This window comes from Panicum virgatum, chromosome 8N (genome assembly GCF_016808335.1).
Source record: "Panicum virgatum strain AP13 chromosome 8N, P.virgatum_v5, whole genome shotgun sequence".
NCBI lineage: Eukaryota > Viridiplantae > Streptophyta > Magnoliopsida > Poales > Poaceae > Panicum > Panicum virgatum.
The window spans coordinates 11,535,674-11,596,621 of NC_053152.1; the positions used below are offsets into that span (position 1 = coordinate 11,535,674).

The 60,948-nt window shown below is 43.6% G+C and overlaps 1 protein-coding gene, 1 long non-coding RNA gene and 2 pseudogenes across 6 annotated transcripts; 1 reads left to right on the plus strand and 3 right to left on the minus strand.

Annotated features, from left to right (window-relative positions):
• Positions 1 to 175: 175 nt before the first annotated feature.
• Positions 176 to 2,323, minus strand: LOC120685892. Of its 5 annotated transcripts, none has more exons than XR_005679831.1 (6): positions 1,999 to 2,323; positions 1,738 to 1,856; positions 1,326 to 1,651; positions 794 to 854; positions 595 to 703; positions 176 to 437 (listed from the first exon to the last, which is right to left on the minus strand). It is a non-coding gene; the product is annotated as an uncharacterized LOC120685892 (long non-coding RNA). The 5 variants fall into 5 exon arrangements; XR_005679829.1 differs by having other exon boundaries at positions 1,945 to 2,323; XR_005679828.1 differs by having other exon boundaries at positions 1,326 to 1,856.
• A 45,561-nt stretch (positions 2,324 to 47,884) lies between these two features.
• LOC120686850 (21.9 kDa heat shock protein-like) lies at positions 47,885 to 48,509 on the plus strand. Its single transcript, XM_039969045.1, has one exon. It carries the CDS (start codon positions 47,885 to 47,887, stop codon positions 48,506 to 48,508), a length of 624 nt encoding a protein of 207 aa, XP_039824979.1. The 3' UTR covers position 48,509.
• Positions 48,510 to 50,322: 1,813 nt separating this feature from the next.
• LOC120684780 lies at positions 50,323 to 53,139 on the minus strand (annotated as a pseudogene).
• Positions 53,140 to 55,548: 2,409 nt separating this feature from the next.
• On the minus strand, positions 55,549 to 57,733 carry LOC120684781 (annotated as a pseudogene).
• Between the last annotated feature and the right edge of the window lie 3,215 nt (positions 57,734 to 60,948).

Below are 60,948 nucleotides of genomic sequence, written 5' to 3' on the forward strand. Positions count from 1 at the left end.
TTGACGTGGACAATGACATGGCTGATGACATGGGAAGTGGTGCTGACATGGCAGGTAACGTGGCGATCGACGTGGCAAATGATGTGGCTGGTGACATCAGCACCACAGCCCATTTGTGAATGGGCCCAATTCTACGTGGACCACTAAGTTGGGCCTAATTTCAACTAAACATTAATTACCAAGAAACAAGATTAAGCTTTATACACGAGCCATATAAAAAAATAGCCCACAGAATCAGTTTCAAAATTAGAATGTTGTTACATCATACACCTCAAGTTTTCCGGCATCACATCACATCACACATCAAACAACAGATCAAGTTTTAATCCAGCATCAAGTTTTGCATTGAGCTCAGCTTGCTTCTTGTTCGTCTCTCTTGGTCCACCCAAAAAAAGATTAAGAAGTATTCAGCTGGAATCTTCCAATAAATCCAAGACCTGAAAAACATTGCTACAAAATCACTAATTAGAAAAGGGACTATATCAAGCATGAATATTTTATGCAGATCTTGTTTTAACCACATTCACCTAGACTTCAGAGATAATGCAATCACGACCACTAGGATGGTAAAGTGTTTAAATCTGTGCATCCTACCTTGCTTGTCCTGTATCTTGACCCAAAGGTGATTGATAAACTAGAATCTAGATAAAAGGTAGATCTTCCTATATCTATTGCCTCAGATGCCACCTTTGTTGATCATTCACTGAGAAAATATATGCAAGGTAAATTAGACATGGAAAAAGACACAAAAAACCATCAGAATGTAAGATTGGGATGGAAGAGCAATACTGACATTCAGGAGTCATCAGCATTAAGAGACTGAAACCAAGGATCACATAACAGTAGAAGACGTCCTGCAACATGAAAGAGAAAGAAAATCAGACAGTAGTAAGACTAGTAGCGCACAGTAGGTTTCATCTAGAATATGAACCAGCAGCAGCAAAGTTTCTTAGATGATATTAATAAACAAGAACTATTAGCTCTTCCCAAAAATAGTTGGATAACCAAACTAGGACTTTTTTCAGCAGGTGATATTAATCAATCTGAGATGAACCACATCTCATTAGCTGATGGCAATGGAATCACAAGCAAAATCACAATAACAGTCTTTGGATGGCAATGGAATCACAATAGTATCATATGGCAAGTGAACAAGGAAATAACCAAATGATTGCTACAACCACCATAAATCAGTCTGAAATGTTGCCATCAATATGGCTTTAAAAGATCTCTTTTTCTGCAATATTGCACTAGCTTTATCATAGTATCACTAACTTTAAAAGTACAGAGTAAGAGGTGAGATTTCAGCAAATGAATCCACTTACTCGGCATGGATGGCGTCCTGCAGATAAAGCTCGTGAGGTGCACCTCCAAGTCTAATCGCAACCTTCAACCATCAAGGCGGAAGTGGAGGGCTCGAGGGCCAGGCACGGTTCCGCCCTTGATGCTGAGATTTGCGAGTTACCTGCCCACCTGTCAAATCAGAAGCATCAGGCGCAATAACATCAAAAGGGAAGGTGCACATGCATGAATCGCTAGCAGAAATTGAATCGAGAAAGGAAAAAGAACACCAGTTGCCTCTCCACATCCCAGCGACAGCGATGGATCCGGTGGCCACGGATCCAGTCAAGTTGGATCCGCGAGGTTACACCTGCTAATGCAAACAATGTTGGACGGGGGATGGATGTTGCTGAAGCCACTCATCGGCGAACACCATGACAGGCAGCAGCACCGGACCTTCTACGCCTCGCCGAGCACTACGGCCGCCGCTCGTCGTCGGGTTGCAGTAGAGACACCGGTTCACCACGTTAGAACACGGATCTGAGCTGAGGAAGATGGCTATGCCTATCTGCTCGCTGCGACAAGATAAAAAACAATTCATGATTAATATTAGTTGCAGCATGAGAGGATCCCTCACTACATCACAAACAAGATAAAAGGAACCATTCATGATGGGAGGCCTGGGAGCAACACGAGGCGCTCGTCGCCGGCGTCGACCTAATCCCGTGCCGCGCGGTCGACGTGCCCGCCTCCTGGGATTGCGGCGGCGGTAGCCTCCGCCCGCCGCGCCGGCCCCGTCAGGCCACGCCGCGAGAACCGGTTTCACCACCGCCGCCCCGCCCCGCCCCGCATCTCGGTCGTCGCCATCCCATCCTGGCGCCGCGCTGGAGGGGAGGGTGGGGGTGTGTGCTGAACGTGAGCGGCAGAAGCTGGATCTGAGGAGGGCTGATGGAGGAGACGAGGGGAGATGGAGGCAAATACGGAGTGGGAGGTGTGGCGGCCACCAGAAGTGGGCGGAGGGGAGGGAGTATGCGGGCGGAGAGGAGCAGGTAGGGTTTCAGCCTATTTAACGTTGGGGGAGCACAATCGAAGCCATTGGATGCTCGATGGACGGCTGAAAGTAGTTGGGCTATTTGGGCCGGATTCACCTGGTTTTGTTTCTTCTCTACTTAACATTTTTCTTTTTCTTTTCACATTTGTTGCACCATTGTGAAGTAACACATACAATTAATTATTTATATATGCTAATATATTTTTTTATATACAATAAACTACATTTTAGTTGTCTCGTAGAAGTATCAAGAATTTTTAAAAAGATTTATTATTTTCTACCATTTAAATGAATTTCTGCACGCTTATCAAAAATAATTTCAAGTTGAACTATGGGTACCTCCAATAATATTTTAAAAAATCACAAAAATATATTTAGACTCATAGTATGTTACATTATAACCAATATGTTTGAGATAAATGAAAATTATATTTATCTTATAGGGACAATTCTAGCTTCTATCTTCCAATTACAACATATTAATTATAATAATATCTACATTTGGTCAGAAAATTTTAAAACTTTACATGACAACCTAATAAGGATTCATAAGCTTGTCATAAAAATTTCAAATTATTTTTGTAAAGTGAAACTATACATTATTCACAGATGGATACATCTCTCACATAGTTCCTTATAGTTCAAGTCAAACTTTGAAGTTTGTACACCATAAAAGTCTTCCCTTGCTCATATACGCCTCAGAATTGGTTGTAAACTTACGTTTACTCTCCTAGTAACATTAGTGAATTAAAATTGCCACTTGTTGTGCAAAAATTTTAGTTTTCTATTTTTAAATAACTAATTAAGGCACCCCGTGAAAGTAGCTTGCAAAATGTAGCAACTAACATATAAACAAAAGCCACAAAATAAAAGATCATAATTTTAGGGAAAAATAGAGAAAAGAATCGTCAAATTCGGAGTTCTTATGAGGGAGAAATACCAATTACAAAATTTAATTCCGGATTAAAAAGAAAAGATGAACCACGCATCTGTTCTTCATAAGAGGGCCACGTTACAAAAGATAAGTATAAAATAATTTATGAATCAGTACTATTACAAACAAATGCTTGGTGCAGTGGTAGTGCGCAGCAGTTTTATCTCCGTGACCCAGGTTTGAAGCCTCGTCATGGGTTATTTTTTTCTCCGAACTAATACATTCGCGGCTTATTTTTTCTCCGAACTAATACATTTGTATAAAATATTTAATACCAGCTGAAACAACAAAAAATGGTTAGCACAGTGGAAAGGTGGGTGCCTCATATCCTAAGGACCAGGGATCGAACCCCTCTTTTTCTCTGTTTTCTTTTCATTCCGGGCGCTTGTTCCCCTCCGTTTTTTTTACCACAGGTGGGCCCGCTCGCGAGCGACGCAAGCAGCGTGGGCTCCCAAGGCGCTTTGTTCCCCTCCGGTTTTTCTTTTCACTTTTTCTTTTCAATAAGCAAACTATAAGTTAAAAATGCTCAAACTTAGTGCAAAGAAGTAGGTAGTATAGTTGTAAAACTTTTGCCTCGTTAAGGAGTTAGAGGTTCAATTCCCGCACCTCATGATGTTTTCGTACAAAATATTCTCATGCAAAAAATATTATTGTGGTTTGAGTATGATATCAAATCCGTGACGATTCCTACTTTCACTCTGTGACGTTTTCAGATGTTTGTCATAAAATCTGGGCCCAAATGAAAGCCCATATGGATTATTTGCAAATCTGTGACGAAAATTCATAAATTGTCGTAGATCATATTTGTTTATGACAGTTTTCATAAACGTCACAAAAAATTCGTCATAGATTAAAGGATTTCTTATAGTGAAGTTTTTTAAATTTTGTTCATGAATGTGGTTGTAGGGTGACCACACAAATTTAGCCGCGTAATGATCCGCACTTATAATATTGTATTCTTATTTTTATCTATGAATAAGTGATGTTTAATAGCTTAGTAATAGTTTCAAATCAAATTCTACAAATTTTTTTGAAATAATTTGATTTTTTTTAATTTGATCCGATATTTCTGATATATCTTGTTTATCCTATTTATCTATGACCTCCGATAAATTTTTATTTCAGATAATGAAAACCTTGGTCCGGCTATCAAATTTCCGTTACTGAATTAACTAAATATATGGTCCCTCGCCTTTACTGAATTAACTAAATATATAGTCCCTCGTATTACTGTGTTCATACATTTAGAAGTTTTGCAGTTTGATGCTATTCTGAAATTGGATGTGGGGACAAGGGGATTAGTGAATTTATTACTAAATTTACGTTTGATGCTATTCTGAAATTGGATGTGGGGACAAGGGGATTAGTGAATTTACTACAGAATTTACGTTTGATGCTTTTCTGAAATTGGATGTGGGGACAAGGGGACAAGTTTCTGAACCATCCAAAGTAGTGCTTCATACATATACATAGGAAATTGGATGCTATTCTGAAACATAAACATTCACTGCAATACAACATAAACCAAAGTAGGAGTTCATAAACCAAACCCTTTCTTGTTGACCGGAGTGGCAAAGGAAAAGGTAGCAAAAGATTCAAACGTTTCCAAAAGAAGAAGAAATGACCCCAAACAACATCAGCCGTCGCCCTCCTCGCTGGTATCATAAGAGAAATCATCGTACTCAGCTTCATCAGCCTCCTCCTCGTCACCATGAAGGTGTTGGCGAGCAAGCCTACGATGCAGCTCGGCGAGGGGGTCATCCAGGTTGAAGTTGAGGGCGTGCTCGATTAGGTGATACATGTTGTCCATCTCCATGGCGTCGGGGCAGAACGGGCATCGGAACCATGCCTTACCGCTGGCCGTTGTCCTTTCAGAGAACCGCAGGGGCTCCTCGGCATGTCCCTGCGGCGGCGGCGGCGAGGGAGCCCGACGGCTGGAGCCATCGCCACTGAAACCCTGCGGTGGCGGTGGCAGTGGTGGCAGCGGCGGAACCGCTGAGGCCGCCAGGTCGATGCCAGGGCAATGCTGCTTCGCTGGCGGCGAGGGATACCCACTGCGCCGGACAGACGACGCTAGCGGCGCGTCAAAACCGCCGCTTGACTGCAACATGCAATGGACAGAAATCAAGAACACAAAATCCAAATCGATCTCACCAATCAAGATTAACAGCGAGGAGCGAGGAGGGGAGCTTGCCGACAGGATGCTTGCCTTTCGCTTCCCATTGGGGTCCATGGCATCGGTCGACGGCGTTGGAGCATGCACAGGAAGCGAGGAGAAGGTGGAGAAGTTGCCGATGAAGATGAAGCATGGCTTGGGAATTAATTGAAGTGATGGGACGGTTTGGGAGAGAAAGGGGAGTAGGAGGTAGAGAAAGGCGCCCCCCGGCAGTTAATTGTTTCCATCCAAAAGAGAAACACCTTTTGTCCCCGACATACGGGACCCACCGTCCCAGGCCGAGCCCACCTGTCGGTGCAAGGTTCATGGCGAAATCCTCCTGTGCGCTTTCGTATGTGTGACTGAAACGCAAGCCCCACCTGTCGGCGCCGGGTTCATGGCCAAGTCTTCATCAGTTCTTCATGGATCTATGTATTTTGTGTTTTGATTCATAACAAAAACTTAAAACGTGGTTAGATTTCTCATTTCTTGTCTGATTCAGTTCGTTCTTTTTTCTAACTTCGTATATAATCAATATCTATGTCATGGGTTCCACTGTGCACATAGACTCTAGTTTGATTTTGTACCTTACTAGCATTGCAGACACTAAGTCCTAATAACTCTCCAATGTAGGTGTATTTGTCAATGAAATTTGGTGTATAGGCCAATATGTCACACATGTACATATAGAATTATATGTTGGACTATTTAAATGCACCATTTAAACTACATGCTCCACTCTCATTGGATTTGGTCTATAAGGACCATATAGCACAGGTCACATGCACGTAGTCATCTTACATGAATGTAGGTTCAATTTTAAACGTGCCGTATATAGGTTCAAATTTTTAAAATAGCATTTCATGACAAACCACAAGATTGAAAAATCCTAAAGTTTGCAAAATACACAGTGAGGTACGTACAATGGAGATTTCACTTTGCAATTGAAAACATTTTCTCTGTTTGAAAATGTAAACTGTTGTGCCCCCGACATGTGGGAACGCCCACCCACTGTAATCCTGGCATGCGGTTTCGTATGTGTGTCTGCAAAGTGGGGTCCACCTATCGGCGCCGGAATCTAGGTGTAATCGTAGCGTGCGCGTTAATATGTGCGACTGAAATGTTGGTCCCACCTGTCGGCACGAGGTTGTTAGCGTAATCCTCCTGTGCGTGTTCGTATGTGTGACTGAACGCTGGTCCCACCTATCGGCACCGGGTTCTGCACCTGTTCTTCGTCGGTTCTTTATCAGTTCTTAACGGCGCTTATTATATTTTGGATTGAATCCAAAGCAAAAACTTTAAACAAGTATAGATTTCCCATACGTAGGCCGAAATCATGTGTTTTTTTTCTAACTTCGTAGAATTACATTATCCACCAGGTGTACTAGATTTTATAGTAGAATTTGAGTTTGATTTCTAACATTCTATGACAAACATGATCTTTGTTCACCATAGTCTCCAATATAGATGTAAATTGACAAGTACCTTTTGGGAATATGGACATTTATATATCCCACGACACATTTTAGTTGTCATTAACCTTGTCAAAGAAGCAAGACTTGGATGCATGGTCAAGTATCCTAGCACAACACCACAAAGAGCCATAAGGATGTACACATGCTTACTCACACATTCATGGAAAATATGGACTCACACATTCATGGAAAATAATGATGTTATTTGGACAAAAAAATGTGTATTTTAAACATGATCAAAGTTTTTGTTAAGAATCAAATTACAAAAATAACAACTTCGCCAAGAATTGACATGAATTGAAGATGAACACGCGCATACGCACAAGTGGGATCCATGAGTCAGTCATACAGCCGGTAGGCACTAGTCAACCCTGCACGTAGTTTGCCCCCCCTCCTCTTCCGGTTACACAACATACCCAATTGTGTCTCTATGACGCATGGGTCCAATGATGCTGGGCCCCAGGAGTCAGTGATTGATCACTAGACATGGCCCTTTCCATGCACTACCGAAGCGGCGCTGGCGGATTCTACCAATCCACCCCCACGTCTCGCCCCTTCACCGCACCTTTCTCCCCATTCTGTCCCACTATTGTTGCACCTTATGAAATTTACATTCCTTTTGTCGTTATAATATATATATTTTAACTATTTGTCGTTGGTGAATGGTTGTGTTCTTGAGTAACAACCGGCGCCGCCCCTTCGTCTCCCATAAAGCTCCTGAGTTTGAAGGATAATTAGCATTTTCAAACATACACAAGAAATATATGCATGAGTACATTGACAAGTACTATTACTTGAGAGCTGGGTGATCCAAAACTATGGTGCTTGCTTTTGCACCTGGTGTTCCAAATAGAATAATATTTTTTAGAGACACCTTGTGGTAGGAAAGGTATTCTTTGGAGACAGCTCTAATAAAAGCACCGTGACACAAAAGCAACTACAGTTTTCATCCCAAAATTTTACACCCAAAAACATCACATCGAATGTTTGAACACATGCATGGAGTACTATTAAATAAGATCTATTTATAAAACTTTCTGCAGAGATGGATTGTACATCGCGAGATGAATCTAATGAGCCTACTTAATCCAAGATTTGCAACAAAGATGCTACAGTAACCATCCGCTAATTATAGATTTATCATGGATTAATTAGGCTCATTAAATTCGTCTCGAGATTTTCAATTCATCCGTGTAAATTTTTTTGTAAATATATTTTAATTATTACTCCAAATTAGCAAGAATTTGTGGCCTAATGATCTAAACAACTAGTACCATCTACCATTCACTGTCTCGTGGTCGACAGGAAGGTCAGGCGGCGTCTTGGGATGGAACCGTCTCTGCACCCTGTCTGATCAGTGCTGACCACTGAGCAGTGCAGTGGAGGAGGCACACTGCTTGCTGGAAGATCTTTCCATAAGATCTCGATAGGTCCTTGTAACGAACATGGCACCATTTATGCCATTTCGAGTGATTTTGGTGATCAAATGACAACACAACACTTGGACTAATTTGATTGTTAAGATGATCATTCTCAGGCTTTTAGGTTCAAGTGATGACAAAGAGAAAGAGAAGATAGGCGTAGCAAGGCCCGAAGGGCCGCCCGAGAGCAGCGCCCTGAAAGCTCTTTGGATCAGGAGCACCGGAAGAACCGATGCCTATGCATCGGTGCATCCGACGCTTGTCAGAAGAACCGACGCTATGATGTTTGGTGCAGGAGGGAATCGAAGCCAAGTCAGCCTATAGTCACCGGTTGAACCAACGGTCCAAGAAAGGGCATCGGTGCATTGGGCGTACTGTGTACCAGAGACGATGTCAAGTGACCAGGAGAAGTTTTCTTCAGCACCGGTTCAACCGACGGTGCATCGGAGTATTGCATCGGTGTAATGACGTCAGCGCCCAGGAGAAGATCCTTGAGCACCGGATGAACCGGTGATGCATCGGTAAAAAGCATCGGTTCAACTGGTGATCACCGCGTCAGCTGTCAGAAGTTCAACGGCTACTTTGGGTTATGAGTGACTGGAAGAACCGACGCTACCTTAGCCAAAGGCATCGGTTCATCCGATGATACGCAGATTTTCTGCTGACCGTTGGAGCAACGGTTCACCCCGGCCATTTGAAGATTGCTGGAGTTGCTGGACATCCCACACACACCCAAGATCATGTCCAAGCCATACAAGAGCTTAGTGTTCATATCTTTAGCCCTTAGCACACTTTGAGAGTGTTGTGTAAAGGATAGCTCTTAGTGAGTGAGATTGCAAGGCCTTGATCCTTTGTGCTGTGGTTCTCTAGTGAACCAAACAAGAGCTTGGTTCGCCGGCCTCCTTGGAGCTTTGAAGCTCGCCGGCAACGTCATCGACCCTCCGACTTGGTGTGGAGCGGCGACGACATCTTTGTGCGGGGGACGTGGAGATCCCCATCCTTTGTGAAGAAGCTCCTTAGTGGAACCCGGGGCCAAGGTGACCATGATTGTGTTCACGGAAGAGACTTGGTGGCCAAGTAGCAATACTCTTAGTGAGTGCTACAACAACGTGGATGTAGGTGTGCCTTTGTGGCTAACCGAACCACGGGATAAACACCCGCGTCAAGAGTTGTGTGCCTTTACTTTCATAGAATAGTTTCTTGATAGGAAAGGCTATAGGTTGCTAAACTCTTTTGGGATAGGGGTTTCACACTAGAACAACCTAGTTGCACATCTAGATAGCATGTTTTAGTTTAAGTTTTGTGCAATCTAGTTGGAGCCATAGGTCAAAGTTTTTATTAGTGCCTAATTCACACCCTCCCCCTCTTAGGCTAGAGCACCCGATCACTTTCAGTCCTTGACTTGAAGCGGTTCGGCGTGCTCTCGGGCGGAACTTCAAGAAGTTCAGCAAATAAACTCGAAGCATGTCTCTGAAGTTGTGTCTTTGGTCCATGTGTCTCTGAACTTAATTATGTCGATGTGGATCATGTTTGTGATCCTTAATTAGTGTGGTGTCCTCCTTGCTCAGGAAGCCTATGTGTAAACTCAGTCCTCATATATCGTATGCACTGGTTGTCTATCCTTAGTTGGTTACTTAATTTGTGTGATGCATGTTACTCTGGTACTAAATTTTTGTGATGCATGTTATTCTGGTACTGTCTATCTGGATGATCTTGTGTGATCTAGAAGAATGTTATTCTGGATGATCTTGTTATTCTGGATGATCTTGTGTGATCTAGGTTCAGTTAAATAGTTAAATAGTTAACTAGTTTAATTTATATAGAAACATTATTAATAAAACTCGATAAAGTTCAATCAATCGTCTTTACAAATATAAATTAAACAGGGTGGGACACGCATGTTAGCGGGACACATGAAAACGCACTCCTCAAATACGCCAAGCGTTCCGAAAATTTTGTAGCCAACGATTTGGAAAGTGGTGCCAGTTTTTCCATCCGAAATTTTTAAGAAAGCGCCAAACTACCGCGCTACCATCACTGGGCCCATGTTGTTGCGAAACGCCACGTTATTTGACTACTACTCGTGCGTCTTTCCCTCCTTAATCCCCTCGCAAAACCAATCTAGATCGGTCAGTTAGGGTTAGTCGACGATAGGCACCGCCAAGTTGGTTCTCGCCATCCACCACGCAGGCGAAGAGGATGTCGATGCCGAGCGAGGCGGCAAGGGGGACCCCTTCCTCGTCGGAAACGCTGCACACACCTGCGTCGGCATCGGCGATGCTACCTCCAATGTTCACACCAACCTCTGGCACGGCAACTGATGGAGCTCCCATCTCCAGCAGGCCTAGGGCGATGACTTCGCTCTTTGGGTCAGCTTCGTCCCAAAGAGCATCACAACATTCGGCCGATGAAGATGCATGCGACGACGGCCAAAATCCAGAATATTTGCTACCTTCGTCTCAGGACGAGACCGAGACCAGGTACGCTGTTTCCCCTTTCGATCATACCCTGCTACTGCTACCCTAGATTTCATGCATTATTTTTGCACGCGATTTACTGCAAATTACTGCAAATAATTGAAATGCCACCGATGAATACGTAGAACAGATGATAGATGGATCATGCATGTCGTTTGCAAGGGGAGTGAGGAGGAAGAAGAATGTGTTAAGACCTATAGAGCTTACTTGGGTCAAATCACGATTGGTAACTAAACAACAATGAAATCAAAATTGGGGTATCGGTCCAGGGAGTACATGTACTAGAAGAAGAGAAGTGCTGAAGCTCCTGCGGAAGCAACACTTAATGAGATCGAGTTCAATTATGATGTAGAAATAATGATAAAGAGTAACGAGGAAGAGAGGGAGGTCAGAATAGTTTTGTCGAAGAATCCAATAGCAGACCCATCTGTGGCCATAACACCAATAAAATCCAATAGAGCTTCCTCAGATCATGATGAAGAAGAAGAAGTGCAAGAATCTGAATTAGATGCATACAAAGATTGACTAGCTTATATGCATACATGGATTTTGCAATTCACTCATGACTGATATTATGGATCCTTTTTCAGAGTTTCAAGAAATATACAGGGAGGACACAATCAAGACATACCAAGAATGGTTGGGTGTTGAAGGAAAACTTGATGACATCAGTAATATCCCTCTCCTAATTGTCAAACAAATTACCATTCTTTGTCAGACTTCAAATTATGCTAGCTCATCATGTGACAAAATTGTCTGCACATGCGTATTTGAATCCTACCATTCATTTACATTCCAGTCAAGATAGCAACCCAACACCTCCAGTGCAGCCACCATCTCATGCTCGGCGTTGGACATAGGGGTAAGGAAATGGTAACTTGTGTTTATTAGGAATTAATTGTGTATGCATATTATGTCGTTTAGTGTCTATTATTACATTTTGTTCCCATGGAATAGGCTCAGAAAATGGGCAGAAAAGGGGACGTGGTCCCCTAAAAGGCTTGAAGGAATCTCCAAGAGAATCAAGGCAGGCAATCAGAAGATGAAAGTTGACTTCTCCAGACTTGGAGGACCAGTAGGTGATAACTGCCGCTCATTCGTTGATGAAATAGTAATGTTTACAAGGAAAAGGGCGCCACTCATTGGAGTGAAAATGTGGAAACATGTCCATGAAGATGTAAAAGAGTCAATAGCATCTGATATATTGGTAATCAAAATCTTTGCTTCTGTATACATTTCAATTTTAAACTAATGTAACAACTCACATAGTATTTGCATGTTCTTGTAATTATATAACAGGCTAGGTGGGACATTGAGGATAATGATCATTCAAGGAGAATCATATGGGACATTGCTAAGGAGCGTTACAAAGGATGGCGTTCAACTTTCAGTGCTACGGCCAAGGCATACAACAGCTACTACCAGAAAATGCTACATAAGACTAAAGAATTAGATATTGTTGAATGGCAATATCTGTTGAAGTATTTTAGGACTGCAAAATTCCAGGTTTGTTCCACATTGTTACTATTACTGAACAATACCAATTTCATACAAATGGCTATGTCTGAGTCATTAAGATTATTGTTGAAATCTTGACATTCAATAGGCAAAGAGCATACAAAATTCTGGGGTTCGAGCGCAACAAAGGACTAAACATTTGTCAGGCTCTAAGCCTTATGGTCAGCGCAGCTATGAGAAGGTAATAACTGGAGAAGCACATCTACAAGCTTTCTTGCAGGATGAATTACTAATTTATTATGTTCTTGGCATATTAGAGAGACCCAGAAACTGGTGATGAGCCCAATGACATGGAACTTTGGTTTATAACTCACACAAAGGATGGGCACCGGAAAGACCAAGAATCTTGGGATGTCTACGTGAGTTCTCACTGAATTTGTACATACATTACTATATATAGTCCATGCAAATATAGAATGCATGCAATTTCTTGTTCAACTAACTCCTCCATCTGTGCCTTGTAAATGTTAGGACAAAGCAAGCAGCCTTATTACTGAGGCAGAATCAAATGTAGAGGAAAACTTCATTACCTAAAAGGAAAAGAACAAGATTTTTCAGAAGGCATACAAGGCAGTCATAGAGTGCAAATCAACCAAGTTGCATGGTAATGGGTACTTGGCAAAAAACCCAACTAGAAGGCAGCTGCTGAATGCGGATCGCTAGGAACAAATTCGTAGGGAGGAGCAACAGCATGAGGAACACGTCGAGCTCATGGAATCATTTGGGCAGCTACAACAACAAATGTCAACATGGGAAGCTGACAGGGAAGCCGAAAGGAGAGAACATGCACGACAAATTGAAGAAATTAACAAGGCAAGGGAGGCTGATAAAGAAGAGCTTAGGCGAGAGTTCCTATCAATGATGCAAGCAGCAAATGGACGGGCACCATCTCAGCAGGTACTAGTCAAGCAAGTTATTGAATGACTTTCTTTCCATAGGTTCTATATCTAAATGTTTGTATTCTTTCATAGTTTGTCCTGCCAACAGCTGTCTAGCCAAACAATAATGTCGCTGCATCTGCAGAGGTGGCGGCTGCTGCATCAAAAATGAGTACTGAAGAAGTACAGACAAACTCACCGAATGTGCTCTCTTCTAGTCAGGTTGTTCATGAATTGACAACTTTTTACTTCTATCATCAGATACAGAACAAAATCGAAACTAATTTTTTCCTTCCAAATTTTTTGTTCCAGGAGAAGCCTCAAAGCGACCCAGAGCAATCTGAAGTCGGTGGTAAACCAAGGGCAGCTAGCATTCGCACTACAAGAAGTAGTAAAGCTGGTGAAGCACATTCCGTCCTACCCGCGGCATACGTTTCATCACAACAGCTACAGGGAAAAGCTGCAAATAGGAGACGACAAAATGCCAAGAAGATAGGAGGTGAAATTTTTGTACTCTACCTGCTGTGAATGTTTCTTTTTCAGCTGTCAAAGTGTTTATAGTTGTGTTAATTATTTGCTATCATTCTGATAATTTTATGATTCGCAATGAAACTTTGGTTTGATACATGCTGTTGTTGCACCCTTTCCATTATTACAGATTATTTGATGCTTACAAATGCTAGGATTGGTGAAAGGAAGGAATACTAGGTTGAAAATGGTACGTAGAAGAAAGGGATCGGGCACGGTTTGGTGCCGATTAGTCGTCTCAGTGTTTTTTGGGCAAGTTTTGATACGAGACGGTCTAGGTTTGGAAGGCGGTATTTTTTTGTTTATTAATGTAGGTTTCTTAAGATAGAATTGTGCTTTGCCATAATCGGCTAGGATTGTGTTGACATGGGGTATAAATATGAACCCCCCCGGCTATTATAAAGATTGATACACATCCAACAAACAAACTTTACCCTACTTGCAATTTACTTTCTCGTCGGCGGCTTCACCATCTTTTTTCTTTCCGCGAGTTCTTTCGAGCTGATCAAGGACGTCTCACATTCAAGCGACTTGGTTTGCTGGTAAGTTTTCGTTTACCGAGTAAATCTGAGCTTTAGCTTCCGGGCGCATCGTTGTGGCTTCGTTCAGATCTATTCAAAATTTATGGAATTTATCTAAGCTTTGATCTCGGACACATTGCTGTTTTCTCATTTAGATTCATTCACAAACTACCCGGCTTAGTGATCTGTTTAATCGGCTGTAAGCTCCTTGTTTATCACAATAAATCTTATAAAGCTGATTAGATTGAATCATAAGCTTAGCTTTGTCCAGATCCATACATTCGTGAGTTTGTACATTGTTACCCAGCACGTGTCGTCTTCAGATCTAGCTGTCTAGTTGCTTATCGGCATCGGTAGCTCATTGCCGATCCCTTGCAGATCGCTTTTATTACACGCTCATCATACCCGATCTTTTGTCGTCTTCTATATCGGCAGGGCTTTGCCAATACCCCGCGTAAGAGTGATTCGGAAATCCAGCCGATACACTCTTGAATTTGACTGTTTGCTGTTTTCTTGTCAATTTACAGGTCAAATTGACTGGCACGCCTTGGTTCAAATCTAGTGCAGTCCGGGCTTGGCGTACGGGGCTCCTGGGCTTGGTGTGTGATCATCTCGCGTCAACACATTTTTTGGCACGCCCAGTGGGACAAGAAACATTAAGATGACAACCGACGGGAAAGCAGAGGTGTCTGGGCAGAACCAGATCCCGATCGACAAGGAGAAGCTGAAGGAAGAACAAAAGGCAGAACTGAAAGCAATCATAGAAGCTTTTGAGCAGCAGTGCCTTTTATCCTACAACACCAACAGAAGTGGGGAGGTAATCAAAAAGTTTAATTTTCCCACTTTTGTACCATATGAAGAGTCACAGAAGGAGGACAGGATGATACATCAGATGAATCAAGCGATTAGACATGATTTTGTGAATCATGCTCCGATCATGGCCAACTATGTCCATAATGCTGTGCTCAAGACGCTACAAGATAGGGGAACACCTGGCTTTGTGGGACCAGCTTATCATCAGGCCAGTCAGATGGTGTTTTCTCCTACTGGATCGGCTACTGGGATGTCACAGATTCATCCTCAAGCTCAGACAGATGAGGGTGTTATAGATGCACAGCCGATTAGTACTGTAGCGTCAACTCAGTTTCCTCCTGTGTACACCAATTCTATGCCAATGGCTACATATGCACAGGGAAGATTCATGACAGGATACCCAGCTGGTTGGGATCCAACTACTGGACTTGGTATGTCTCCAGAATACATGATTCCATCTCTAACAGGGCAGCCAAGTACATCGGCTTCTCAGCCGATGAATCAGCAAGTCAATGTGTCGACTCCACAGCCGACCCAGCCTCAAGATACCGCACCAGCTTCACAACCGCGGTTACACCTGCTTCAGTACATTCGCCAGCAAGACCAAGCAACGTGTCGGCCCCATGGCCGACACCTCAACAACAGAATCTGGCGATGATACTGCAGCCCAAGTCTCCTATAGAAGTTCTGGCAAACAGGATTCCACATGCCAATGGAGTCACCTGGGTTTTACATGATCTTGCAACTGGTTTTGTGCGTCACGTGAATGTGCCTCCTGTAGCACAACAACAGTCTAGTCAGAGGTCAGCACAGGGCAGTCATGGTAATGAGATGGTGCTCTACCAATCACCATCCAATCAATCCCCTCAGCAAGTCACACAGACTACATCGGCTGTTCAGCCGTTGACCACACCAAACGTCCAGCCAGCATCGTCAGCCTTGCCGTTGACTCCACCAGCACCATAGGCAGCATCAGTTGGTGGTCAACAGATTGACTGGGCATCCAAGATTGCTGAGGTGATGAGAGATCAATTTGATTTGAAGCCAAAGCAGCAGAATTTGATGTACAGAACTCCGTATCCGGCTGCTTATGATCAACTGTCATTGCCCCACAAGTACAAGCTTCCAGATTTCACCAAGTTTTCTGGGTAAGGGGAAGTCTCCACAGTGGAACACATCAATAGATTCATCATACAGTGTGGAGAAGCAGCTCAGCAAGATGCATTAAAAGTGCACTTGTTTTCTATGTCCTTGTCCGGATTGGCCTTTACGTGGTTTGCGACGTTGCCAGCCAACTTCATTATATAATAGGCCGATCTGGAAAAATAGTTCCACCAGTTCTTCTACTCTGGTATAAAAGAGATGAAACTGACCGATTTGACCAACCTGAGGAAAAGGAATGATGAATCGGTCGCTGCCTTCATTCAGAGGTTCAGAGATGTCAATAACCGGGGCTTTAGCCTGGTTTTATCTGATCAGCAGCTTGCAGAAGTTGCCTTCCAAGGACTCCTGCCACACATCAAGGAGAAGTATGCTTCCCAAGAGTTCTACAGCATCAGTCAGATAGCCAATAGGATGACAGGGGAGGCAAGACCGTATGAGCAGAATAGAAGCAACTTCTAGAAGAAAGTCAATTTCGTTGGCTGCTCAGATACTTCTAATTCAGATGATGATCAGATGTTGGGGTCGGCTGAGTGGGTTCAGAATAATAAAAAGCTGATCTCATGTCCTTTTGGTAACAAAGAACCCGAGAAGTATGGGTTTGACATTACCAAAGCTGACAAGATCTTCGACCTGTTACTGTCAGAGGGGCAGATCAAGCTGAAGCCGTATCATACAATCCCGATAGATCAAGAGTTGAAGAATATCAAATACTGCAAGTGGCACAATGCAATGTCTCATGACACAAATGAGTGCAAAGTATTTCGTCAGCAGATACAATCGGCTATAGAACAGGGTAGGCTCAAGTTTGAGACACCCAAAAAGCAAATGAAGATTGATGGGCATCCGTTTCCAGCAAACATGGTGGATGTTGGAAAGAAACGAAACGCATTACAAACAAAGATGCTCACATCGCAATCGCCCAAGGAATCTGGTGCTGTTGATCCCAAAGCACAGATAACGGCCGATGAAGCCAAAGGTAAAGAGCCGCAACAGAAAGAGGAATCAGCGGCACCAAAAAAGGTCATGTCTCAGATGTTGCTGAACAAATTCTAGCGTGATCAAGAAAGAAGATAGTACAGGGAGGAGTCTACACGATGACATGAAGGGCACTGGAGATGTCCTTTCTTTGTGTACTGTTGGGAAGAAGGGTTGACTCTGCCGATAGTGGATAATTGTCTAGAGTGCAACAGGTTCTATCCTGAAGACCGGTCGCATAAGAAGCCACATTTTGACCAGAGGCCTCGAGGGTCGATCATTAGAGAGAGAAGTGATGATAGACGCATCTCTGTACATGATCGGCTGGGGGGCAGAACCATGCTATGTGATCCTGCAGGAGGAAGGATTTCTGCCGATGAGCAAATTGAGCGGGCTGCTGCTGCTCAAATCCCAGTTGAGTACCCACATCGCAGGGATCCGGAGAGAGAACTTGTTCACGACAACATTGACCGGCCTCGATGGTGCCCAAGAGGTTTGACTAGATCACAGAAGAGACGAGTTCAGAGACTGCGTCAGACAGAGGTGCTGGAGGAGGAAGAAAGAAAAGAGGCTCCCAGAAGAGGAGTCAGATCTGAAGTCTGGCATGTCAAACCAAGGGTTAATGAAGGGCAAAGATTAGGATCATCGACCGCGCCTATCAATATGGTGTTCATGCTGCCCAGTGAAGTCATGGCTCCAGATGATGATGATGAAGGGCAAGATTTGGAAGAGGCCATGGCTCAGCTAAATTTGGAACCTATACCGGCTACTTTTGAGAAACTAGAGGATGAAAAATGTAAACATCTCAAAGCTCTGTTCTTGAAAGGATTTGTTGATGGTAAGCCTGTTACAAAGATGCTAGTAGATGGATGAGCAGCAGTGAACATAATGCCTTATGCTATGCTACGCAAGCTCGGAAAGGGTAGCGAAGACCTGACCAAGACGGATATGATGCTCAAAGATTTTGAAGGAATCGTATCTCCGGCAGTTGGGGCATTGTGTGTTGATTTGACCATCGACAGTAAGACTCTCCCTACTACTTTCTTTGTCATTAATGGGAAGGGATCATATAGTTCGCTGTTGGGGAGAGATTGGATTCATGCCAATTGTTGCATACCATCTACTACGCATCAATGCCTTATACAATGGATCGGCGATGTTGTTGAAGTTGTTGCTGTCGATTCGTAGTTCAGTATTGCATCGGCAGGAACCTATGAGGAAAGTTATGAAAGAGTAAAATATTTTTCTGGCCAAGCGTGGGAAGCAGAGTTTCTGAAGGTCGCCGATTATGAGATGTCATCAAATTCAACAACTGGATCTATAGATGAATCTTGAATGGCATTGTAAAAACTGATGATGCAAACATCGGCTAGGTTTTAGTATAGCCGACATAGTAAGTGTCGCCTTTAGAGCAAAAATGTAAAGGAAAGCCAGTGATGTTGTGATAACATTGGCTATGGATGGCCAATATAATTTTGTATCGACCTTAGGGCAATAAAATCCAAAAGGAAAAGAATGTATTGGCTAAAGGCAGGGATTATAAGTCAAACATTGTTTACAACACATCAGATTGAGGTTTTTTCCACCACAACAAGAATAAGTAGCAGTTTACAAGGATCCAAGGGCATTCTGGATCACAGAAATCGCACGCAGGCGAATATCATCAGCATCCTAGATCTCTTTGATGTCAGCCTCGGCAGAACCTGGTACTGTTTTGATGCTCTTGTGGAGTTGATAAGTTTGGCGAGCTTGCTCTTGTTTCTCTGCCTCGAGTTGTTGAAGAGCCGTTGGAAGCTGGGATAATTTGTTATCCACATCTGCAATTTCTTGATTTACTTGTTCCAGTTCTTTGATGAGGCGTTCCCATTTGACTTCCAAGTCTCTTTTAGACTGTTCCATATCTGCTTGGACTGAGTCAGAGAGGCAATCTTCCTGCGGGTTGTTTACACAAGATTCTTCAGGTCATCTCTTTGTTTGATCGTTTGCTCTTGGTAAAGCCGATCAGAGAGACGCTTCTGGGCTTTAAGAACAGAGATTTGGTGACTTTTGATGTAAGCAGTGGGATGCAGTGCTTCTTCAAGAGATTCGGGAGAATGCCCTTCAGAGACTTCAGGATAACGCGAATCGGCTCAGCATCTTGAACTAGTTGGCCAATATCTTGGTTCAACAACTGCAAGATTTCATGGAGTTTGGCCTTGGTTTCTTCAGGCAGTGGAGCCGATTCTGCTGATGATATAGCCTCATCTTCTGCATTGATGGTCCCGAGTTGAAAAGAGAACAGACTGTTGTCTGGACTGTCTTGCACCTGGTTAAGGAAGAAGGGATGTTAATTAGATGTTTCCTTTCTGAATTTCTAAAAATGAAATATCTTACTTGAATTCAAGGAACTTCATCAGTAATCGGTGCAGAAGAAGATGCAAGTACCAATGCCGAGGCACCAGAATCAGGGAGAGCATTTTGTGGGATAACTGATGGTTCTTGCGCGACAGTTGATATTTGCTGAATAGAGGAACCAATGTCAGATGTAAGATTGAATCAGAAGAAGAAAATGGTTATGTTACCTAAATTAGTGAGGCAGTTGTTCTGGCTCTTTTGGAGGGCAAGCATTTAATCTGGTTTGAAAATACAAATGTCAGATGAATACTAGAGAATGGTGGGTGGACGAGTAAAATATCTGAACTATTGGAGATGTTTGAGAAGCGGTTTCTTGGATATCTTCCTCGTCTATATCTTCAGCAGCTATATCTTAAAATGCCGAATAATATGATCAGTGAGAGATGCATTGTAGTTAGTAGAGGAAATGAAAGTTGTTTATGACCTTCTGAGCGAGGAGGAGTAGCAGCTGTTGGAGCATCGGTGTCTGCTACCGGTGCAATAGTCAGAATCTGACTGGAAAAATCTGGGGTCCTCTAAATTGTTCTCTTAGTGCTGGTCATCTTGCGTTTCTTGCCAACAGCGACGTCAGCGAGGGTTGGTGCGTTATAGCCGATGAGAGGATAGTCGGTTGGTGGAGAATATCTGATCGGCTGCCCGCTTCTGCTGATTGTTGGGGGTGAGGTGCCATCAACCTGTTAAGAGGGTTTGTCAGAATACAGAAAAGCAGTATAAGATAAAAATATAGCAAGAAAAGTTTCTGTGTTTACCTCATCGTCGGCACTCTGGTAATTCTCGTCTAGGGCAATGCAATAGTTCTTCAGTGATCCACAGAACAGATGCTCTTGCCATTCTGACCACCATTGTACAAAGGGTATGGTGGTAAGAGGTGCTATTGCCAATCGTCTAGCTGTGTCATGTCGAAAACTGGCTCCCAACTCTTCAACTGATTGTATGTAAGAGCAGTGTCGATTGGGTTTCTCGCCTGCACCTTGTTGGCGAAGTAGAGGAGGGGTGGCAGTTGAACAAATCCCAATTGCATGGCTACCACTGACGGATAGCAGAATTCATAGCCAATTGCACTTTTTCCAGAGGTAAAATTGGCCGGCAGAATTCTTGATGATATGATCTCTCTCATGATGTCTATGGCTCCATTGTCATCTCTCCAAGAGTCAAGACTGAATTTGAAGGGATTTTCATATTCTTTGTTGTCATCATGGTACGCGAACCAGATGGTAGAATTCTCAGTAAAGCCATTATAGAAACATTTGAAGAAATCAGTTTTGCTAAAGACACTGGAATCATTGGCAATCATAATAGCTGCTTCGCCGAAGGAAGTGTAACGGCGAGTGATTGGGTCTTCTTCTTTGTCAAATTCTTCAGATGGGAAGGATATTTTTGATAGCTTGATACCCATGGTTTTATGCATATACATGTTCAACCATATCTGAATGAACCACCAGGGGCCTCCTAAGTTGGAGTTTAGTTGATCGGCCCTTAGTTTGACCAATACTTGATGGAGTAGGTGGTAAACTGATCCTAGAAGATGTTTGCCAAGGGGTACTGGATTTCCACTTGCCAGGGTTTCGGCCATCTTCAGAGTATTGTTAGTTGGGCCTACTGTTTTGCCGCAGAAGATGAATTTTTCCAACCACATGTTGAGGAAAGCAGTGTGTTCTCTGACTGACACAGAGCCGGTTTTCATGTTCTCAGAGACATATCCGCTCCAACCACCGATGGTTTTGGTCTTTATCTTAAAATAAGATTGGTCCAAGAAATTAAAGGATCAGTCGAAAGCGGTGATATTCAGACTAGTCAACATCATGACATCTAGCAGAGTTGGAGTCATCGGGCCAAGGCCAAACAAGAAGGCATTCATGGCATCAGACCATAAATAGGAAGCCGATGCGAGCATCGGCTCATTCTTGACCATCTTAGATAGAGAAAGGTTCAGGCATTGACTAATGTCGTATTGCTCCCAGTCAGCCCGATAAACTCTTGCTACCCGATGGAACCAATTCATTCACCCTGGGGTGACACTCAGCCAAGATCTAAAAGCAAGAGACCAATTTGAGGTCATGTTTGAAGCTTTGAGGGGGATTCTGCCAGTTTCCAAATTGATTATATTGGTTGGATCTGGGAGAAGCCACTTGTGATCGCGGAAGATGCGCTGGACTTCGAAGGTGGCGGAACAGATGAGTTCTTGAGCAAGGAGAGGAATGGTCTGGGTGCAAGGAACTGAGGAGAAGGAAGGGGGATAAAGTGTGCTGACATATTTATAAGGTGACCCCACCTAAAAAATTGGGATTCCGGATTGATGAGCCGTTTACATCACAATGGCATGGAGCGCTTTCTAGGCAACCGTTTGAAGGAAATAATTATGATTGAGAAATAATTTCGGAGCGAAAAGATATGTCACTCCGAAATTGGGAGGCATGTGTTGACACCATTTTTTGGCACGTGTCAAATGATTGGTGAAATGAAGGAATACCAGGTTGAAAATGGTACGCAGAAGAAAGGGATCGGGCACGGTTTGGTGCCGATCAGGCGTCTCAGCGTTTTTTGGGCAAGTTTTGATACGAGACGGTCTCGATTTGGAAGGCGGTGTTTTTTGTTTATTAAAGTAGGTTTCTTAAGATAGAATTGTGCTTTGCCGTAATCGGCTAGGATTGTGTTAACGTGGGGTATAAATATGAACCCCCCGGCCATTGTAAAGATTGATGCACATCCAACAAACAAACTTTACTCTACTTGCAATTTTACTTTCTCATCGGCGGCTTCGCCATCTTTTTTCTTTTTGTGAGTTCTTTCGAGCTGATCAAGGATGTCTCACATTCGAGCGACTTGGTTTGCTGGTAAGTTTTTGTTTACCGAGTAAATCTGAGCTTTAGCTTCCGGGCGCATCACTGTGGCTTCGTTCAGATCTATTCAAAATTTATCAAATTTATCTAAGCTTTGATCTCGGGTGTATCTCTGTTTTCTCGTTTAGATTCATTCACAAACTACCCCGCTTAGTGATCTGTTTAATCGGCTATAAACTCCTTGTTTATCACGATAAATCTTATAAAGCTGATTAGATTGAATCATAAGCTTAGCCTTGTCCAGATCCATACATTCGTGAGTTTGTACATTGTTACCCAGCACGTGTCGGCTTCAGATCTAGCCGTCTAGTTGCTTATCGGCATTGGTAGCTCATTGCCGATCCCTTGCAGATCGCTTTTATTACATGCTGATCATACCCGATCTTTTGTCGTCTTCTATATCGGCAGGCTTTGCCGATACCCCGCGTAAGAGTGATTCGGAAATCCAGCCGATACACTCTTGAATTTGACTGTTTGCTGTTTCCTTGTCAATTTACAGATCAAATTGACTGGCACGCCTTGGTTCAAATCTAGTGCAGTCCAGGCTTGGCGTACGGGGCTCCTGGGCTTGGTGTGTGATCATCTCGGGTCAACAACTAAGCCATTTTGAATGGAGCAAACATGTGATGGGACCTTCTTGAAGTCACTCTTTGCTGATCAAGTGATGGGATCGTCTTGAAGTCATGCCAATATTATGTTGAAACAATGTCCTGTTGAAAACTTATTAGTATTATCAGTGAATGGTTGAATGGTTGAATGTTGCTATGTGTTGCTACATGCTGCTATTGAACGGAATTTATCAGTGAATGGTTGAATGTTGTTTCATGAATTATAAATGCATAATTATTATTGATCCTGTATTTTAATGTTTTAAATTATTGCTGCTACAAAAATAAGCGTGGCAGAATAGACATACGGCGACCTACAAATCTATGGCAGCAACACCTTTTGTTGCAAAAGAGAATTCATCCTATCGCAACCCATATTTTTCGGTGTCACAAAGGCTCGTGGCAATAGTAAGTTCCACTTGTAGCAACCTTGTATTATGGTGGTAATAGAGACATGAACTTTTGGCAACCAAAACATTTTCGAAGCAACAACGTAGGAAACATCTTACAATCAATCAAACTAGGTGGCATTAGCGTGCTCCACCTATTGCCTCCAACCTATATATTTTGGTGGTAATAGAATGTTCCACCTATAACAAACATCCCTGCTGTGTGGCAATAGAGGACACCACCTATAGCACCATAATCAACTTCGTGGTAATAGAAGGAACCACATATAGCAACCAAACAACTTTCGTGGCAATAGACAACACCACCTATAGCACCGAAATCAACTTCGTGGTAATAGAGGGAACCACATATAGCACCCAAAACACTTTCGTGGCAATAGAGGTGCTTCCCCTTATAGCAACCACAACTCGAGTGTAGCAATACAATACTTTGCAACGCAAGATTTTACAAATTGCAATGCGTTGGGTACGATGCAATTGCACTTATGGCAACAGCAGATGCGTCGCAATATGATAATTTGCAACCAACATGAGCGAGCCCGTATATGCTAGTTGCAATGCCTCATTGTGTTGTAATAGAAAAACTAATGCAACATAAAAAAGACATGCGTCGCTATAGGCTAATGCAGCGAGACATTTAGCTACGTTTTCTTACGTCACAATTTGGTTGCAATTGCGGCTATTGCAACCAAATATGGCATATTGCAACACATTTCGTGCATTGTATTAGGGGGAAAATCTAGTAGTGTTACTCCCGCAGACAAGTACTAATACTTGGAAACATAAATACTTGCGGAAAGTAAAGCTGACTCGAGTAAATAAAGAAGATAACTTAAATTAAAATAGTGAAAGGAAAAGATACAAGAGCTTATACCGAGCTCCGATGACGACTCCGGATCCCCGAGACAAGCTCGACTCGACTCTAACTCCCAACTACTAACCTACTCTAGACTTGAGAAGAGAGAATTGCTCCTTTTGAGTGTGTGTGTTTACAAGTGAGGGGGAGAGTGCTATTTATAGGCTTCCAAGGTCGGTAGAAGGCCGGTAATTCAGGTAGCGCCCGGTGCACGCAACTGTAGAGGCGGTGCTTAACTTCCACACGAAGCCAGGAGCCGAGTCTCTGCAAGGTGGGGCCGGCTGGCCCACCCTAGGCCGGCTGGCCTAGGGGTGTGCCATCTGGCCACCGACCTCCCATGGACGGCTCCTGATCTCTCCTGGATGTTGGTTCTTTGGGTGGTTTCCTCGGATGCTTCCTTCTTGGGCCGGGCGGCCTGCCTCCGAAGCCCCTCGGTCCTCCGCTTCGCCGATAGGATATGAGATGTTCGCCTTGTTCTGGAACCTTATAAGCGTGTCACATTGCTCCAGTAAGAATATTAGACCCATGTATGTGGAGGTGTTAGGCCGGTCGGCACAAAATGTGCGGGGCGGCCGAGATTTTCTCTGATTTCGACCATCTTTGGACAGTGGATTCCTGCAAGCACAACTCATCCAAAACTTGTGGAACTTATTAGAATTAAATAAAATATGCATGGAACATGGTGCAAAACTCGATTTATTTCCGAGAAGTTGACGGTCAAGACGTGAGATAATGGCCGTTAACAAAAATCGAACGTGATATCAAAGATTTGTATCCCCTTAACTCCAAATACATTCGGATGGTGCGGAGCATATATGATTTTCAGCCCAAATCTACATGCCCTCTTGTACCAACTATACATCATCTGCATGAAACTAGGACAATCCCTTAGTGCCCAGTCTGGTAGCAAATATTTTCATTACTGAAACTATAGAGGAGCATCATCTAAGTCTTGAATGTCATCAACCGCAATCAACTTTTTGTGCTCTGTGTCATTGCGGGGCGTAGAAAAGCCAGACTGTCTGCTGGCACTAGAATTTGCTGGATTATCCTTTGACTTATCCTTCTTAGCCTTTTCATTAGACTTCTTGTTTGCGGCGTGCCATCTATTCACAATTTCTGACCCTTCCTTTGTCGTTTTGATAAGACCGCAACACTCGAGATAGCAGTGATTGGGCCAGTGGAGCCGAGGCCGGTGGAGTATGCTCCTGTGATTGGGCTGGTGGCAGAGCCTGTGGTGATGATACTAGGCCATGTGGGTATGGCTATCGTGGTGGTGGTGATGTTCGAACCGTTGGTGATCGCGAGGCCGTTGGTGATGGCTCTCGTGATGCTAGAGCCGCTGATGATGGCGAGGCCTGAGGTGATGGTTCTCATGATACTGGAGCTGCTGGTGATGCATCTCATGGTTGTGGTGATGGCAGGGCTAGTAGGGAATGCTCTGGTGCTGCCCCCTGCTCTTGCTATTGTGGTGCTGGCGAGATATGGTCTGGAGCAGACAACGGTACCTAACCAACCAGTAAGATATCTCGTTTATGCCACAGAATGGTGCTGCCGACACATTCTCCAAGCAAATTCTTCCCATCTGAAGTGGGGATGTCTATCTCGTTATCCTTGTAGCTTGGTTTCAAGAATTGCTCCACTTGTACGCATGCATATAGGGCCAGGATCGGTTTTTCCTCAAATAAACCCCTAGGTGGATGCACCTAGGCCATGGCAAATTCTTTTGTCTTTCCAACTCTGCCGATCGGGTAGAGCAACAAGCAGGGAGTAATACTCATTATGGTATCCACTGGGTACGACTGTGCTGTGGTCGAGGCAGCACTACTCTAAGCACATGCCGAACTTACTTGGCCAAGTACCGGAGGGGGCATGACCACCATCTAGTGCTGCCCCTCCTCTTGAAACAGGTTGAACATAAGTAGCCCCGACTGTTGCTGCTCCGCAGGTGTTGCTCTCAACATATCCTTAAACTTTGCTTGCTTTGCATTCTCTGCTGCTGCCACGATTTCTTCTTTATAGTGGTCATGGCTCCTGTACCTAGCCCGGTCCTTCTCGAATCCGTCCTTGATGCTCAACTTAGAGGACACGCTTCTCACATGGCCTCCATGCTCTTTGAACCCAATGGCTGTACGGAGCGCATCCTTCTCCTTATGGGGTTTGAACTGACCTTTTCTTTGAAGCTCGACAAGTTACAACATTTTTTCTGCCACCACTTTGGTCTCAGATCGATCAAATTTTGGTTTTCCTTCAACCAACTTTAGATTCCTTGCTTCAATCCACTACCATGCACGTTCGCCCAAGCCTTCATAAGGGTCGGGCTACCCGGCAGCTATTGCTGCCTATCTTTCACGCCGCCACTGGTCGACCTTCCTTTGGTACCCACCTGGCCCAAGGTGTACTGTATGTATGTTGCTCTGTGCTAGGTCACTTTGCTTCTGGCTTAGGGCTAGAGCTTCTTCAGTGGTCTTCTGTCAAACAAACTCTTCCCATTGTGCTTGTGTGATGTCCCTGGAATCCGCAAATGGCGTTTGACCCTTCTTGACATACCGGGAATTCAGTTCGCACTTCCACTAGCGGAAAGTTTCACCAAGCATCTTCAGAGCATAATGCTTTACTTGAATTTTAGTTCCTCTTGGCAGAATAAAAGTTTTGCTCAACAATTGCCACATCGCTTCTTTCCTCCCCTCAGGAACTAGGGGCCAACTGGGGATCATTGGATCTAACACCATCTTTGTTCTGATTATAGCACCGATAGCATTCCAAAACTTTGCTACAATCTGCAGAGGATCTATGGGCTCTCCTGCCGCGCTTATTGTAATGATAGTCCATTGCCCTTCGGGGTATTGGTTTCTTCCTCGCTGACCCCGTTTCCTTTTGTTTTGGCCGTCAGAGGTTGCACTTGTAGGGTCAGGACCTAAGCTTTCATTGTCTTCCATTGTGTGGCTATGGGGTCAACGTCGGCACTTACTCCTTCCTGTCGGAGCCTACACGGATTATACGATTCGGCAAGTCGTTACGCGTAGTCTATGAAAACGTATAGTATGCTTCGTTATAATTAATCATGTATTCTTTACCTGTCGTGGTTCCGGTATGTAATTCGGATCAAGCGCCTCCCTTGAACGTCTTTCTCTTTGCGGAACAGGGTGTGGATCAAGCGGATCGTGCCACCTGTCTCCTACACAAGCCCCTTGTCCAATCCTAGGGCCATCCTCGTTCCCAGATTCGGCATCTACACTCGTCCTCCGCAGATTGGACATCGATGTCGGCCTCGTTGCCCAACACCATCTGGGATGCAATTAGTTCAAGATCCTCATCTAGCAGTGATGCGGCATCATCACTTCGTGGGGAAGATGACAACGGAGGATCCATCTACGACTTCTACACTATATAGCCATCGAAGATATATTTGAATAAATATTTCAATTCACAAGGAAAAAGAACTACAAATTACAAATTTTTACAATTAAATTACATTTGGATTTAAATTCCAAACTTTAATACACTTTCACATTCAGATGAACAAAATAACTAACTCATTCATATCCTCATCACATTCACATAGCTACTGCATACAAATATTTGCATCACACATTCACGTACAAATATATGCCTATTCATGAACAATTTCACATTTCAATTACAATTATTTTGAATAAGAAATGCTACAAAATAAATATGAAGTATACATTCAAATTACAATGAATATATACATCATTCGAGTGTCCCCAAAATTATATAAATTTTTCTAACATTCTCAAATTCAAATGGAAAAAAGAAATAACTACTATAATAAAAATTGACTAACCCATTCATAATATAAAGTTGAGTTTGCATTTTCCTGACTTTAACCGGAATATGCGGATCGAAACCCAGAATTTCCGAGGTCACAGTGACTCCAGAAGATCAAATTGAAGTGGAGTCGATTTTTCGACTCGATTCGTGACTGACAAAAGCTCAACTTTCGCACTGCAATTATGACAGACCCGATCTAACTTTGACAGACCTAATCTGTCACTGACAGACTCAATCCAAACTTTGACAGACCTAATCTGTCAATAACAGACTCAACATTGCAACTTGGAGCCTTAATTAAAAATATCTTCACATTTTCCACTGAACTACTTGACCAAGATAATTATTGGTACTCCAATTTTGTTTCCACTCCTCCACATCTCAAAGTTTGCATACAAACTTATTTAAAAAGTGGGTCCAAACTTGGTTAACCATTACTGTTTCAGACTTGCAGTTTTCAGGCCATAGTCATTGATCTCCAATTTCTCTACTTTTGCTTTTTCTTTTGAGGCACTTGCGACTTGGTTAAGACTGATGGCAACCTCAGGCCAATGATTAGCTAGGCCAATGATTAGCTAGTTAAGCACAAGTTTGACACCCGAGTGTTACACTTACCCCTTTTTTATTAGCCATATTTAGCTCTGATTGACTGCTGCATGTCTGCATGCACAGATGCACATACCAAATGGGGGTAGAATGACTTATTTTCTTGGACAACTTCTGAATCCTAGAATGACTTGTTTCGTATAAATACGGATAGTTTCCCACCTTTAAACCCACTTGGCTTCCTGTTCTCCAAGACCCAGAGTGTTGATAAGCCTGGAGATGTTCTTCCATGACTCCATTGACACTGCATGATCTAGTTAACCATTGGTTTGGTCTTCGCTTTTGTACACGGTAATCAAGCCTTGGAACTGATTATGTACATAACAAGCAGTACCTTTAGAAGTGATTATGTAAGGTACTAACAAGTAGTACCTGCTGACACAGTGAAATGAACCAACATGAAAACAAATAATGTAACTCATGATTACTCATAAAGAAAAAAAGAGATTAATAGTTCTACTAATAAACAACCAGGTTACATTAATATGTAAAAGTATGCTACAACAACCACGGCATGATCTATTATAGAAAGCCCTATGTTCATGTCGTATCAGCTTCAACTTGATGGGGTTCAAACAAGTTGGTTTGGTGCTGATTCCTCAAACCAACAACAACAAGCAACATAATAGATGAAACTTCCAAACCCAAGCAGTGCAAGCAGAAAATAGTAGTAGTCATAATGTCATTGGTTAAGGTTATCAGGAAGCCAGCCTATTCTTCCACCTCTAGCCGTGATCACTTTGACAAGCTTGACAATTACCGTACCTACAATGTTGGCTACACCTATTGCTAGGGGAAGGAGAGCCATTGCTAAGCTACTCATTGTCTTCGGTAGCACCACATAGTAGAATTCCATATGTCCTATGGATCCAAATGCACTGGTGAGACCAGCAAAAACACACTGAGGTGCTAGCCAAAACACTGACATATTCACAATTCCATTGGTGTTGCCTTGCAAATCCTGCTTTATTGCTTGCTTCCTCCGAATAGACTCTACTACTGATGCCGCAATAGCAGATGCAATAGAAAACAGCACACCAATGCCCATTCTCTGCTTATGACTGAGCACTAGCACTTTCCCTGTGATCTTTCGAAGGAATAGCATCATAAATCTGTCGAAGCACCCTGACCACAATGTAAAAGTAATTACTTCAAAAATTGGGATGCAACCAGCAGGCATTTGGAACTTTGTGGAACCAATATGACGGTCCATGGTGTCTGCCTGTAGCACCCTAAAGGAAGCTTGTTGGATCAACAAACTGGTAATCATGGGCGACCACATAGGGATGACACTTAGAATACGCTTGAGGTCCTCGACTTGCTCAACTGTACATACATTCGATGAATTCGCATTGAGAACTTCGGTGTTAGAACTATCTGCATGCACCCTCAGCACACATGCTCTATTGAGGAACCTATAAGTTTTGAACTAATGATTAATTCAAGAATAATAAGTGTATGCTTGCAAGATGAAATAGGTATTTATAAGTGATCAATACCTCATTTTTGTTGATGGAACTACCTCCAGTTCTCCAGTGTTGTGGTATTGCATACCATTACCTGCTTCAGGAAATTGAACGTGTCGATTCCTTATAGCAGCGAATATCACTTGCACTAAGCTAAGCCATGTGCTTTTCTGTGGATTCATCTTGACGTAAATGGGAGATGTTACAATGTTTAAAAATGTAGCAAATGCCATTATAGCTACGGAAATGGCAAAACCAATCTTCCAGCCTAATTTATCTTGCAAGTATACAATCAGAGTTATAGAAATAATTGCTGAGCCACCCATTGATACATAATACCAGCTAAATAAAACTTTGAGTGCACGATCTTTTCGAGAACCACTCCAGTGAGCAAACTGGTCCACACCAAAAGGAACGCTGCAAGGGCGAACGCCACTTGCGCCAATTGATAAGAAAACTAAGGATGTTAGCAAGACAAAAAGCTGTAATGTTGTCGGTGAGTGACCACACTGGCTATTCTGATCTTTATTTCCACAATTTTCTGCGACCAATATTGGAACCATTGTTGTCAACCATAGAAGAACAGCTCCCTAGATTGGAAACCAACACAAAATCAAATAATGTGTATTACACATCTAACTACCTTAATTTCTTGTAGATAGGTAAGTAACTAGAGCTTACAATTGTGCATGCAATAAGTGTGAGTGAGATTGTGAGAAAGTGTCCCCATAGCGCATCAGACAGAATAGCCCCAAAGATAGGTAAGAAATTTGTGGCTGCTTGGTAGGAAAATACAATTACTGCACTAGGTGCAGCTCCCATATGGTACTCTTTGGTCAAATATATAATAATATTTGCTGTAACAGCTGTGTTCACAATCCTTTCACATCCTTCACTAACTGAGAATAAGGAAAACATGCATAGAGTTCAACAGTAGATTAATATCATTATAAATGAGTGGCGTCTATACAAATAATACTAACTCAACATCTGTGATAGAAATAACATGAGAAATTCACATGTAGAAGCACAAGATGAGTATCAAAACATGTTATCAATGCTCTGCATTGAAACATTTAGCTTGGAACAAAACATTTAGCTGTCAAAGCACAAGATGAGTATCAACATGTTATCAATGCTCTGTATTGAAATCATTGGGAAATATATAAGGAGCATATAGATCTAGGTTTCGTAATCCACTAGAGTGAAAAAAAAGACATTACCAATGATGAATGGGATAGTTTGAAGACCACCTCTTTCGGACCGATGAACTTGTTCTTCCCTATGAGTGTACTCCATCATTCACACAATGAGCTCTGTGGTGTTCAGGAATGTTCAGAAAAGTTGTTATATATATAGAATATCGAATAACTGAACTATATCAAAATTTGAACCATGTGACAAATCCATAAAATCCAGAAGATAGAAAAAGAATCCAGAAGATAACGAAATATCATTAAAGGTAATCATGCACACAGGATGCCATTTGTAAATACTCCAATTAAATGATTTGTTCATCAACAATAATTTAAAGAAAAATCTTGCTGTAGGAAGATAAGCATGACATGATCTTTGGAGATCAAGTATCCAAGATTAAAAAATAGCACATGAGTTTATAGATTTCTATATCTACCTATCTAGTTTTTTGTCAGGAAGCAAGATATCAACTTTTCTCTAGTAATAAATTTGAGAATTCAAGCAAATATATATGTCATGTACGAGCAATCATATTCTCCATTCTAGCTCCTTGATGTGAGGTTTATCATTAGTAGAGATAACTGCCGTCAGTTAGAGAGGGGGGTCGGGAGGGGGGGGCGGTGGGGGTGCGGGAGGTGGTGATGGTTGGGCCGCCGGCACTGCTGGCCAGGCGAGGTAGGACACTCGGAGGGTGGTGGTCGGCCGCGGGAGCAAGAAGAAGGTCGGGGAATGCGACGGTGGTGGATGGGCGGGCGGCGCAGCGGCGGGAGCTGCTGGCCGGAGTGTGGACTAAGCGCAGCGGCGGGAGCTTTTTTTTATAGTTTAAGAGACCCCCACAGGGCCTCCCGTCTTACGTAAAGCACGAAGACAGATCGTTTTACAGCATCGAAATTTTGGACGCAGGCTGGAACCAACCACGCCTACACAAGTCTCAGGAACCCAACCTAAACACGAGCTCACCTAGCTCCAGGAAAGCATCCAGCAACAGGAAACAAACAAAAACAGAAGTAACTTCCACAAAACAAAAGGAAGTCTGGAGACCGTCGGAGGCCGAAGACCGTTCATCAGGAAGCTTCAGCACAAGGACCTTCCTTGCTAGTAGAGGCCGGAGCACCAAATAGGAAACCTCTCCTGTCGAAGCACTTCTGCAGCTCATCGGAGGACTCAGCGACCTCCCAGCTCCAATTGTGGCTTTTCCGGAAAGACAGCAAGGGTGGTGGCCTACCCTTCTTCAACCAGAAATCCTCTCAGGTCTTGTCGCGATCGTTTTGATGTTGTTCAAAACACTGGACATCCTGTCCTTCTCTTCCACTGGACACAGAATTAGCCAATTCTGTGCCATGGCTGCAATTCTCATGAGGACCACTCTTATATCCCTCCAAACAGCATTCTGAAAACAAAGATCATTTCATAATTTCCACAGACCCCATAAAGTAGCAGATGTAATAATATTATGAACTATAACACGTTTGTTGCTCAGCCACATAGTTCCAATGGAAATGAAGTTATCTCCTACAGAAACATCTGTTGACGCAAAACGATCACACACCAAAGTCCGAGAGCCCCGTACGCCAAGCTCGGACGGCACTTGATTCAAACCAAGGCGTGCTAGTCAATTTGACCTATAAATTGACAAGGAAACAGCAAACTGTCAAATACGAGAGCGTATCGGCTGGATTTCCGAATAACTCTCACGCAGCGTATCGGCAAGGATATGCCAATACAGATAACGACAGCAGATCGGGTATAAAGAGCGTGTATTAAAAGCGATCTACAGGGAATCAGCAAGGAACTGCCGATATCGGTATGCAACTAGACGGCTAGATCTAGAGCCGACACGTGCCAGATAACAATGTGCAAACCCACGAAAGTATGGATCTGAACAATGCTAAGCTTGTAACTGATGTAACCAGCTTTACAAGATTTATCGTGATAAACAGAGAGCTTACAGCCGATTAAACAAGTTACAAAGCCGGGTAAATTGTGAATAGATCTAAATAAGAAAACAGCGATGCGCCCGAGATCAAAGCTTAGATAAATTCGATAACTTTTGAATAGATCTGAACGAAGCCACAGCAAAGCGCCCGGAAGCTAAAGCTCAGATTTACTCGGTAAACGAAGACTTACCAGCAAACCAAGTCGCTCGAATGTGAGGCGTCCTTGATCAGCTTGAAAGAATTCGCGAAAAAGGAAAAAGGCGAAGTCGCCGACAGAAAGGTAAATTGCAAGTGGTAAAGTTTTTGTTTGTTGGACGTGTATCAATCTTTTACAATGGCCGGGGGCTCATATTTATACCCCACGCTAACACAATCCTAGCCGATCACGGCAAAACACGATTCTATTCTATAAAATAAAACTAATTCTAAAACAAGATAGCTCCTGCCAAACCGAAGTCAAAATATCTGGTCAACTCCACTTCCCTCGGTCAACAGGATTTCCATCGATGACGTACGATCGCCCTTCCAAATCCACCGTTCGCGCTATACAAGAATCTTTTCTCCTTTGCAACACTCTTCCTTGACACGTGTCAAAATCTGGTGTCAACACATGCCCCCCAATTTCGGAGTAAAATGTCCTTTTTACTTTGAAATTAACCCTTGTCATGATTACGCTGCCGAACGGTCTTCTCATCACTGTCGTCTCGCTTCCCGTGCGTGTGGTGAACAAAAATCTCTTCTTTGGCCTTCACCTTTCACCTCCCCGTCCACACAACGGGAATCTGCCGATTCACCTTCCCTCTTTTTACCCATACGCTCCTCAATTAAATTCAGGGGTAAAAGCCGCAACAGTGCACCGCAACCAATTCGTCTGCCTCACTTTGGGCTATAAATAACCCCATCGGCACTGTAGTTTCTCCATCGGCCATAGCTTTCTTTTCCTTCTTCAAGCGAATGGCGAACAACAAGCGCGCCGGTGAGGGTTCCTCTGGTGCTCCGCCGCCGCTCGTCCCCATCACGGGTAAGGCACTTCCTTTCTCCACCAATATTGCATCCTAGATCTGCATCTGACTAGTTCTTGATCTCTGCAGGGACGCCGATGCCGATCTCCCGGCCAACTTCCAGGCCCTGGATGAGGGCACCCAGGGTCTCATCCCGACCTCCTCCGCCAGCGGGACGAGGCCCGCCGCGAGCTTGACCAGGCGCAGACGGATCGGGTCGTCATCCGTGGCCAGCTCTCCAACGCCGACACCAGGGTCTCCAGTAAGTTTTCCTGGCCATACCTCTTTCCATGATCACCTCCAGTTTCTTGTTCTAACTTCTTCCTTCTTAGACCTGGGGGCGCAGGTCCAGACCCTTCTTGATGCTTCCCGAGTCGCCATAGACTCGGTGAACGCTTGGGGGAGCACCGTCATTGCACGCCTGCGGAACATCCCCGCCCGCGTCAAGGAGGTCGCCGGCTTCAGAGTTCACGAGGGCGCCGCCAGGGCCATCACCGTGGTGTCCACCATGTCTGGGGCGGACTACCAGCAGTGGGAGCCGGTCTTCCCTGAGTGGGGTGCAGTGCGGGAGGACTTCGAGGAGCTCATCGATGATCTACCCTACGTCGCCGACGCCATCGTCAACGATGCTAGCCTGGACGGGGTCGTCGGCAACTTCTTCGGCGATGAGTCAGACTCGGTTGTAGCAATTAACAGCCTATCTGGCTCCTTGTAAATATAATCAATGGACGGGCCTCCTCCCCTTTTGCTTCTGTTCTTGTGTTATTCTGATCTTCCTTTATTCTTCTCACACCAATTTGCGCTCGCTCACTGAACGAACTGATGCGTCCTCACGTTTAGAAAAACTGACCACCAAGAACTCCGATAATCCAAAAAAAAACACCACACAATATCAAATTCAAACTTATGCGTACGGAGTGTACTTTTGATCTGAGGGCGATACATGTTGCATCGGCCACGGAAGCACCTGAACGTGTTCCATTACGATCAAGCCCTTCTTTATTTCCGTACTAAAGGCGATACTTTTCTGTATCGGCTATGTTTGAAACCAACTGATCCTTGGTGCAATCGGCTATGCATCTACTCACACACTCGGGTAGTATTTCTTCAGATATTTGCCATTAAGCGCACTGAAAAATTCTTCTCCTTCCAATGTTTCCAAAATGTATGCATTCCCAGGAACACATCTGCTGATCTTATACGGCCCTTCCCATGTTGGGGACCACTTGCCGAATTTGGGATATTTAGTTCCTATCGGCAGAACCAGTTTCCACACCAGGTCCCCTTGGTCAAAAGTCTTGGCCTTGACCTTCTTATCGTACCATCGGCCCACTCTAGCCTTATTGGCCTCAATATTTATGAGAGCATTCAGCCAATGTCCAGCCAGATCTTCCAACTCATCTTTCATTAATGCAATATAGTCAACAGCCGTTAACTGATCCTGAAACGTGACCTGTCTGGAACCAAGCCTAGTCTCCCAGGGAAGAACAGTCTCATGCCCATATACTAGCTGATACGGAGACACCTTGGTAGCCCCATGGCAGGACATTTTGTAAGCCCACAAAGCTTCATTAGGAGTAGTGTGCCACTTCTTTGGTTGTTCGTCAATGTTCCTCTTAATCAATTTAATAATCTCTTTATTGGAAGCTTCTGCTTGACCATTGGCTTGGGCATAATATGGAGAAGAATTCAACAGTTTAATTCTCATGCTCGCGCCAAATTCTCCAAACTCCTCTGAAATAAACATACTACCTTGATCAGTTGTAATAGTTTGTGGAGTACCAAACCGATAGATAATATGTTCCTTCACGAACTCAATCATCTCTTTGGATGTCACAGTTTTCAGAGAAATTGCTTCAACCCACTTGGTGAAATAATCTGTTGCCACTAGTATGAATTTGTGATTCTTGCTAGATGGCGGATAAATCTGTCCAATCAAATCAATTCCCCATCCTCTAAATGGCCATGGCTTAATAATGGGATTCATAGCCGATGCCAGTGCTCTTTGCACATTACTAAATTTCTGACACTCTTGACACCCTTTATAATAAGTGAAGCAATCTTCCAACATGGTTGGCCAAAAGTATCCATTTCTCCTGATCATCCACTTCATCTTATATGCCGATTGATGCGAGCCACAAACACCTTTATGTATTTCCCCCATCAAGACTTTAGCCTCTTCCTTGTCAAGGCATCTAAGCAAAACACCATCAATCATCCGGTAATACAATTCTTCCTCAAGCAACACATACTTAGTCGCTTGAAATCTAACTCTTCGCCTTACTTTCTTGGAGGGATCTTCCAAATAATCCACGATCTCTTTCCTCCAATCATCAACAGGTAATTCCAGAGCCATCACACCCTCTATCGGCCGATAACCAGAAGCGTGCTGCGCCAGCCTATTGGCATCACCATTATAAAACTTGGGAACATGCTCTATAGTCACCTTCTTGAATTCTTTCAGCAATCGGCAACACTCCTCATGATAAACCCGTAGAATATCATCTTTGCATTCATATATACCGATCAACTTATTGACCACCAGCATGGAATCCCCAAATATCTCTACTGCATCGGCCCCAATTTCTTGCAATAGCCAAATCCATTTGAGCAAAGCTTGGTACTCAGCTTGATTGTTAGTAGCAGTTGCTTCTATTGGAAAAGACAATTCAAATATTGCCCCCTGAGGTGATACCAAAACAATGCCAATACCAGATCCAGCTCCACACGATGAACCATCAAAGAACAATGTCCACGGAACTAGATCAACAAACCCCAATTCTAGCCCGCAATGCTGAACAACAAAATCGGCCATGACTTATCGCTTGACCGCTTTAGCCGATTCATACCTCAGATCAAACTCTGACAAGGCCAAAATCCACTTTCTGATTCTCCCATTCAAAATCAGCAGTGAGAGCATGTATTTAATCACATCATCTTTGCTCACCACAACACACTCAGTCGATAATAAATAATGTCTAAGCTTGGTACAAGAAAAGTATAAGCAAAGACATAATCTTTCAACAGGAGAATACCTAGTTTCAGCATCCAAGAGTCTTCTGCTGACAAACTATATCACACGTTCTTTTCCCTCGAACTCTTGAATAAGGGCCGATCCGATAGCATGCTCCTCAGCCGATAAATATAATTTAAACGGCTTGTGCTTTTGTGGTGAAACCAACACAGGAGGCGATGTTAGATACTGCTTGATTTCATCCAACGCCTTTTGCTGTGCTTCTCCCCATACAAATTTCTGATCGGCCTTCAACTTCAACAAAGAACTGAACGGCTGAATTTTACCGGATAGATTAGCAATAAATCTCCGAATAAAATTGATCTTGCCGATCAGTGATTGAAGTTCAAATTTTATTTCTGGAGCCACTACCTTGTTAATGGCTATGATAGTCTTCTGACTAATCTCGATTCCTCTTTCATGAACCATAAACCCAAGGAACTGTCCAGCCGACACACCAAATGCACACTTTTTAGGATTCATCTTTAATCCATGCTTTCTAGTGCACTCCAAAGCTTTGCGTAAGTCGGCTAAATGTTCTTGATGCCCTTTGGACTTTACCACAACATCATCAATATATATTTCCACAATCTTGCCAATGATCTCATGGAAAATATAATTCATGGCCCTCTGGTATGTTGCTCCGGCATTTTTCAATCCAAAAGTCATGACGATCCGTTCGAACAAACCAACATGTCCTAGGCATCTGAATGCAGTTTTATGAATATCTTCCTCAGCCATGAATAACTGATTGTATCCAGCATTCTCATCCATAAAACTGATTACCTTGTGCCCTGCAACAGTATCTACCAACATATCGGCAACTGGCATCGGGTAACCATCCATTGGCATAGCTTTGTTGAGATTCCTGAAGTCAATGCATACACGCAGCTTTCCATTCTTCTTGTATACAGGAACCACATTAGATATCCATTCAGCATATCTACACTGCCTGATGAACTTTGCCTCTATTAACCTTGTGATCTCGGCCTTTTATATCTGGTAAAACCTTAGGATTGCATCGTCTTGCACCCTGCTGAAATGGCTGATACCCAGGTTTAATAGGCAACCGTCGCTCAACAATAGATCGATCCAAACCAGGCATCTCATAATACTCCCAAGCAAAACAATCTTTATATTCCTTCAACAGCTTTACTAACTCTTGTTTATACTCAGGATCAAACTTGGCACTAATAAACGTCGGCCTTGGCCAATCTCCATCTCCAATATCTAATTCTTCCGAAGCATCAGCTGACGTGAACCCATGCCCCAGTTTCCCTTCATCATCAAGGAACTCATCCATTAGGAACGGTTCGGGAAACCTACTGCTTGGATCGGTGGAAGCATGGTAACCATGTTAACAGGTGCAGCCGATGACCCTGAATCTTGCTTATCATTAGCTTTTGGCTTGATGCGTCAAACCTCTGACCTGACTCCTTTCTTCTTGGGAGTCTCCTTCCTCTCTTCTTCCAGCACCTCTGTCTGACGCAGCCTCTGAACTCGCCTTTTCTGTGATCTGGTCAAACCGGCTGGAAACCATCGAGGCTGATCAATATTATCATGAACAGGCTCTCTTTTCGGATCCCTACGATTTGGGTACTCATTTGAAACTGGAGTATCAGCAGTCTGTTCAACCTGCTCATTGGCAGAAATCCTCCCTCCTACAGGATCACGTAGCATGGTCCTGCCCAAGGGATGCGTCTATCATCACCCCTTTCCCTGATGATCAGCCCACGAGGCTTCTGGTTGAATCGTGGTTTCTTGTGCGATCGGTCTTCACTGTAGAAACCGTTGCACTCCGAACAATTATCCACTCTGTCCTTCATGGCATCGTGCAGCTTCCTCTCTGTACTGTCGCCTCTCCTGAACACGCTGGAATTTGTTCGGCAACATCCGGGACGTGACCTTCTTCTTTGGTGCCGCAGATTCTTCTCTTTCTTGCGGCTCCTTGCCCTTGGCTTCATCGGCCGATATCTGAGCTTTAGGTTCAATAGCTCCAGACTCCTTGGCCGATTGTGATGTGAGCACCTTGGTTTGCAATGCGTTCCGCTTTCCTCCAACGTCCACCATGTTAGTAGGGAACGGGTGCCCATCGATCTTTATTGGCTTCTTGGGTGCCTCAATCTTGAGCCTACCCTACTCTATAGCCGATTGTATCTGCTGATGAAATACTTTGCACTCATTTGTCTCACGAGACATTGCATTGTGCCACTTGCAGTACTTGATGTTTTTCAGCTCCTGATCTGTTGGGATCTGGTGATATGGCTTCAGCTTAATTTGACCATCTGATAACAACAGATCAAAGATCTTGTCAGCCTTGGTAATATCAAACCCATACTTCTCGGGTTCCTTGTTGCCAAACGGGCATGAGATCGGCTTCTTGTTGTTCTGAACCCACTCAGCCCATCCCACCATCTGGTCATCATCAGAGTCGGAGGAATCTGAGCAATCAACAAAATTAACTTTCTTCTGAAAGTTGCTTCTCTTCTGCTCATATGGTTTGATCTCCCCCATCATCCTATGGGCCATTTGACAGATGCTGTAGAACTCTTGGGAAGCGTACTTCTCCTTGATGTGTGGCAAGAGTCCTTGGAAAGCAACTTCTGCAAGCTTCTGATCAGACAGAACCAAACTGAAGCACCGGTTCTTGACATCTCTGAACCTCTGAATGAAAGCAGCGACCGATTCATCATTTCTTTGTCTCAGACTGATCAAATCGGTCAGCTTCATCTCATGTACGCCAGAGTAGAAGAACTGGTGGAACTGTTTCTCTAGATCGGCTCAGAATATTATGGAGTTGGCTGGTAACATTGTAAATCATGTAAAGGCCGATCCCAAGAGAGATATAGAGAACAGATGCACTTTCAACGCGTCGTTCTATGCTGCTTCTCCACACTGCATGATGAATCTGTTGATGTGCTCTACTGTGGAAACTACCCCCTGTCCAGAAAACTTGGTGAAATCTGAAAGCTTGTACTTGTGGGGCAGAGGTAGTTGATCATACACAGCTGGATATGGAGTTCTGTACATCAAATTCTGCTGCTTTGGCTTTAAGCCAAACTGATCTCTTGTCACTTCAGCAATCTTAGTTGTCCAGTCAATTTGTTGACCAGCGGCTGATGTTGACTGTGACACTGGTGAAGCCATCGACAAGGCTGCCGATGCCGGTTGTGTACTGGGTATAATCATCGGGTGAGCAGCCGATGCAGCCCTCGCGACATGCTGAGCGACTTGACTGGATGGTGGCCGGTAGAGGACCATCTCATTGCCATAACTAGCCTGCGCTGACCCCTGATTAGGTTGTTGCTGTGCCACAGGATGTATGTTGGGCACATTCACATGACGCACAAAGCCGGTCATAGGATCATGGAATACCCAAGTAATTCTATTAGCATGAGGAAGTCTGGTCATAAGGACCTCTGTAGGAGATTTGGGTTGTATCTTCATCGCCAGATTCTGCTGTTGAGGTGTCGACCCAGAAGCCGACATGTTGCTTGGACTTGCTGGCGATGGCGCTGACACAGCTATAACCGACGGCTGTGGTGCCGGCGCGGCGTCTGGAGATTGGGTTGGCTGTGAAGCCGACGCATTAACTTGTTGATTCATCGGCTGTGAAGCCGATGAGCTTGGTTGCCCTGCTGCAGACGACACCATGTACCGGGCATACCATAACCAGTAGCAGGATTCCACCCAATCGGGAACCCTGTCATGAAGCTTCCTTGTGCATGTGTAGCCATTGGCGTGGAGCTGGTATACACAGGAGAGAACTGGGATGACGCTGCTGTACTAATCGGCTGTGTAGCCCCATTGTCTCCCTCTGCCTGAGCTCGAGGGTCAATCAAAGGTGTTACAGTAGCCGATCCAGTAAGGGAAAAAACCATCTGACTAGCCTGCTGATAGGCTGGTCCCATAAAGCCAGGCAATCCCCCATCTTACAGCGTCTTGAGCACAGCATTGTGAACAGAATTGCTGATCTGCCTGAGCTTGAGGGTCAATCAAATGGTTTATGAAAGCCTACCCGATTGCTTGATTCATCATATGCACCATCCTGTCTTCTTTCTGTGTTTCATCATAGGGTGGAGGAGTAGGGAAATCATACTTCTTGAACACCTCTCCACTCCTATATGTACTGTGGGATAGAAGGCACCGCTGCTCAAAAGCTTCAATAGCTGCCTTGAGTTCTGCTTTTTGCTCTTCCTTCAATTTGACCTTGCCGATCAGGATCTGGTTTCCTGTAGAAACCTTGTCCTTCTGTTCAGATGTCATCTTGATGCTTCTGGTCCCACCAGGCGTGCCAAAAGATGTGTTGACGCAAAACGATCACACACCAAAGCCCGAGAGCCCCGTACGCCAAGCTCGGACTGCATTTGATTCAAACTAAAGCGTGCCAGTCAATTTGACCTGTAAATTGACAAGGAAACAGCAAACCGTCAAATACGAGAGCGTATCGGTTGGATTTCCGAATAACTCTCACGCAGCGTATCGGCAAGGATATGCTGATACAGATAACGACAAAGATCGGGTATAAAGAGCGTATATTAAAAGCGATCTACAGGGAATCGGCAAGAAACTGCCGATACCGGTATGCAACTAGACGGCTAGATCTAGAGCCGACACGTGCCAGATAACAATGTGCAAACCCACGAATGTTTGGATCTGAACAAAGCTAAGCTTGTAACTAATCTAACCAGCTTTACAGGATTTATCTTGATAAACAGAGAGCTTACAGCCGATTAACACAAGTTACTAAGCCGGGTAAATTGTGAATAGATCCAAACGAGAAAATAGCGATGCGCCCGAGATCAAAGCTTAGATAAATTCGATAACTTTTGAATAGATCTGAACAAAGCCACAGCGATGCGCCCGGAAGCTAAAGCTCAGATTTACTCGGTAAACAAAGACTTACCAGCAAACCAAGTCGCTCGAATGTGAGGCGTCCTTGATCAGCTTGAAAGAACTCGCAAAAAAGGAAAACGGCGAAGTTGCCGACAAAAATGTAAATTGCAAGTAGTAAAGTTTTTGTTTGTTGGATGTGTATCAATCTTTTACAATGGCCAGGGGTTCATATTTATACCCCACGCTAACACAATCCTAGCCGATCATGGCGAAGCACGACTCTATTCTAGAAAATAAAACTAATTCTAAAACATGATAACCCTGCCAAACCAAAGTCAAAATATCTGGCCAACTCCACTTCCCTCGGTCAACAAGATTTCCATCGGTGACGTACGATCGCCCTTCCAAATCCACCGTTCGCTCTATACAGAACATTTTCTCCTTTGCAACACTCTTCCTTGACACGTGTCAAAATCCGGTGTCAACATCTAAACATTCTGAAATTATACTCCAAATCTGCTTAGAGACAACACATTCAAAGAAAAGGTGATGAGCAGATTCATCCTCTGTACAAAAAAGACAGCTAACATCATCAAGCTTCTTTCTAATACTCAGGTTGTCCCTAGTCAAAAGCTTATTTTTGGCTAACAACCAAAGGAAAAAATGAACTCGAGGAGGGATTTTCAGAGACCAAACTGTAGAGACATGCACAGGAACCACACCTCTAAAGTTAATGATTTTATAAAGGGACTAAGAATTGTATATGCCATTAGAAGAAAAACACCAAATCATGGTATCTTCTTCAAAAGAAAAGGGAGAGTAAGTAAACAGGGATACTTGATAAGCAAGTCTTAATGAGCAACACACTAGCAGCAGAAGAGAGAAGCCTCCCTCTCCAGCTAGCTATTTTCTTAATAGTTTTGTCTATCAAAGGCTGAACCTCTTCCCTTTTAAGATGGAACTCCTAGGTATTTTAAAGGAAAGGAGCCTATAGGACACCCAAACAAATGAGAAATATAATGGGCCTCCTCTAAAACCAGGTTCATAGGAACTATCTCACTCTTGTGGAAGTTAATTCTCGTACCAAAAAATTGCTCAAACAAGCAGAGACAAATTTTTAGATTTCTAAGACAGTGTCACACCAGGTTTTTAAAAGAAAACCGAATGCCTAACTATATGTATGCCAGGATCAAGTTTCATACATATAGTGATGTCATAATGGCATAATGAGCAACAATGTCACATAAAAGAGACAACGATAAAAAGGTCTATCAGAGATCCACAGCTTCAACTGGAAACAACGGCTCCACACTTCACAGTCAATCGACCGGGGGTTGCATGCGCCTAGAACTCAGCAACATCTTCAACAGACTTCAAGCAACTTTCTCTTCTCTGACCAGTGTGGTTATAGCAAGGGTAAGCATATGTCGTACTCAGCAAGTATATTGGAAAATAAATGACATGCAAGGCTAAAATCAAGGAATAAGGCTGGCTGAATAAGAAGTAAGCATTTTAATTAACAATTGAGCATTAAAAACTATTTACTAATCATGTATGAAACCATCCCACATTTATAAAAAAGTAGATATCTGAGTAATAAATAAATCTTGGAACAATTAAACAATTGAATTAACACAATGATTTCAATTAAGTAGACATGTGAGGGTCCGAGCCGCTCTTGACCGTGAGCACGGCTGATATATCAGTTTTCACTCTGCAGAGGTTGCACACTTTCACCACAAGTCGCGTAAAAGTTCAAAAGAACTTTGGACCCAACCATGCTATGCTAGCTAGGCACAATACCACACTTCCTTAGGTGTGATTGCATAGGGACGCTACGAGGCCTTTACAAAGACTCCCTAACAAGTAGTAGCCCGCTAAGGTTTCAGCCACTAGGCGAGTGTACCTCCCCCAAGACGTGACAGAAACCAAACAAATGAGTACACCCTTGGCAGGCAGCGTACCATTCTTAAACCTAGTCCCCCCTCTTGCGCCTTTCGGTAAGCTACTAATAAGCTAGAGACATCTAATTAATCAGCCAAGACCAGAGCCATGTAGTCCTTCTGGTTGCGCTGTTTTCCCGGGTGGTCGCTACATGGTTGATTTTAGTCAAGTTCACAAATTCATCATATTGTTCCAAAAGTGTATAGAATATAGCATTATGTCTCAAGTATCATTATTGTAAACCACCAATAACCATTGTTCAGCAGCTAAGCAAACTACCCGAAAGATTTTAGAAAAGAAACCCGGCTATTCAAGGACAAGGATAATCAATAAGGTTGATAGGTACCCATCAATTGAATGCATGCAAGCGTAAAATAAATGTTATTGGGACAAAACATGATCAAGGAATATACATGCCTTAAATCCACATAATAACTGCTCAGAGTCTTCAATTCTTGTTCTTGCATCTTGATCTTCATCTTCACAGCTCTCGAACTGCGTTCCTTCTACTCGTGACAAGCATCGGTACAAACATACAAGAAACAAGCAAAACAAACCCAACTAAGACCAGAGCACTAAACAAAAGAAAAGCATAAGAAGCGCACTAAAGGATAAGGCTCGAAGCTACGATCGCAAGAGCACAAGAAACGCTGAAATCAAAGATACGGATGAAAAGACACAGATATCGAATGATTTATATTATAACAGAAAAGAAAACTATAAGCTGGATTTATTTTATTAATAAAAACACATGTAAAAAGGATAATCTAATTAGCTCAATTTAATTTATATTTGTAAAGACGAAGTAAACTTAGTCATATTTTATTTATCAAATTTCAGTATAAATTAAGCCAGTTAACTATTTAACTAGCAAATAAAATACAAGCATGTGAGAATATTTAAGCGTGAAACTTTATGAATCGTGGTTTGGACTAAACAAGTTACATTAAAAGAAACATTTATATTGGCATTAATCAATTTAATAGTGATTACGAAAACCGGGGTACAATTCTAATTAGTTTTTAATTAGAAGAGCTAGTTCAAATAAGTATTAATCAAATTTGATTCTAAATTCAGTTATAAAATCCGAGCTACGAAAAAAGTATACTACTAGGCTATAGCTTGCTAAACCAAAACTAACACAATGAGCGAACTAAAACGGAGCTAAAATGGGAAAACTAAAAAAACGGAGCTAAAATAGGAAAACTAAGAAAGCTTTTATACCATACTTGCGCTGAGATGCACCGTGGTGGCCGGAAACCGTCCCAGAGGAGACGGCGGGGAACTGTTCTGCGAGATCATGGGTGGCGACTATATGTTCGTGATTCTGCACCTTGGCGAGCGCGTCGAGGCGCGCAGCAGGTGCCAGCAGGGCTGGCTCGATCTTCGTGCTCGAGTGAAACGTGCACATGAAATGGTTGGTCTGCTCTTCGGCATGCAGACCTGGCGGCGGTGTTGTTGTTCCATGCAGGGGCAAGGGGGCGCCAGGAGACATGGGGGACCGGCCCAGCACCAGCAATGGGCGACGCTGCTCCCTCGTGCGTTTGGCGACAGGTGGCTGCAGGGGGGCGACGGCACGCAGGGCGCTGGGCGCTGGGCGCATCCACACGCAGCAGCAGGGGGAAGGCGAGGACCTGGGCGTACAGGAAGGGGGCGAGGGGAGGCCTAGGGCCGGCGCTACAGGGGAAGGTCGCGAGGAGATCGAACGCTTGTGATTTATAGGGCTGGGGCAACCGGTTTGTGTGTTGCGCACGAGCAGAATCTGGCGTGCAACGCTAGAGCTCAGTTTCAGTCCAGGTTGTTCACGGTGCAAAGGAGATGGGGGCTGGCTAGCATTGTTAACAGAGAAGGAAGCGAGAAGGAAAAAGAAAAGAAATCGGACTCGCAGGGCAGCTAGGCTCAGCGACAGATAGAAAGCTAGAGGAATTTTGGTCCGGGAATGGAAGGAAAAGGAAGAAAGAAAAAGGATAAAAAAAATGAGAGAGGAATTAAAGGGAAAAAGACAAGGAATTTAATCCTAAAAAATTTTAGGATAAAAAAACCTCAGAGACTGTATACGAGAAATCCAAATAAAATATTTGAATCTTGTGAAAAAGATTCTAGAATTTTCCATCAATTGGATTTAGCTCCAGGGAAAAGTGAGAATAAGTGCCAGAAATTTTGAAAAATTCTTAAAATATTCAAAAGATGGTTAATTATATTTGAAAATCTATTCACAGACAGGAATACTCACAAACCGAGAAAAGGATAGTATCATCAGCATACTGCAACAAAATTATTCCATTAGGGACAAAATCTGCAAGAAGCCCTTTAATCAAACCTTTTTCAGCAGCCTTAGCTAACATCCTAGTCAAGACATCTACCACTAGATTGAATAAAAGGGGGATATGGGATCACCTTATCTTAGCCTTTTCCCAGGACTAAAGAAAGAGCTCTCTTCCCCATTCAAATTTACCCCTACAGAACCGCCTTTCACTAAAAGTTCCATCCAATTTATCCAAATGGGATTGAACTTCCTAGATTTTAGAACTTCAAAAAGAAAGTCCCAGCTAACTCTATCATAGGCCTTTTCATAATCCAACTTGAGAATCACCCCAGGTTTTTTAGAAGAATGCATACTGTGCACTAACTCATGAGCAACTACAACACTCTCTAAAATATATCTACTCTTGATAAAGGCACTTTGATTGGTAGCCACCAGTCTCGAGCACACTTTACTGAACCTTAAGTTCAGGACTTTAGAGAAAATTTTAAAGCTACAGTTAATTAAGCTAATGGGCCTAAAAAATTCATGTTGTCAGCATTGTCTACTTTAGGAATCAGAGTCAAATAGCAAAGTTCAGTCTTCGAAGGCTTAGTTCACCCTTATTAAAATTTAAGAACATCTTTACAATGTCATCTTTAATCAAATCCCAGAATGGGAAGAGAAGAAGAGAAGAAGCGGGAGCTTCTATGGGCTGAAATTGTTTGAGCATGAGTCTTTTAAGGGTTATCTTATCTTAAATAAATTCGTTTGGTTCAAGATTATTTTTGAGAAAAAGGATTAGAGTCGCACTGTCGGACATATAGGGCCCATGAAACCAGAAGGCGCAGTTTCGGGGGATCTATTCATCGCGCGCGCGATTTCCGGCCATCACGTCGCAGACGTGGCGGCGGAGGCGGAGGCGGGAGCGGCGAGAGTGGTGGAGGGCAGCGGGAGCAGCGCCAGAGTAGGGAGGCCGGGGAGCAGCGGCGGATGCGGCGGGAGCGGTGGCGGCGGCGACCGGAGCGACGACGGAGGCGGCGGGAGCGGCGGAGGAGGGCATCGGGAGCGGCGGGAGCGGTGGTGGAGGGCGGCGGGAGTGGCGCCGGAGCCGGAGGAGTCATGGGAGCAACGCTTCTGCGATTGGAGCGTTAAAAATTGCTGATGCGATGAATAGATCCCACTGCAGTTTCCCTTTGTTCATGCCTTGCTGGATTAAACCCATCCAAGCCCAAACCAAACATACAGGTCGCCCTGCACGAGCCAAGAAGGCTGGCCCAACCCAGCCCAAGGATGCTTCCAGAGCCTCCATGAGCTCTCCGCTGCCACCGACATGCCCATCGTTAAACAACCAGAAACGCCTAGAAAACGTCGCGATCACCCCTCAATCGTCTCCCACGTCGCGCCTATAAATTGCTCGCCATCCGCCACTCCCTTGGCCCAGCATCTATCTATCCGCACGAGCACCAGCTAGAGATTTAAGCAAACAAACAATCCACCAAACGCACGAGCGATCAAGCACGCACTTGGATCAAGCTGATCATAGCAATGGCTGCTGCGTCAAGGAAGGCGTCGGATTCCGGAGCCGACGTCCTCGCGTCTGCGGCGGTGGTGGTGGCGCTGGCGCTGCGGGCGCAGGCCGCGCCCGCCGCGGCGCTGGTGCCGTACGGGCGCGGACTGGCGTTGGACCTGCTCGACGACCCGTTCCGGGTGCTCGAGCAGTCGCCGTTCTCGGCCGCCTCGGCGGCGCCGAGCCGGGTGGCGGGCGGCGCCGAGGCGGGGGTGGCGCTGGCGCGGTGCGACTGGAAGGAGACCCCCGACGCGCACGTCATCTCGGTGGACGTGCCCGGCGTGCGGCGGCAGGACGTGAGGGTCGAGGTGGAGGAGGGCAGCCGGGTGCTCCGCGTCTCCGGCGAGCGGCGGGCGGAGGAGAGGGAGGGCGAGCGGTGGCACCGCGCCGAGCGCGCCGCGGGGCGGTTCTGGCGCCGGTTCCGGATGCCCGCCGGCGCCGACGTCGACCGCGTCGCGGCCAGGCTGGAGGCCGTGCTCACCGTCACCGTGCCCGAGGTCGCCGGGCACCGCGGGCGGGAGCCGCGCGTCATCAGCATTGCCGGCGGCGACGAGGGCGGCGCGGAGGCGGCTGAGGTCAGGGCGTCCAAGGCCCAGATGTGATCGTGAATTCCTGACGAGGCGTACGTTTTGCTTCGCGACGGTCCCCACTGCTACCAGTGGTGTGTTCGCGTCTTGGCGTTGACCGTGGTGTGTGTTTGTTGTGTACACGTGTACGATCATCTTGTCCACCAACCGTTGGATCAAAGACCTAATGAATAGCCCGAGCATAAGACGATGATCTACTCCGTCTTAAAAATAAATCATCTTAGAAATTCTAAAATAAATTAATAAAAAATAAAATAATTGCATCTATCCTAACGGTTTGTCCTAAATGATTTTTCCATGCAAATGAACTTTCTAAATGGGTAAAAGGATACTACCTCCGTCCCCCCAAAATATAAGTATTTTTTAATTTTTGCTGATCATGATTGACTATTTATCGAATAAGACAAATGGTCAAACATGATCAGCAGAAGTCAATAAATATTTATATTTTGGGACGGAGCGAGTATGTTTTTTAGATAAATTTTGAAACTTAGAATAATTTATTTGTTTGAACGGAGGGAGTAAGTTTTATGATACTGATCAGTTTATTGGCATCCTCAATGTTCCACGCGAATGGGGAATCCAACGCTACTTAAAAATAAATTGTAAAATACCAATTTTTTCGAGAGGCGGTTCAAAAAGTAGGGTGGGTGCCTATCTCTGGAAATACTCCTTCCGTCCCAGAAATGAAATTCTCACACATCGAGGTTAGATTTTTAGGGATGTGAACGCATGTATCCGCGGTGTTTGGTTTCTACAGTGATTTTTAGGCACATGTTTTCTGAGAAGAAAATCTCGAATGCATGGAGTACTAAATGAAGTCTATTTGCAAAACTTTTTCAGAGATAGATGTAACTTTTCGAGACGAATCTAATGGTGATAATTAATTGATCATTTGCTACAGTGATGCTACAATAATCATCCTCTAATCACGCGGTCAAAGGTCTCATTAGATTTGTCTCGCGATTTACACAGGGTTCTGGAAGTGATTTTATAATTAGACTTTATTTTATACTCTAAATTAGTGGTTAAATGGCCAAAAAGTTTACACCCAAACCAACACACGGCCGACCAGACGGTAATCATTGCATCTGCTCAACATGGCCAATGCATCGGGATAATTCTTCGCAGCAAAGCCAACACAGTGGCCAATGCACATTAGGTAATGTGTGGCCAATGCACATTAGGTAATGTGGGGCAATAACTGCCACACAATATACGCATCCACATTTCAGAATTGGCATTTCAGAATTGGAAGTACTCCGTGCTTGAGGCTGACCGCTACCTCGGGCTGGCCCCACCTCGTCTGGTGCCGTTGCTTCACGACGGCTACCGGCACTGCAACTACTTAGATCGGCTTAACAGCACTGACCAACACAATGTCCAGTCAAAGAAACGATGCACCCGGTGCCTCCGGCACTGGTTCCGTCTTAGGTACATACTGAACTATATCTGATTTATTATTTTATTCATGTTTATTAGTGAGATTAACATGAACACAAGCACATATTTTGTCTTCCCAAAATCACTAATTTATGTCATGAAATTGATAATAATATTTGCAATTAAAATACACCAAAAACTACCAATATTTCTAACAATGAACTTCGAGAAAGTACCCTTCCCGGGAATAAAAATCTACAAGAAGTGGAGGGCATTGGCCTCATTGTTGCATGGTTCTACACAGCTCCATGGTTTCTTTTTTCCTCTTTGTGAAGAACTTTGAAAGTTGAATGCAAAATAAGGTCAAAATACTAAATCGTTATAACACTGAGCCCTATTTGGCCCAACCTCATTAGTGTTGGATGGGCCATAACTTTTGTGGTTAGCTAGAGGAAATGATGAGTGGGATATGCATTCTCTTTTCCATTGTAGTCACAATATAGCTTTTCACCACAATATATATCACGTCAGGCCAGCAACAATACATGGCTCTCCCCATCAATGTCGTAATGCAGAAATTTGACATTTTGCTTCTTCTTTCCATCCCTTCATCAATTTAAGAGTTTCAAACTTTAGAAACAATACAGTACATCATTTATTTAAGGTGAGAACACTAGTATACCAGCAAAAACTCCACTACTTATGGTGTGTGGTTATTGATACCGCTCATAAAGTGAAATGTTTCCACATTTGTCAGGGCAAATGACCGGCCCTTGGGAAGGATCAGCTTTCCAAAGGAGTGTCATAAGACAATCACAATCGTCATTTTCTCTGCTCTCCAAATAATAAACATCTCTAGCAAATTCAACTATGAAGGTCATATCCTTAATATTTACATCAGCCTGCAAAGTGAAACAGCAAATAGCTATGTATAAGTTATATTTCCATGCAGTCAAATCTAGATAAAAATGAGTGTGTACTCCATAGAGTCCACTCTCAACAATTTTGTGTGCATGCCACTGAAATTTGTGTGTCCGCGTGCCCGCGCGTGTAACACTGGAATGTCCAGGGAAGTAGCACACACAAATTCCAGCAGCATGCGCACATATAGCAACTTTCACACACAAAATCGTGAACTCTAAATTGTGTACGGACAAGTTCAATTTTCAAAAAGTAAATAAGGCCTAGAGTGTTGGAATTTATGGACTTGGCCCATTTAATTTTATTAGCAATAAAAGAATTAAAAGCCCACTAATAAATGCTAGGGAATCAAATGCTTAATCATATATGGGATTTGAGGAGGATCCCAACCGACTAAAATGGTGGACCTTGTGTATATCCCTGTATGGACATTTAATTTCATTGGCTTGCTTGCCTCGCCGGGCCGTGCTGGGCCAAGGACGAGGGCGTGGCATGGCCGGGCGGTGCAGTGCGACGTGCTGAGATGAGAAAAGCTTTTGATATTGAATGCAATTATTCTGAGACATTAAATGTTGACATTTATAGGTGAGTGATGACCAAAAATTAACCATTAACCTTGGCTGTTAATTGTGATTCATGGCACCAATAACTGATTCTCCTCAAATCCCCCCATTAGAGTGTGCATAGGAGACCTCTCCTTTCTCCCTCAGTTGCTCTCTGCATTCCCATCCCTTGCTCTGCGCACACAGTACTGGTGAGGGCAGGCCTCTGGAACCTCTGCACGCTGAAGATCCTGCTTGAGAGTGCGGGCAATCAGGTTTTTGGGGAGCATCTTCACGTGACTGCTCGCTTGCTTCTCGAATGACTACGTCCTCTACATCCCGGTGGCCATATCTGTGTTCCCCAAGTGAACATTAAGATCGTCTCGACTACTTCCCGATGGCCGTCTGCACTGCAACGACTTAGATCGGATACATCGAACAGCACTGACTAACACAATGTCCAATCATGCGAACGACGCACCCGGTACCTCCGGCACTGGTTCCGTCTTGGGGTACATACTGAACCATATCTGGTTTATTATTTTGTTCATGTTTATTAGTGAGATTAACATGAACACAAGCACATATTTTGTCTTCCCAAAATTACTAATTTATGTCATGAAATTGATAATAATATTTGAAATTAAAATACACCAAAACTGCCAATATTTTTAACAATGACTTCGAGAATGTACCCTTCCCGGGAATAAAAAACGACAAGAAATGGAGGGCATTAGCCTCAGTGTTGCATGGTTCTACACAGCTCCATGGTTTCTTTATCGTCTTTGTGAAGAACCTAGAAAGTTGAATGCAAAATACGATCAAAACACTAAATTGTTATAACACTGAGCCCTATTTTGCCCAACCTCAATAGTGTTGGATGGGTCATAACTTTTGTAGTTAGCTAGAGGAAATGATGAGTGGGATATGCATTCTCTTTTCCATTGTAGTCACAATAGAGCTTTTCACCACAAGCTATATCACGACAGGCCACCAACAATACATGGCTCTCCCCATCAATGTCGTTACGCACAAATTTGACATTTTGCATCTACTTTCCATCCCTTCATCGATTTAAGAGTTTCAAACTTTAGAAACATTACAGTACAACATCCTTTATTTAAGGTTAGAACAGTAGGATACCAACAAAAACTCCACTACTTACGGTGTGTGGTTATTGATGCCGCTCATAAAGCGAGAAATGTTTCCACGTTTGTCAGGGCAAGGATCATCTGTCCAAAGGAGTGTCATAAGACAGTCACAATCGTCGTTTTCTCTGTTCTCCAAATAATCAACATCTCCAGCAAATTCAGCTATGAAGGTCATATCCTTAATATTTGCATCAGCCAGCACTGTGAAACTGCAAATAGCTATATATAAGTGTTATTTCCAAGTAGTCAAATCTAGATAAATACGTGTGTGCACTCCATAGAGTCCACTCAACAATTTTGTGTGCATGCCACCAAGATTTGTGTGTCCGCGCGGTGCCACCGCACGTGTAACACTAGAATGTCCAGGGAAGTAGCACAGACACACAAATTCCAGCAGCATGCATGCGCACAAATAGCAACTCTCAGGCACAAAACTATGAACTCTAAATTGTGTACGGACAAGTTCAATTTTCAAAACGTAAATAAGTAAGTGCCATGAGTGTTGGAATTTATGGGCTTGGCCCATTTAATTTCATAAGCAATAAAAGAATTAAAAGCCCACTAGAAAATGTTAGGGAATCAAATGCTTAATCACATATGATGATTTGAGGACGATCTCAACCGACTTAAATGGTGAACTTGTGTACATCCCTGTATGTACATTTAATTTCATTAACTCGTTCGCCTCGCCGAGCCGGGCTGGGCCAAGGCCGAGGGCGTGGCACGGCCAGGCGGCGCGACACGCTGAGATGAGAAAACTTATTGATGTTGAATGCAATTATTCTGAGACATTGAACGTTGACAGTTATAGGTGAGTGATGGTCGAAAATTAACCATTAACCATGACTGTTAATTGTGATTCATGGCACCAATAACTGACGCTCATCAAAGCCTCCTATTAGAGTGTGCTTAGGAGACCTCTCCCTTCTCCCTCAGTTGCTCTCTGCATTCCCATCGCTAGCACTGCGCATATAGTACTGGCGAGGGCAGGCCTCCGGAACCTCTGCACGCTGAAGATTTGATAAGGACACACCTATGATGCCCGAAATCTGTTCCAATCTTTCACGGCACTGGTTAAACTTATTTGAATCTTTTGTGTCGGATACGAGAGTAGCGACAAGTCAAGTAATAAAATATAAATATGTGCCTCTTAATCCAAATATTTTGCAACACGTTAGATGTGTGCGAGCACAGGAACAATCAAACAAAATGTAGATGCCAATCGAAATACCAATATCATGTATCACCACCGAACACACATTAACTGAGATTAATTATCAGCCAATTCCACACAGCAGCAACGTTAACGTAGTCAATGAAACTCACGTGTTCAATAACAGAAGCAATCCCACGTCAAATAGACTAATTGATGCAATGACGACAAGACTCTGACTGATAGATTAGTAGCAGGAACAAGCAGCAATAATATTGATAGATCAGGCTGGCTTACATAGTTGCATGCAATCCAAACCCTAGATAGGTCTTCCACCCGTAGCTACGACGGAAATCCGAGGCACACCCAAACCAACAGATGATCTGATCAAGCCTCTTCCCAAAACCCTAGCAGGGTCGGCTTCAATTTTGGATAGAAGATGGGTTCGCCATCTTCTCTGGAGCAGCGCTCAACAGGAAACAAAAAACACACGATATCCAAAACTAACCCTGTTAGAGCATCTCCAGAAGCTCTTATATCCATGAATAGCTAAAATCATGATATATCTATTATGTAAAACGAAATAGCTAGCGAAAAAGGAATAAAATCCAACAGCTTCTCCAAAATCCAAAAAGGGATGGCTAGCGCTCAGCGCTAGACAAAGATGCTCAGTGGCACCCTCGGGATAGAAAACGAGGATAGAAGATGAGGTAGATAGAGTTTCTGTTGGATAGGAGTTTTTTTGTCTTTCTTTTCTTTTTTTAGCTAACTCACCCAAGATACAAGAGCTCTTGGAGATGCTCTTACAGGGCTGACATGGCCCTTTATTTGTGCACGCAGGCACATACTCAAATTAGACCCGGACTACACCAAAAAGATTGACTCCAACTAAACACACCTGCCATCTATAACAAAATATCAATCCTGGCCCTAGAATTCTCGTCCATGCATATATGCCAATATAATAAAATAATCTGTCCAGGACGTAAATGAAACCAATACCACGTTACCACATCCATGAATAATATAATAATCTGGCAAGGATGCAAAGCACTCTATCAGCCAATTTCCACATGCATGGAACCAATTTGTATATAATTTCTTGGCTTCTTTTTCTCCTCTTTCATGCACAATATTGCACCTCTAAAAGTTATCTTTGACGATAGGCCGGAAGCAGTAAATTTCCCATCTGCATTATCGAAAAGAAAGCACTTCTTGTCATGGTCATAATCTGTCACGATTTGAGGAGCCATGGGCTCATCAAGACCCTTCTCGGGATTGCGGGGAATCAGGTTTTCGGGGAGCAACTTCACGTGACTGCTCGCTTGCTTCTCGAATGACTACGTCCTCTACATCCCGGTGGCCGTACCTGTGTTCCCCAAGTGAACATCAAGATCGTCTCGACTACTTCCCGACGGCCATCTGCACTGCAACAACTTAGATCGGCTACATCAAACAGCACTGACCAACACAATGTCCAGTCATGGGAACGAAGCACCCGGTGCCCCTGGCACTGGTTCCGTCTTGGGGTACATACTGAACCATATCTGGTTTATTATTTTGTTCATGATTATTAGTGAGACTAGCAATAACACAAGCACATATATATTTTGTCTTTGCAAAATCAATAATTTATGTCATGAAATTGATAATAATATTTGGAATTAAAATATACCAAAAACTGACAATATTTCTAACAATGAGTTTGAGAAAGTACCCTTCACGGGAATCAAAAACCACAAGAAGTGGAGGGCATTGGCCTCTTTGTTGCATGGTTCTACACAGCTCCATGGTTTCTTTTATCCTCTTTGTGAAGAACTTTGAAAGTTGAATGCAAAATAAGATCAAAACACTAAATTGTTATAACACTGAGCCCTATTTTGCCCAACTTCATTAGTGTTGGATGGGTCATAACTTTTGTGGTTAGCTAGAGGAAATGATGAGTGGGATATGCATTATCTTTCCCATTGTAGTCACAATATAGCTTTTCACCACAATATATATCACGGCAGGCCAGCAACAATACATGGCTCTCCCCATCAATGTCGTAACGCACAAATTTGACATTTTGCTTCTTCTTTCCATCCATTCGTCAATTTAAGAGTTTCAAACTTTAGAAACAATACAGTACAACATTCTTTATTTAAGGTGAGAACACTAGTATACCAACAAAAACTCCACTACTTACGGTGTGTAGTTATTAATGCTGCTCATAAAGTGAAATGTTTCCACGTTTGTCAGGGCAAATGACAGGCCATTGGGAAGGATCAACTTTCCAAAGGAGTGTCATAAGACAGTCACAATCGTTGTTTTCTCTGTTCTCCAAATAATCAATATCTCCAGCAAATTCAGCTATGAAGGTCATATCGTTAATATTTGCATCAGCCAGCACTGTGAAACTGCAAATAGCTATGTATAAGTGTTATTTCGACGTAGTCAAATCTAGATAAAAACGTGTGTGTACTCTATAGAGTCCACTCTCAACAATTTTGTGTGCATGCCACCAAAATTAGTGTGTCCGCGCCACCGCGCGTGTAACACTAGAATGTCCAGGGAAGTAGCACACACACAAATTCCAGCAGCATGCGCACAAATAGCAACTTTCAGGCACAAAACCATGAAATCTAAACTGCGTACGTACATGTTCAATTTTCAAAAAGTAAATAAGTAAGTGCGATAAGTGTTGGAATTTATGGGCTTGGCCCATTTAATGTTATTAGCAATAAAAGAATTAAAAGCCCACTAATAAATTCTAGGGAATCAAATGCTTAATCACATATGGTGATTTGAGGACGATCTCAACCGACTTAAATGGTGAACCTTGTGTACATCCTCGTATGGACATTTAATTTCATTAGCTCGCTCGCCTCGCCGAGCCGGGCTGGGCCAAGGACGAGGGCATGGCACGACCAGGCAGTGTGGTGCGATGTGCTAAGATGAGAAAATGTTTTGATGTTGAATGCAATTATTCTGAGACATTAAACGTTGACAGTTATAGGTGAGTGATGACCGAAAATTAACCTTTAACCTTGGCTGTTAATTGTGATTCCTGGCACCAATAACTGACGCTCATCAAAGCCCCCCATCAGAGGGTGGATAGGAGACCTCTCCTTTCTCCCTCAGTTGCTCTCTGCATTCCCATCCCTAGCTCTGCGCACACAGTACTGGTGAGGGCAGGCCTCTGGAACCTCTGCACGCTGAAGATCCTGCTTGAGAGTGCGGGTAATCAGGTTTTTGGGGAGCATCTTCACGTGACTGCTCGCTTGCTTCTCGAATGACTACGTCCTCTACATCCCGGTGGCCATACCTGTGTTCCCCAAGTGAACATCAATATCATCTCGACTACTTCCCGACGGCCATTGCACTGCAACGACTTAGATCGGATACATCGAACAGCACGGACTAACACAATGTCCAATCATGCGAAAGACGCACCCGGTGACTCCGGCACTGGTTCCGTCTTGGGGTACATACTGAACCATATCTGGTTTATTATTTTGTTCATGTTTATTAGTGAGATTAACATGAACACAAGCACATATTTTGTCTTCCCAAAATCACTAATTTATGTCATAAAATTGATAATAATATTTGTAATTAAAATACACCAAAAACTGCCAATATTTCTAACAATGACTTCGAGAAAGTACCCTTCACGGGAATAAAAAACCACAAGAAGTGGAGGTCATTGGCCTCATTGTTGCATGGTTCTACACAGCTCCATGGTTTCTTTATCGTCTTTGTGAATAACCTATTTTGCCCAACCCCATTAGTGTTGGATGGGTCATAAGTTTTGTAGTTAGCTAGAGGAAATAATGAGTGGGATATGCATTCTCTTTTCGATAGTAGTCACAATAGAGCTTTTCACCACAAGCTATATCACGGCAGGCCACCAACAATACATGGCTCTCCCCATCAATGTCGTTACTCACAAATTTGACATTTTGCTTCTCCTTTCCATCCCTTCATCGATTTAAGAGTTTCAAACTTTAGAACCATTACAGTACAACATCCTTTATTTAAGGTGAGAACACTAGGATAACAACAAAAACTCCACTACTTACGGTGTCTGGTTATTGATGCCGCTCATAAAGTGAGAAATGTTTCCATGTTTGTCAAGGCAAATGACCAGCCTTTGGGAAGGATCAGGTTTCCAAAGGAGTGTCATAAGACAGTCACAATTCAACTATGAAGGTCATATCCTTAATATTTGCATCAGCCTGCATAGTGAAACTGCAAATAGCTATGTATAAGTGTTATTTCCATGTAGTCAAATCTAGATAAAAATGTGTGTGTACTCCATAGAGTCCACTCTCAACAATTTTGTGTGCATGCGACTGAAATTTATGTGTCCGCGCGCCCGCGTGTGTAACGCTGCAATGTCCAGGGGAGTAACGCACCCACAAATTCCAGCAGCATGCGCACAAATAGCAACTTTCAGGCACAAAACCATGAACTCTAAATTGTGTACGGACAAGTTCAATTTTCAAATAGTAAATAGGTAATTGCGATTAGTGTCGGAATTTATGGGTTTGGCCCATTTAATGTTATTAGCAATAAAAGAATTAAAGCCCACTAATAAATGCTAGAGAATCAAATGCTTTGTCACATATGGAGATTTGAGGAGAATCTCAATCGACATAAATGCTGGACCTTGTGTACATCCCCGTATGGACATTTAATTTCATTAGCTCGCTCGCCTCGCCAGGCCGGGCTGGGCCAAGGCCGAGGGCGTGGCCCGGCCGGGTGGTGCGGTTGTTGACGGCAATAAATTCACATTCTAGCCGTCAGCTTCTTGGAAATAAAATGAGCTTTACAATATGTTCCATTTATATTTTGTTTATTTCTAACGAGTACCACCAGTTTTGGATGAGTTTTGATTTCAGGAGCAGGTATACAAAAAATGGGCAACTTTGGGCAAAAACACAGGCCGGCCGGCCTGGCACCCCTGAAGGCAAGGTCCCGGCTTCGATCCAGTGGCAATATGACACAATCATAATGCCCTGAGTCGAGGATTGGATCTCGGTTTGATCAGATGGATCGAAAGGCTTGCATAAAGAACAAAGGACCCACAACTCAGTACCAACTTGGGTCCAGGACAGCGATCCACCATCGTGGCAAGATCACAAGTGTGCAGAGGGAACGTCGGCGCAACGGAGGGCCGAGATGGGCCAGAGGGAGGCCGGCCGGCCTCCCCTAGGTAGGCCGGCCAACAATTGCTAGCGTTCGGGCCACGCAACGAACACCGACCTCAGGAAGCAATCAGGGATGTCGATGCAAAGGCGGTGGCCAGATGGCCGCACCCCCAGGCCGGCCGGCCTAGGGGAGGCCGGCCGGCCCCACATTGCAGTCTCTTGTGCCCCGGCTTCGCATGGAAGACAAGCACACCGACCTTACCTGCTTACAACTGACGCTACGGTATTTAACTGCCTAGAACCGACCCTAGAAGGCTATAAAGAAAAGCACCATCCATCACTTGAATACACACCATTGGATCTCTTCTCTCTTCATTTGTTCTTTCTAGAGTAGGTTAGTAGCTTGGGAGTTAGAGTCGAGTCGAGCTTGCTCGGGATTCCGGAGTCGTCGGAAGTCTAGTATAGCTCCTGTATCTTTCTTTTGACATTATCAGTATAAGTTATCTTCTCTACTTTTCTGAGTTAGCTTTACTTTCCACTGTCTTTTATCTTCTCGAGTCTGAGTGTCTAGCTCGAGCGTGGAAGTTTTCCTTTAGCTCGGTCATCGCCTGGCCATTTATCTTACTTTTCTATCTGGCTTACCCCCGTCTAGTTAGTCAGTTGATGAAGCTAGTACAGTTGTCATTTGATTTACAATACTCTTTACCATAATGCTTCCCTGAGAAAAAATACGATACCCAGGAATACTCCAAGGTGAAGTGCTACAGCAGTGATTCTGTGCGCTTGCGGAATATCTATTCTATCGGTTATAAGAAACGCCAACAGCGGTGCGACGTGCAAAGATGAGAAAACATTTTGATATTGAATGCAATTATTCTGAGACATTAAACATTGACAGTTATAGGTGAGTAATGACCGAAAATTAACCATTAACCTTAGCTGTTAATTGTGATTCATGGCACCAATAACTGACGCTCATCAACCCCCCATTCAAGTCTGCTTAGGAGACCTCTCCCATCTCCTTCAGTTGCTCTCTCCATTCCCATCGCTAGCACTACACACAAGATTCTGCTCGGGATTGCGGGCAATCAGGTTTTTGGGGAGCATCTTCACGTGACTGCTCGCTTGCTTCTCGAATGACTATGTCCTCTACATCCCAGTGGTCGTACCTGTGTTCCCCAAGTGAAAATCAAGATCGTCTCGACAACTTCCCCACGGCCATCTGCACTGCAACGACTTAGAATGGCTACATCGAACAACACCGACCAACACAATGTCCGGTCAAGGGAACGACGCAACTGGTGCCTCCGGCACTGGATCCGTCTTGGGGTACATACTGAACCATATCTGATTTATTATTTTGCTCAAGTTTATTAGTGAGATCAACATGAACACAATCACATATTTTGTCTTCGCAAAATCACTAATTTATGTCATGAAATTGATAATAATATTTGGAATTAAAATTCACCAAAACTACTAATATTTATAACAATGACTTCGAGAAAGCACCCTTCACGGGAAGCAAAAACCACAAGAAGTGGAGGGCATTGGCCTCATTGTTGCATGGTTCTACACAGCTCCATGGTTTCTTTATCCTCTTTGTGAAGAACCTTGAAAGTTGAATGCAAAATAAGATCAAAACACTAAATCGTTTATAACACTGAGCACTATTTTGCCCAACCTCATTAGTGTTGGATGGGTCATAACTTTTGTAGTTAGCTAGAGAAAATGATGAGTGGGATATGCATTCTCTTTTTCATTGTAGTCACAATATAGCTTTTCACCACAAGCTATATCACGGCAGGCCACCAACAATACATGGCTGTCCCCATCAATGTTGTTACCCACAAATTTGACATTTTGCTTCTTCTTTCCATCCCCTCATCAATTAAGAGTTTCAAAATTTACAAACAATACAGTACAACATCCTTTATTTAAGGTTAGAACAATAGGATACCAACAAAAAACTCCACTACTTACGGTGTGTAGTTATTGATGCCGGTCATAAAGCAAGAAATATTTCCACATTTATCAGGGCAAATGACCAGCCATTGGGAAGGATCAGCTGTCCAAAGGAGTGTCATAACGCAGTCACAATCGTCATTTTCTCTGTTCTCCAAATAATCAACATCTCCACAAAATTCAACTACGAAGGTCATATCCTTAA

Coding starts and splice junctions, on each gene's coding strand:
- LOC120686850 (XM_039969045.1), top strand. CDS start 47,885: ATGGCTGCTGCGTCAAGGAAGGCGTCGGATTCCGGAGCCGACGTCCTC.